The sequence below is a fragment of the Nelumbo nucifera genome, chromosome 5 (genome assembly GCF_055504915.1).
Source record: "Nelumbo nucifera cultivar China Antique chromosome 5, China Antique-T2T, whole genome shotgun sequence".
NCBI lineage: Eukaryota > Viridiplantae > Streptophyta > Magnoliopsida > Proteales > Nelumbonaceae > Nelumbo > Nelumbo nucifera.
In genome coordinates this window covers 42,219,502-42,291,590 of record NC_142653.1, presented here as the reverse complement: position 1 = coordinate 42,291,590, position 72,089 = coordinate 42,219,502, and the positions used below count along the sequence as shown (strand labels likewise).

The 72,089-nt window shown below is 38.3% G+C and overlaps 1 protein-coding gene across 6 annotated transcripts; it reads left to right on the top strand.

Annotated features, from left to right (window-relative positions):
• Nucleotides 1–22,794: 22,794 nt before the first annotated feature.
• PIE1 (SNF2 domain-containing protein / helicase domain-containing protein) lies at nucleotides 22,795–57,552 on the top strand. Of its 6 annotated transcripts, none has more exons than XM_010244497.3 (22): nucleotides 22,797–23,449; nucleotides 28,816–28,914; nucleotides 30,305–30,398; nucleotides 32,719–32,799; nucleotides 32,950–33,057; nucleotides 33,332–33,412; nucleotides 33,512–33,600; nucleotides 33,750–33,889; nucleotides 33,962–34,023; nucleotides 37,443–37,572; nucleotides 37,669–37,743; nucleotides 37,853–37,911; nucleotides 38,011–38,145; nucleotides 39,628–39,663; nucleotides 41,893–41,961; nucleotides 42,081–42,143; nucleotides 42,232–45,322; nucleotides 45,590–45,654; nucleotides 45,741–45,811; nucleotides 46,453–47,227; nucleotides 54,836–55,359; nucleotides 56,541–57,552. In XM_010244497.3, exons 3-22 carry the CDS (start codon nucleotides 30,339–30,341, stop codon nucleotides 56,971–56,973), a joined length of 6,147 nt encoding a protein of 2,048 aa, XP_010242799.1. In that variant the 5' UTR covers nucleotides 22,797–23,449; nucleotides 28,816–28,914; nucleotides 30,305–30,338; the 3' UTR covers nucleotides 56,974–57,552. The 6 variants fall into 6 exon arrangements, with proteins under 6 accessions (XP_088743537.1, XP_010242799.1, XP_010242797.1 ...); XM_010244495.3 differs by having other exon boundaries at nucleotides 41,887–41,961; XM_088887411.1 differs by lacking the exons at nucleotides 54,836–55,359; nucleotides 56,541–57,552 and adding an exon at nucleotides 47,525–47,764 and having other exon boundaries at nucleotides 22,795–23,449; nucleotides 41,887–41,961.
• The last annotated feature ends 14,537 nt before the right edge of the window (nucleotides 57,553–72,089 follow it).

The window sequence follows — 72,089 nt, the reverse complement described above, 5'->3', positions numbered from 1 at the left end:
GCCCCGCGGTGAACATGTCGACTTGCTGATCTGCGCGAACCAAGGTTGCTCTGGCGAGAAGGGTTTGGAACTGGCATTGGTATTCTGCCACGGTTCCAGTTTGCTTGAGGTTGATTAACTCGCCCAGCGGGTTGCTTGTCAACGGTGGTTCGAACCTGAGGAGACAATATGATTTAAACTGCCCCCAGCTGAGACCAGGTTCGTCTTGCTCCAGTCTGTAGAACTAGAGCTACGCCTCTTCTGATAGGTGGAAGGCGGCCAGACTGACTTTATCCTTGTCATCAATACGCTGGTTACGGAAGAACTGTTCGCAGCGATACAGCCATCCTAACGAGTCTCCGGTGCCACTGTAAGATGGAAATTCTAGCCGGCTATAATTGGGAATAACAGCAGCTGTCGGGGCAGCGATCTGCTGTTCGCTGGACGTCTCTACCCAGTCCGGACGGCGGCTGTTGGTGGTGGCGGTTCCCTCAGAGCTTCTTTCTTTGTTGGAGAGGAACGCTTCCAACAGGCGTCGCAGCTCCCGGACATCATCCTTGACCTCACGAACCTCCATGCTGGTTTCAGCGAGCCTATGTTCTAGCTCGTGGACCCTGGAAGATAGCGGCTCCTGTTCCCCCATGACAGTAGGCTTTGATACCAGAATGTTATGGGCCCGTGCGTAGGATCTCGTCACGGGTCGGTCCATGGGGAGAAAGCCCTACTTTCCCTTGCGCCTTCCCTTGCGTGCAGACCCTAGTGTAGAAAACCGAATGGGTGATTTGTCCAAGAGACCACCCGAACTCTCCTCACTCTCTTTCTTGACTAGAAAACTGAATACTTTATTCCCAAATCACAGCTCCTTAAATAGGAGATTACAAGAAGAGACTCCTTACTCCATTCGACTAAGCTAGGACAATCCAACTTTAAATCAAACTCCTACTTCTAACAGACTTCTAACAGAACTCAGTTCTTATCTCTAATAGATAAGAACAGAACTAGATAAGTAAGAACAGAACTCCTACTTCTAACAGACTTCTAATAGAACTCAGTTCCTATCTCTAATAGATAAATAAGAACAGAACTAGATAAGTAAGAACAGAACTGGAATAAGTAAACTATTAGCGAGCTGGCAAGAAGAGCTGACGTGGCAAGATAAGTTGTTGTGTGGGCCCCCCCCACTGTTGCTACCGGCAGCGATAATTCTTTCCACGAATGCATCCACAACATTACCCCTTTATCAAAGCAACTAATTAGGCAGCCCATCAAAAAGTCCCTTCTTGCATTTACCCCCACTCCCTGTAAAATGCAGACCTCTTACCTTGGCTGCATTATTGCCTAACTATATAAGCCTGAACCTTGGGTTCATGAATACCAATCACACCATACTTAATGTATCTTTATCGACTTTTTAAATCTAAGGAATTGATCATTGCTTGCATCCTTTGAATTCTTTGATTTACATGGTAAATACTTGGGTCCAAAGTGGATCTTGTGAATTTTCATGGTAAAGAGTTTGTTTTTTTTTTTTAGTTTCTACTTGCTTAGTTTTTCATCCAGGCAACAATAGAAAGTACAATACTTTCTTTTCAATCTAAGAAAAAAAATACATAAGTATATCAGCATTCACTGAACATGATGTAACCATGTAGGTAAAAATTGATAGGTATTAAAATGAGTTGTAAACTTGTAATCTGAGAGAGAGACCAAGGAATCACTCCATGCATCTATTTATCTAGAGTGACTAGTGTGGCCCGGAATACTGTTCATCATAATTATCAAAATTCTTTGTCTTGTGCATCAAGAAAAACAATAACTTTCCACCTACTAGATTTGTCAATATGCAAGAATCACCAAAGTAATTTGTTCTTTCGATTCAGAACTCATTATGAGAAGTGAGTGTGCATCACTAAAAGGCTCATTTGGAAAAAGAAACACTTTTGGCTTAAACTTGTCCTTAAGGCACATATTCTGTGGAGCAGAATTTATGCCAAAGCCCTTTAATTGGCATTTCAAAGGGCTCCAAGTATTTACAAGAATTAATAAATAAACATGTATGAGATACAATAATTAACAAATAACAAATGAACACCATCAACGTTTCAAGGTAATTAAAAGAAGTTATAGATACATAAATGAAGGACCAACCTCTTCTTCATATTCATAATCTTGGTCAGTTCCTTCCCAGGGATACCGCCTTAGCACAATCCCCTGCCCTTCTTCAGCTATTGAACTAGCAACTGAACTTACGAATCGGTTTATCCAATGAGGATCCATCATATGCCCCGTATCAATACTTTGAACCTCGAACATTGCCAATACCCAAAAATGGACCCCTAACATTGGACCCTTCAACCAAAACCCCTCAAACTACATCTCCAATAGCCTTTTTATTTTTGTAAAATTTGATAATTTTATAAAATGTGTTAAGTTTCAACACAAACCTCCCTGTAAACCAATCAGACCTTTCTTTCAACCTCTAGATAACTTAAGAGCTATGCTTGTTAAATTTCACTTGGAAACACCATTTGGTTACCCCTTAATCAAATCAGGTTTTGTTTCAAACTTTTCCATTAGCCAAAACCTTCCGAATTGCAAATCTCCCACCTAAAAACCTCACATAACCAATCAACCCCTGCCATTAGACTTCTATACCCTAAAGTATTGCCTATCAAATTTCACCCTGATTTCTTTCATTTACCTCATAATCAAATCAAGATTCCATTTTGGTTCCTCTCATTGTCCGTGACTTATAGCCCTTGAATCTCCTCTATCTTAGAATAATCGTCAGGCCAATCAAACCCCGCAAATTCTGAGCTTATCTAATTTGACTCCTTTCTTGCTCCAAATCCCCAATCTTCAACGCATTCATTCCCTTTAGTTTGTTGTTGTAAATCACAATAGCTACAACCCATAGTTCATGCAATACCACCTACTTCCTTGCTTTAAACTCCAAAACATTTCAACCCACTTTCCACCATTTGCTACTATAAATCACAGCAGTTTCAGTCCCTAATCCCTCCATTTCAACTTTTTGCTTTCTTCATTTCTTGTGCAGAAATTTTTAGCTCTTAAATCACTCTTTTGTCCATTCGTTTGCTGCTGTAAACCTCGGCAACTACAGTCCTAAACCTCTCCTTTTACCCATGCTTTTATTGATGTAAACCATAGCAACAAACAAGCCTCTAAAGCATCACAACAACAAAACAGCCCTTAAACCATTCTTTTAACCTCTCTTTACTGCTACAAGTCACAGTAGTGGACCAGCCCTTAAACTACCCAATTAACCTTGTCTGCCTGCTATAAATCACAGCAGGAAGCCGCCCTCCAAACTCCCCATCTTCTATTACAAAATGTAGTAGGTTTTCACCCTGAAACCTTCTCAAATCTATCCTAATCAAACTTAATTTCAATCCACCCCTATTACCCTCTTCTTTTATGTCGCAAATAGCAGTAGGTTTCAGCATTGATTGCCCCTTTTATCCTCTTTCTTCTGTTGCAAATTGTAGCAGGTTTCAACCAAGTTTACTCTTTTATTTCCCTCTTCTTCTTGCAGCAGGTTTCAACCTCTCACTATGTGTCCCAAGGATTTTATGATTGGCGTGGGGCATTATGATTGGTTCCACAGCCTGCTACACAACTATTGTGTTCAAATAATCCCCAAATTACACCATATTATAACAAATTGATAAAAATAAGATGGTTTTAACTTTTTAATCCACATTTTATAAAATGTAAATTTGATATTTTTATTATATGAATCGATATAGTTTATATTATCAAAAAATTATAGTTTATATTGGTTTCATAGGGTGTACATGTATATGTTGATTCTTCAACTATTTCCTAAGTGTATATATCCTAGCTATTAGTTTACACTTTACATGAGCTTGACCATTTGAAATTTAGATCCAGTGTTGTACAATGTATTTTGTTGTGGATTTACTTGAATATTGTTAATGCATATGGATCTTAATTTGAATAGAGTTTTCATTTTGATACACTTTTCACTTCTATACTTTGAAACTTGATTGAATTACAATGGAAGTGGAAATACTTGATAGCTCAATCAAATAATTCAAATCAAAGCCCGTTTGACCAATTAACCATTGACCTAGAAACGATCCATGGAATTCTCTTTTGTCCTCCCATTGCTTGAAATGATTTTTTTCCAAAAACAAGCTTCGGTTGACACTTGATAAAGAAAAAAAAAAAAAAAAGCTTGAGACTATTTTCAAGGTTAAATTATGCTGGGGTCATTTTAATCACTTAACTAAGTACTTGACCATGTATTTAGAGGATCACGGTTTCCTCGTTGGGTCGGTAAGCAAAGCTAGATAATCCTCCCTTTCTCTTGTCAATAATAAAACCAACAACCAATAAGACACAGGTGATGATTTTGGGTCGTGTTTCATATTTGGAGTCCCAGGCTCCTTCTATGGTAGGCTCTTCCCAAGCCAGAGGTCTTCACTTCGTTCATTCTTCATATAGCTTGCATTAGTTGTCTCAGGTAGTCGATTATTGTTTTTGTTTATGCCAAGTTTAGACGTTCAGTCTGTAATATTTTGATGATATGGTGATCGATGACAGGTTCCTTGAGGACTAGAAAATAGCAAGGGTAACATTTGCATGGCGAAAACAAGCCCTCCGAGCGTTTTCAAAGCATACTTTGAGCAATTTGAAAAAGACTTTTCGACACTCCTTGTGTCACGCTCAGAGGAGTTGGTTCCAGGAGGGCGTATGATCTTAACACTTCTGGGTAGGAAGAGCGAAGATCCCTATAGTAAAGAGTGTTGTTATGGGAGCTGTTGGCATAGGTGCTCAATAGCTTGGTCTCGGAGGGAAAAATCATGGTTCGGCTTTAGGAAGCTAAGGCTTTCTGATGATGATAGCAGCTTCTGGCTTTGCATGAGCCATGAAATTATCAAGTTGTAGAAACCCAAGAATATTTTTTTAAATAATCAAGTCTGATTATGTATTTGTGATTCAAATATTTTGAATGGAGAGTATTTTTTTTAATTTTATTTGTAATTGATGTTTATTTATTTTTGTATTTTATTTCTATTTAAATGAATACAGAGAAGAGAACAGGAAATTTGAAAAAAAAAGGTTATTTGAAAAATATATATATATATACTTTTAGCGGCAGGAAGTTCCTGACTGCTGCTAAAAAAGACTTCTAGCGGCAGCTTAATGCTTATACCGGCAGCCACGAAACTGCCGCTAGAACGTTTTAGCGACAGTTGTTTTAGCGGCAGTTTGCCGGCTGCCGGTATAGTCTGTAGCGGCAGTTTTAGGGACTTTTAGCGGCAGTAAGTCTTTTTCCTTCTAGTACCCTCCTTCACCTCCCAAGACCTTGCCCACTCACTCTCAAACGTCCCTAGAGTCCCCCCATATCATTTTGCAGCCAATAACACTCTTGGGTCGTGCTTTTATTCAAAAAAAAAAAATTGAAGTGCTCTTGAAGCAACAACACTACAGCAAAAAAGTTATCATCATCCAACATGTTTTCCAACACATGGGCCACATATCACACCCAAAAACGCTTCAAGAATGGTTGAAAAACCTTCCTAGATTAATCTTTAAGCAAGCAAGATCATTGAGAATGTGTTTATCACCAAAGAGAATGCAAAGGAGAAAACCGAGTACTATTGCAAAGGAGAAAGACGTTTAATTCATCCTCCTATATGTCTGGTTGCATTAATAGATATGTTCACTACCCTCCATTCTTTTTAACACCTCAAGTATATATTTTCAATTGGTTATAGGATCACCTATATCATAATATAAGTAAATCTTTTTTTCATGAACAATCATGCATGATGTTTTCTAGTTTTTCTTCAAATTTTAATCTAGCTAATGCGTTCCTTTTATTTTCTTTTTTATTGTTTTTCGTTGATAATTCCCATCTGTCCTTTCTTAATTTTCTTTTTATTAGTTAACTAGGATTGGCTTTGTAATTTGAATGTCATTACTGCATAGCTTCATTTCGTTGAATCCCAACCATCAATTTGCATATAGTATTATTTTAAACATCATTGAATCTTCGTCAAGTCGGTCAACCTTGTAGGGTCATTTTCATAGACTTTCATTGTAGTGTAACCATACATCATTCCTTATCATAAACTATTTCCCATGTAGTTTTCTTGCATCATAAGTTCATGACATCATCTCACATTGTCACATTAAAGCATGAGTGATCTAGTTTTGACTCATTTATATATTGACTAGATTCATCAAGAAATTTAATTCTCCTTGAAGTAACGTATCAGTTCTTTTATTATTATTATTATCAAGGCATCCTCAACAAGTGCAGAACCCATCCATTTACATTGGTACGACTAGGGGTGTCAATTGGACTGGATTTGGTCCAATTCGGTCGAGTCTAATGTGAGTCCATTTCAAATGGACCTGGTCCAATCTAGTCCAATGAATATTTTGGACCATTTTGGATTAGTCCAGAGACTGTTCAATCAGTTCAAATTCCTATTAATTAAGATTGGTTTCAATTCAAACCCGTTCCATTGACACCATGTTCTTGTTTTTTATCAATGGACCAGATATTGGCTCAATCCAATATAAATTCATTATGGACGGACAAGGTCCAATCTAATATGTCATATTGGTCCATCCAATCCATCCAAATGGATTTTGACTTTGACAGAGTCCAACCCAAAACCGGTCCATTGACACCCCCTAGATACGACAAGCCATTTAGTCTTTCATTAGTCATTAGTATAACCACCTTTATCTTTAAAATGAAGTTTTCCAAATGCAGTTTTGGTATTCTCCCTTTTTTTAGTTGTCCATTTTTAGAGTAGTTTCATGCATGACTCAAGCTTTTAATTAATGGCATTTCATTTCTCTCAAATCTCATGTCCCCTCTAGAGTTATTGTGGTAGGTAGAACTTACATTAGATCAATTTTATTCTCCCTAGCATCTTATTTGGCATTGCATAATGGCTTTTATTATTTTTTTTCTTTTCCTTTTTGTCATCCTTTCATGTAAAAGAGATTTCTCATTCATATTGCATCATGAAAGAAGATTATTCATCCACATTGCATCCAGGTGTAACTAAGCTGAAATTATCAAATACATTTTAGGTCATAGCTAAAATCATCAAATACATTTTGATAGAATCTTATCAGCTACTTATGTAGTTGTTTGCTTGCTAGTTGTTCATTAATTGGCCATATTACTGCTCTTATTTTTTGTGTGTTTTCATTAGTTCTCTCTTAAGCCCAAAAAAATTTAAATCTTTCTTGGAACATTGGTAAAGTAAAGGCCAGTTTAACCGGGTGTGTGTGGGGTGTCTAACACCTTCCCATACCGTACCTTGGTCCTCAGGCCCTAAGAATGTCTAATTCCATTGGGCAACAAGTCACCAAGAAAATCAAAATGTTTTTCTTGAAAATTCTTAGGTTTCCTAAATTCCAAATTCTCAAAAATTTAGGTGGCAACTCCATACTCCATATATCATTCTGTCCTCCCTCTGGGTCAGGTAGCCATAGATCCAAAATCTGGTTGCCTTCTCAATCAATCTTTTGCCTATTGTAGCTCTGGAGTTACGATAGGCCTCTTCTCTAATTTGGGCCCATAGTGTTGTCATGGGCTAGAAGGAAACTTGTAGTTGGTGCAACTCTAGGTGTCTTGAAAGTGCATCAGCCGCACTTTATTAGTAACTCCTGGCTAGTATTCAATTGAATATGAGTTTTGAATCACAACATTGTTGATCTAGTAAGAGAATCCAGTATCCTCGTAAAAACTTAAGGCTTTGGTTGTTAGTTCGAATTTCCTTTTTTTTTTTAAATGAAAGTAGCAATAGGGTCTTACATAATATCAGTCTAGCAGCCTCAACCATTGTGTGCCAAGAACAATGTCAGCTCCACTCATGACACAGCTGCTTTAGGGGTACAAATCAATGGCAAATTATTGTCCTTGGATCCTTAACTCAATCCCAGTACAAATGCCATCACAAATGAAGGGATGTCCCGTTTGATACGTGGACTTTGAAAGTTGTTGTGGGCTGAACTGGTAAGCCCAGTTGTTTGGTCAGTACTCCTGTTATCAAATAAAATTCAAGGTGTTGCTGCTGTCTATCAAGATTGACATGTAGCGTCCTTTTTATTGTTCTTGAAACCCTCATGGTTTGAGGAGATCGAGTTGAGCCCGATGAGGGCCTAGAGGGATATCTTAGGTGCTTCGTATTCTTTGGCCCAATGTTGGTTGGACCATTCTGATGTATACAACTCTTGGGTCCTTCTTCATTGTCATTTTGAAGAGTGAAAATTTGGAGGGTTTTGCATTGATGACCTGCCCTGAATCTTTCTTCACAATTGTAATATAGACCCTTTTTCTCTACGGGCTTGAATTTCAGCCAATGATAGTTTCTTGAATGGGTTGGACTAGGAATTACATTCTTGGGCTTACCCAGAATTCCATCTTCTTTCCCTGGACCAACTCCCTCATTTCTTGGGTCATCGCATCTTGAAAAGCTTGTTGATATTGGAGGTTGGATCTAGGTTCAACTGAGTTTCTTCACTCAACTCAGTCTTTCTTCTTGAATCTTGACCATGACAACAACCTCCATGATTGTGGAGGGATGTAGCACTCTCACTTCTAATCTGATGTCGTCCTTAAATCCTTCGGTGAAGGCTTTGATCAATGCATGTTCTAGCCATTCAAGTGCTCGAATAGCTACCCACTCAAACTCGGTTTAGTAATCACGGACACCTCCCTTCTAATTTTCTTGGCTAAGCTTTCGTTGAAGTCTTCATAACCAGAATTCCCAAATCGGATAAGCAATGCCTCTATAAAGTCCATCTATGACAATCTGGGCACCTTCGCCTAAACCATTGATACTAGAGAATCGCATCTCCTAGAGAATTGCGGCTAGAGGGACTCGATCCTGGTGGCCTAGAGTCTCATCGAACTCGAAGAATTTCTCTGCCTTGTAAATCCAGGGGATTGGGTTGCTGTCAGAGAAAGTAGGGAAGATGATTTTCAAACTTCTTTCCAACCCTAAACTACTTCAGCAATTTCTTCCTTGGCTTCCTCCATCGACTTGTTCGACCCCTTGGTTCCCATTGTCCCTAATCTGTTCAAGTTTCCTCATTAGAGCAGACAAGTATCCTTTATTTCTCATATGTTGTCAGAGACACAATGGAGCTCCACTTCAACCTGATCGACTCTAGCCTCCATTGATGTTGCTCATGTGTTTGGCATCAAGGCTTTGATACCAAACTATTAGGCACTGCCTAACGTAGGTTTCTAAAGAGGAACCACCTTCTAAATTGAGAAGAGAAATTGGAGAGGGGGAGAGAGAGATGCTCGAGAATTTTTGCCTCCTCTATTTGTTCTGTTTGCATTTATGGACAAGGTTGTTACATTTTGTTTTGTTCTTGGTGGTTACATCCCAGTTATTGTTATAATTAGTTATGCCACTTGTTTCTTAGTTGATCTGACGTGGACCTCTTCTTTAATAAGTCCTCAGCTTTGGCTAGTTACTCCTGTACACAGGTCTGGGTTCAACACAACTGCTTGTTCCAACAGTGGAGGGGTCATGAGTCCATGTATTTTTTTCTTTCCTTCTTTTTTCTATAGCATCTAGGCTATGGGCTACATTTATACAACTACTGAGAAGACAACTTCAATCCAACAGTCCAACTTTTTACAGCAATGGTATAACAACTACCATGATTTCTTAGTTCTCCTTATCTTAATGGATAGTTTTATGATTTTGTGTTTATATTCCCCATGAAAGTTTTTCCTTGTCATTTCCTAAATTTAAGAGAATGTGGTTTTTTCCATCCTTAAATGCCTAGAGATCTTGAAAATACTCTTATCTAGGTGCTTCTTTGGTTTTGCAGGTTACTGTGGAGGTTAAGGGAGAAACCCAGCTCTTGAATTTGTCTAAAGAACTTAAAGTTGCAAGTGTTGCCCATAAGCTGTAGATTGAACAATCTAAAAATTTTCCCACATGTTTTTCTACTAAGCCATACCACAAATCTATTGTTTCTCTTGTTTTCAAGAAGTTGAAACTCTATAAGTACTAATTGTATCAACCTCAAAGCTAAGTTTGAGTAGTTGCTTCAAGACCATGGGGATTGATTCACTTCCTCATTGCGATTGTAGATAATCTAGCCTATTCCCTATCTTCCCTAAGATGCATTTCTGGGGGGTTAAAACTCGACAGTTGACAATGAGGGTGAAAGGGTCTTTTTTGTTGACAGGTTTGGGTATGCTTGTTAACAGGTTGATTCACATAGTATGGCAGTAAAGCCCATGAGGACACCCCAACCTTAAGTCCCTTGTAAGTCATATATAAGAAAAGAAAAAAATGTTATTACTAATCACATTTATGATTGATTACCGCCCATAGAGATGGTTGATGGGCTTAGAATGATTCCAATAGGCATATGGGTTTTAGGACTCCTACTCTAGAGTGGTAATCTCAACTTCAAATTTCTGAAATGACTACCAAGACCATGCTATTTTACATATTTTTTATTTTTATTTTTATTTGTAGGGGAGCCCCTCGGTGAATTTGTGATCCTAGAGAACCTTGATGCAAGGAACTCAACCACCCCAACTACAAGAGAGCATACATGTGTATTTAGTTTTAGAGTAATTTTTTCTCCCTTTAGCATCATTGTCATGGCATTTATGTTTATGGTGTCCCTTTGGTTTAAAGCTTTAGGATTGAGGCTATTGTATAAATAATTACTTAGAGATTGGGAATGTGACTCAATATGTATTCCTTGTTTCTTGTCTTTGATATCGAACTAAGATCCCTGTATTTATATTTATTGGTTTTCCCATCACATAAATTTATAGTATCCACAACATTCCCAATTTTTAATTTAGAGAAAATCTTCCTTGAAAATTCATATAGCTAACATGTTTTATTCACTAAATTTCCATGTTGTATTCATATTTCCGGAGTTCCATGAAAATGAGTTCCACATGTCTTCAATTTTTCTTTATTTTCATGTATTTTCTACAATTTTTGCATTTTCATGCATTTTTTGCAAAATTTATACATTTTCGGCAATTATATATATATATTGCAATTTTCTATCATGTGGCAGCCATGAGAACAAAGCAACATTATTTGGGTATACATTTTCGGCAATTTATATTTGATGAGGGTAAGTGGGTCAATATGGGTGGGTGAGGTGGGTCAGGGTTAGGGTGGGTTGTGATGCACTAACAAGGATTTATAATGGGTCATAGTGGGTTGGTAGATTAGTGATAACTCTGTATTTTGATGCCTTAAGGGCATCCTTTCAGGGGTATTTTAGGCCTTAGAATAGTCAAATTGTCCAATTTTTCTATTTAAATTCAATATTGTGACTTATGAGGGTATTTGTGCAAATATTGGGGAAAACTAGGGAAGTTTCAAGGTTGAAATGCAGTTTTTGGGAAGTTGGTGTGAAGTTCATTTAAGAAAGGGGGTGTTTTTGTGAAAAACTGTGCACAAGAGGGTGCCTCTTATCTGTTAAACCCAGAATGACGCCCCTCCTACTGTATTAGCATACTCTCCTCTCCCTAGCAAACCCTAGGGCGCCTTTCCACTCATTCTTTTCATCTCTAACAAACCCTAACCACCCCTAACTACTAAATCCTCACCTTCCATCCCTTCTAATCTCCACCATTCATTCTAGGGCACTCTCTTTTTAGCATTCTAACCCTAAGGTACCACCTAACTTCTAATCCCCACCATTCAGCCTTTAGCCACTAGATCTCAGCCTTTTATTCCACTCTCTATCTCAACTATTCACTCTAGGGTGCCACCCATTCTTTTTAATATCCACCTTTTAGCCCTAGGCGCTTAAATCTCCACCATCCAATTCTAGGCGCCCAAATCTCAGCCCTACATAATATTGGGCGCCCTCTCCTTCTCTTCTCAACCTTAGGATCACCTTAGAACCATCATAATAACCCTTCATTCTAAACCCTAGGGCACCCATATTTTTGTTAAAATCCAACTGCCACCCTCATTTTTCTCTCTAGTCCTAGTTTTATCCACCATTTTCTATAAAAATGGCCCAAGGGCACCTGAGAAGGGGTTGGATTCTGCCCCTAGGTAAGACAGAAGGCTGATCTTGAGAAGTTCAAGGGTAAAGAAAGATGAGAACGCTCAGGCAAGAGGAGGGGTTTCTACTTGCAGTTCGCCAAAGCCACTACTGCCACCTCTGGAATCGAATCCCAACCATTTTAATTCAGTTTTAGATTTAACGTTTATTCTTTAATTTCCAGCCTAATTTTTTGCTTCCTGCAAATTTACTTTTATTCAGTTTAATTTTTGCTTTATTTCTTTTCTGCATATCTGGAATTTGGCCAGGTAAGACGGAAGGCCTAGCTCGAGAAGTCCGAGGGTCAAAGGAGAGATCCGAAGACAACTACCTCTGATCAGATTACAAATTTTTTTTATTTAATTTCTTTTATTTATTTATTTCAGTTATTTATTTATTTCTATGCACTTTTCACTTTTAGTAGTGTTCGAATCTTATTTTTAATGAATTCCAATTTAATTAATTAAAGTTTTGTGATTCTACAACTTCCCTTTGTGTTCTTTTATCCGGATTAAAGTTCGTAACGATTTTTCCCTCGCTTCCTTGTGGATACGACCCGTTCTCACTATTTACAGAGTTTGTAATTGTTATGAGAAACAAAGAAATTTATAAATATTAAAACTGGTGTTCCAAAGTGGTTAATGACATGCTTCCGGACACACTAGTCACTATGGGTGGATTGGTATTCAACCCACACCCGACCCAACCTCACCCATTTTCCACCTATAAACCTTGGTGGCCAATGACAAATGAATGCAATTTTGTTTAAACTTGATGATGCAAATTTGGTTTGCTTAGTACCCCATGACAAATGAATGCAAATTGATTCAAACTTGAAGGTGCAAATTTGGTTCGATTTTGCACCCTTTAATTTTTAGTGTTCCTTTTTAGTTGTGACTAGCAGTGAGTAGACTTGTTCATGGGTCGGGTAGGCTGACAGGCTGACTCGGCCCGACTTGACACATTCTAAGCCAAGCTTGGACATGACTTTTGGCCTGCATGCTCGATCTCAGGCCCAAAACACTAGGCTTGACCTTTTTTGGGGTCGGGCTCGGGCTTTATCAAAAAACCCCGCATAAGCCCAACTTTATAATATATTATAGGGAAAATTCCTTATCAGTACCTTGAACTTTAGGGATTGTCTCAAATCAGTCCCCAAACTTCAAAACATGTATATGTAGTAATTGAACTTTTAGAATGCATCTAATAGGTCTCTATCAATTAACAAACGCTAACAGATAAGTGAAATGACATAAATACCTATCAAGTGTCATCTAATTTATTTTAGGGAAAATTCCTGATCAGTACCATATAGTTTTGTTCGAGTGACAACTTGGTCCCCAAACGTTTAAATGCGACAATCTAGTACCCAAACTTTCGAAATGCGACAATCTATTACCTGTCATTTACCAGCCGTTAAGTGGCATGTGAAAAGACACAAATGCCCTTCAAGTGTTATCTAATTTTCTTTATCAATCATATGCTAAAATCATAACTAACCGTCAAATTTTTCATCCCTTTTAATTTTTCCCTCTAAGAGATAATCTATCAAATAGCAAACTAAAAAAGAATAATCTGTTAAGAGAGAGAGGGGGGATCCGTTGGGAACCCATCAAATGATGAATTGTTATAAACATGTCTATTTTCTGGCAAGAACGTCAACAATTCTATCCTCTCGCATCTCCCTTCCCCACCCGCCATGGACATTGAACCCACCACCGCAGTCTCTACCTTGGCTACCATCATCATCCTGGGTTGTGCCTCCTCTAGCACTATTGGAACCAACTTATGAACAAGTTGGTTGTAGTGTGAATTTCCTTGATTAACTTATTATATTCACACCACAAACCAACATTCTCATCAGTGACCCGAGCAATGGTTACTTCCATATATATATAAATTAATTAGGCTTTATTAAAATAACCCATATCAGTTAAATAGTCTGGTGAAATGGAACAATCAACTTTAGGTAAGATCAATTCATCTGGTGCGATGTAGTCGTACGACCTAGCAACCATTGACACAGATAACCACCTATGTTGTTACTAATGAGTAATTTCCCCTGTTCTTCGTCCCAACGAAAATGACCCCATTGACATGACGACATGGTACTCACATTGCTGTTACATGCTTTCTAAAAAGTGGGGGAAAAGTATTATGATACATGAATTGCTTGATTTTAAAAGGTTAGTGCAACTAGGAACCATTGGATCGGTGGTTGGGCCCCTAGCAACCAACAGTTTCATGGTGGAAATCTACTTGTTTTGTAGGTTCCTTGTCTTTTGAATCATTCGGAACATTCCGATGCCAAAACAAATAGAAGTATCTCTGCACTTCGTAGGTCCATTTGCATAGCATTTAGCAGGCTTGCAATGTGAGAAGGACCTTCATTGTGTCGGTGTTGCGAAAAGTATTGTAATAAACATTTATAGGTCTTTGTGATGTTGCTCAATGCAAGCTTAGGTTGTTAGAAAAGATCTTGTTTGTGAAAAAGAGCTTGGGCTCTGTTTCATTTTCTTGAGGAAGAAGATTATGAGCAGTGTGTTTTATTTTCAAGGGTAATTTTGATATTTTCAAAAGTATTAAATCGCACATGAGGTTACGTGATATACATAACTAATGGTCCATTAACAACAAGTACTAGATTGTCGCATTTCGAAAGTTTGGGTACTGGATTGTCGCATTTTAAAGTATGGGGACCAAATTGTCACTCGAGCCAAAGTACAGGGTACTAATTGAGAATTTTCCCTTTATTTTATCAACCATCCAAATGCCCTTCTTGTGAGAATTCTAAACCATCTCTATTCTTCTCTCTTTTCAAGTCTACAATGTGCTTTTCTTTCCTAAAACGATACCATGAAATCATAACCTTTCTACGATAAATTATTTAGCAATGAGACATTCTTTTCCTCAATCACTTTCTCAACACTTTTTTGATAACCAGTTTCAGTAGTTCTAAATGTTCCACGCTCACCATGCACAACCACAATAAAGAACTACTCATATAGAATGCCTGAAATAATCTCTTTACGTGTATGTAGTCATATTGGGTCTCTACCAAATTATAATGTACTTCAATTGTTCTCATTGTTAGTCATCAACAACTCTCTTACCCATTTGAAGTAATTCGGGCTTCTAGCTCAGCCTCCATTTGAAGGTTAAAACTTAAAAGCCATGGCTAAAACAAGTTCAACCTGGTTTTCTATCTAATTTTGAATTGAAGCAGTGTCAAATCTAACAATGACATCGTGTTACCTAAACATTTGGATCAAATTGTATTGGGGAATTGGGGTTATTGGAACTTGAAGGAGAAGCTTTGAGGTGCGTCTGAAGACATTGTCTTTAGAACATTATTTACCCCCACTCAATTCCACTGAGTTTGCTATTGGGTTACAAGCAAATCCATTCCCAAGATACAACAGAGTCTTGGGCGAGAATTTGCAAATAGCAATAGAGAGTCTCTAAAGAAACCTTCTGTGAGATAATAACAAACCGAACTAAGAGAGACAGGAGTGATTTCAAAAACCTGTGTGTGCAATTGCTTGATTCACGCTCCTTAAATAATTTTTGAATAATCATGGAGTAGAAAAGGTGCTGGTTCAGAAAAGGCTCATTGAACAGTTACAATTTCAAAAATTGTGTATGTTAAAACGGTAGTTAACAGTTAACGACTGTTAACTTTGAATAGTGCCTCTTAATCACACTCGATTGAATAGGCGAGCAAAGTGCGCCTCTAAAGTGCCTCATTGTGCCGCACATTGTAAGGTAGCAAGCCTCCATATTCTCCTCTTTATTTTTAAACAGTGTAAATAAGCTACTATTTAAAAACTCAAAACAAGTCTTGTAATTTTCCAATGTGGAACAAGTTAAAAACTAGTTTTAGTAAGAGAAAAAACTATTTTTCAATACATGTGTGCAGATGTATTTTTCATGTAATTGATCAATCAAACCCCATTGGATTTAATCTCTAATGAGATTAAAATCCAACAAATTGTTTTTGCAGCTCCACCACTAATCTGTAGCCTTTGCTTGCCTCACTATTCGGTTACAAAGTTAAATGATCTTATTATCCTTACACATGTACAACTTGGATCACAAAGCCACCACCAAATGACTACTAAGTCACATTTTGGAAGGTCAAAGAATCAATCCTCTTCATATCGAAAAAATGAAAAAAAAATAAATAAATCTTACAAGAAAACACACTCACCGGAGTGGATTACCGAACCTTACCATACTTGAAACTACTTGAAAGGGTAGATTGGTGTTGGAAAAAGGAAAACATCTACATCTAAATTTGATTCGTCCATATTCCTATTCAAATGGAATGCTTGCATTGTGTATTCATATTTCGATTCAAAAGGAAAGTGTTTACCAAAACCGCATTTTCTACTATGCATTTCATCATCTCAAAAGCATATTAGGTCGGTTGTGGAATTGGTAGAAGACAATGAACAGTTGTTAATGTAGAAGACAATTGAACAATGTCTTCTTTTGAAGGATAGTTTTGACATTTTTAAAAGTTTTAAGTGGTGCGTGTTATCACGGTATCTTCTCTTTTTTTAAGTAATAGTGAGATCTTTCATTATTTTTGGGTTTTGATGTCTTTTAATATAGGGTAAATTGCATATTAATACCTTGTACTTTGGAATTAGTCTTACATGAGTACCCAAATTTCAAAATGTGACAATCTAGTAACTAAACTCCCAAAATGTCATAGTTTAGTTCAAAATTGTTAATCACCGTTAAGTGGCATATAAAAGGATGCAAATGCCATTCGGGTGTAATCTAATTTTCTTTATCAACCATCCAAACATGAAAGACATGAAGTAATGCTTGATAAAGAATTCTTTTTAGTTGACTTGTCTTTCGCAATCCTAAGTGTTTATGAAACCTTCATAGTTCATTATAGAAACATAAGCAAGGAATCGATAATGCATCAATTGATTGCATGACATGCAAAAGAGTTAGGAAAAGAGCTAAGAAAATACAAGAAAAACAAAATAGATATACATAACTGATGTAACCATTTTTGGTCACGTACCATTTTTTGTGATGTATAAATTTTTTGGCTAAGTACTCGTTGTTTGACCCGGTGGTGACATGCCTTGGTGATGAGCTACTTGGTGGCGAACTCCCTGGGGGAGAACTGCTTGGTGGCGAACTGCCCGGTGGCGAGCTCCCTGGTGGAGAGCTACTTGGTGACGAACTGCCGGGGGGCGAACTGCCTGGTGGTGCTCCCTGGTGGCGAACTGCCTGGGGGCGAACTGCCTGGTGGCGGACTGCCTGGTGGCGAACTGCCTGGTGGCGAACTGCCTGGGGGTGAACTGCCTGGGGGCGAACTGCCTGGTGAAGAACTGCCTGGTGGCAAACTCCCTGGTGGCGAACTGCTTGATGGCGAACTGCCTGGTGGACTCGTCACTTGACTTGCTCCTAGGCGGCCTGCAACTCAGAGGATGGTGGAGCTCCCTGGTGCAGCGCAACCCGACTACCCTCCGCGTGGGGTGATTTTCTCTCCTTTGTAGGCGGCGGGAGCTGAGGGACCTGCGAGAACTAAATCAGAGGACCCGAGGGTATTTTCCCGGCGGGGACTCTTCGATGCCTAAGTTAGCATTCTGATTACAGAGGGCTTGGAGAGAAATGAGAGAGCTAGAGAGCGGGGGTTACCATCCTTTTTTTCCCCTTTTGGCTTTGGGGGTCGGAGTCCTTATATAGTGGTGCCCTCGCGGGTTAGGTGGGTGAAAAGCCTTCAAATGGTAAGACGTCATATCCCGTCAGAATCGGGGTACGGTGATGAACTCCTCGAGGTTGTCAAGCTGGCGCTTGTGTCAGGCAACCAGGTTTTCAGGTCGGCGCCTGTGTCCGTCGGCGGGTCGATGTCCGGGCCAGGTTGCCAGGTCGGTGCCTGTGTCCGTCGGCGGGTCGGTGTCCGGGCCAGGTTGCCAGGTCGACGCTTGTGTCCGGGCCAGGTTGTCAGGTCGGCGCCTGTGTCTGAGCCAGGTTGTCAGGTCAGCGCCTGTGTCCAGGCCAGGTTGCCAGGTCGGCGCCTGTGGCAGGCTGATCTGGCCAGGTCACGCAGGCTGCGCACAGGCCGTGCCAGGTCGCGCGGGCCACGCCAGGCCGCGTGGGCCGCGTGCAGGCCGCCCGTAGGCCGCGTGTAGGTCGTGCCAGGCCAGCCAGACTGGTGCCCGGGGAGGGACACCAACTTGGTAAGTTGTTGCCTAGGTGTTTGCCTAGTTGTCACGAGGTGCCACGTGTCGCAATTTCACTAGAGGGCCAAATCTGCCTTCATCAATAGCCCCCCACTCCCGAGCTGAGAGTAACTCAGTGACGGGAGTAGATTTCTTTTGGCCCGTAAGTCGACGAGCTAGTAAGTGTTGATCTAATTCCTTAGGCTTTGGGAGCTGCCTGTATGTGGCGAGCTGCCAATAAGACGAGGGGGTCTCCGCCAATTCAGTAGTGTATCCCTTAGGCTCTGGGGCAACTTATAGTTCACTTTTGCTGATTTTGTTCCTGCTGAGGAAGCGACTGGATATTTAGCAATAGTGTGCCCCGCAGGCTTTGGGAGTGACTCGTAGTCTACTCTTCTTTGACTTTTGCTCGTGCCGGAGAGGCGACCGGGCTTTAAGCAGTAATGTGGCCCGTAGGCTTCGGGAGTGACTCGTAGTCTACTCTTTTTTGACTTTCCCGTGTCGGAGAGGCGACCGGGTCTTAAGCAGTAATGTGGCCCGTAGGCTTTTGGGAGTGACTCGTAGTCTACTCTTTTTTTAGTTTTGCCCGTGCCGGAGAAGCGACCGGGTCTTAAGCAGTAATGTGGCCCGTAGGCTTTTGGGAGTGACTCGTAGTCTACTCTTTTTTGACTTTTGCCCGTGCCGGAGAGGCGACCGGGTCTTTAAGTAGTAATGTGGCCCGTAGGCTTTTGGGAGTGACTCGTAGACTACTCTTTTTTGACTTTGCCCGTGCCGGAGAGGCGACCGGGTCTTAAGCAGTAATGTGGCCCGTAGGCTTTTGGGAGTGACTCGTAGTCTACTCTTTTTTGACTTTGCCTGTGCCGGACAGGCGACCGGGTCTTAAGCAATAATGTGGCCCATAGGCTTTGCCTGTGAGGTGTCGAGCTATGATTGTGCTGCATCAGCTTCGTAATGCCGGTCACCCACTCCTACAAGAAGCTACTAGGAGCTCGACCTTCGGGGGCAGCACTACTAACTTTAGGTCACCAGCTTAACCCCCAGCTACTTGGTGATGAACTGCCGGGGGGCGAACTGCCTAGTGGCGAACTGCCTGGTGGTGCTCCCTGGTGGTGAACTGCCTGGGGGTGAACTGCCTGGTGGCGAACTCCCTGGTGGCGAACTGCCTGGGGGCGAACTGCCTGGTGGCGAACTGCCTGGTGGCGAACTGCCTGGTGGCGAACTCCCTGGTGGCGAGCTGCCTGGTGGCGAACTGCCTGGTGGCGAACTCCCTGGTGGCGAGCTGCCTGGTGGCGAACTGCTTGATGACGAACTGCCTGGTGGACTCGTCACTTGACTTATTCCTAGGCGGCCTGCAACTCAGAGGATGGTGGAGCTCCCTGGTGCAGCGCAACCCGACTACCCTCCGCGTGGGGTGATTTTCTCTCCTTTGTAGGCGGCGGGAGCTGAGGGACCTGCGAGAACTGAATCAGAGGACCCGGGGGTATTTTCCCGGCAGGGACTCTCCGATGCCTAAGTTAGCATTCTGATTACAGAGGGCTTGGAGAGAAATGAGAGAGCTAGAGAGCGGGGGTTACCATCCTTTTTTTCCCCTTTTGGCTTTGGGGGTCGGAGTCCTTATATAGTGGTGCCCTCGCGGGTTAGGTGGGTGAAAAGCCTTCGAATGGTAAGACGTCATATCCCATCAGAATTGGGGTATGGTGATGAACTCCTCGAGGTTGTCAGGCTGGCGCTTGTGTCAGGCGGCCAGGTTGTCAGGTCGGCGCCTGTGTCCGTCGGCGGGTCGGTGTCCGGACCAGGTTGCCAGGTCGGCGCCTGTGTCCGTCGGCGGGTCGGTGTCCGGGCCAGGTTGCCAGGTCGGCGCTTGTGTCCGTCGGCGGGTCGGTGTCCGGGCCAGGTTGCCAGGTCGGCGCCTGTGTCCGTCGGCGAGTCGGTGTCCGGGCCAGGTTTCCAGGTCGGCTTCTGTGTCCGTCGACGGGTCGGTGTCCGAGCCAGGTTGCCAGGTTGGCGCTTGTGTCCGGGCCAGGTTGTCAGGTCGGCGCCTGTGTCCGGGCCAGGTTGCCAGGTCGGCGCTTGTGGCAGGCTGATCCGGCCAGGTCGCGCGGGCCGTGCGCAAGTCGCGCACAGGCCGCGCCAGGCCACGTGCAGGCCGCCCGTAGGCCGTGCCAGGTCGCCCCAGGCCAGCCAGACCGGTGCCCGGGGGGGACACCAACTTGGTAAGTTGTTGCCTGGGTGTTTGCCTAGTTGTCACGAGGTGCCACGTGTCGCAATTTCACTGGAGGGCCAAATCTGCCCTCATCAATAACCAATCCTTTATTAACGACAGATAAGACTGACATGAAAACCACAACAAAAACAACCACCATAAGCAACATTCCTACCCTTCCTACCAATGAATTTGAAGATCCGAGGAGGAAACTTTTCCTTCTCTCTTTATCTAGGCAAGAGCATATTCCAGGTCTTGTGTAGTGTGACAAGTGTAGTTTGAATAGGCAACACAACATTGTTCTGCATTGTTGTTATAGCGATCCATAACTCCCTGTACATAGACCTAATGACCCTTTAGTCATTGTCCTTCTAGATTCGTAGGTTTCCCTTTCATTTCCCATTCTTCCTTTAAATCTTTCTCATTCAAAATTCTCCAAATCTTTTTCTGCACAAAATTGGTTAAAAAACTATTAAACCATAACCAAATAAAGATCCAACTGAAGAAACCATAACCATAGTAATCCCCAATGCAGACCAACTTATGCGAGTATCCCTCTTGCTTCACTTGATGAGAGTCTTCCTCTCGCAAATGCGAGTTTTTCCTTTGTTACAGCACATTTTTCATAGACATGGTGGCGTTTTTTTTTGTCAATCGATTGTTGTATTTTTCCATTGGTTTCTCCATGCATGGATTGGATACAATGGCTCGTCTTTGTTTTGAGAAGTGGTTCTTCCTCTACGAATTGTTCTTCAATGGCTTTAATTTTGAAAAAGTTGAAGATGTTGCTGTTACTAACATGGGTCTATACGATGACTTGTTCTAAGAAGATATATGTGGATGCTTTTATTGATGACATTATTTTTGGGAGTATCTTCTTCCATGGGATGCATTCTGGTGTGGTGTATTTCAGTGAGTTGTTCTTCGGTGAGGAGGAACATTCTTTGTTTTGGCATAAATTTTTCCAATGCAGCCCAATCGTTTCCGTCCAGTCTCCAACATTGTCCAACCTTTCAGTTATCGAAGGATCCCCTTTTGGCACTTTTTTAGGACCACCATCACTTAGTGGGGATGTGACACTTATGGATGATTTTAAACTTTGGAAAGGATTGCCTTTTTCTTGCCTCATGCCTAGGGATGGTTTGCTAACTATTTTAATAAAACTTTCCTTTGGGGTGGAGTTTACATTTGCAAGATGTCTGTTATGTCCAAGCCTGGGTGAGGTAATGGTTGGCATTCTCCATTTCACCTATCAAGTCTGAAGTTTTTAATTGCGATTGCCATGGAAAGGGGTGACTTTGAGAGGCCAGTCCTCCTTTATTGGCATTTCCATTTTTTTTTGTCTACTATTACTGATTGTACTCTCATGGATTATATTTGGGATTCTGAGCATTCTTAATGAAATTAGCCTTTGCCTTAAAAAAAAAAAAACTTGTGGATTTCGCTAAATCTCACATACCAATGTAGTGTAGTCCTATAAATCCAACTTAACATCGAAACTCTTGGCACATTGTCCATCAACTAACCTCTGGCACAATTGCAAAATCTTCCTCATTCTAAATTTAAATATATGAACTATGAATTTCATTGGAAAACGCTATCAAATCCAACTTTCTTGCAACAACATTATGAGAAAACAGATCAATATATACATACATAGAAGTATAAAACAGAACTAATCTTCCACTCGATAAAACAGATCTAATTCACTAATAAATCAAACTACAACAACCATCAAGTCGTAAACATCATCATGTGGTATAAATAACTGAAAGACTTCTAATAATAAGGATTAAATTGGACGTTTTGAGAGTTCAGGTAATACATTGGCACATTTTAAAAATCGGGTACTAAAGTGAGATTAGACCCAAATTACATGGTATTAATATACAAATTTTAATATAAATAAAATGATTTTTTATTAAATAAAAAAGAAAAATCTTTTTTATTTATTTTTTTAATTTCTGGCCGGTCTCGGTCTCGGTCTCGGGCCCGGGCGCCGGTAAGTGATGTCAAATCTGTTCTTTCTTCAAAATTTTCATTTTTCATTTTTCCCATTTACCTTGAATTTTTACAATAGTTTACCATTTTACTTGGACGGCTTTGAACCAGTCCGGCTCCCGGTTGATTGTCGAGGATGCACGTCGATTGATCCACGAACCGCGATGAACGGTATCCATTCTCAGATCAGATGAACCATAGAACTCTTTTGGTACTAGACTCTATAATCTACGGCTCTACGCAAACCATCTCGAGCCGAGCCGAGTTAAGCCAAGCCTTGTCAAGCCTCATTTTGCTATATTCATGATTAATGATAAATGAGAAGGTAATTAACAATTTAACATATCTCGATCTCCAGAAAAAACACAGGACTGGTAAAAACTAGAAGGCGTGAACTAAACCCTACCTTCCTCCTCCTTCTCCTCCTGTCTCTCTCTGCCACCCGACCGCCTCACCTTCGGGCTCCGGCAACAAGTGTCCACCGCCTCCCCGTCGGTGGCGACCAACTATCACTTATTTTATTCGCTGTTACCTTCCTCTGCGTTTCTCTTCAGGAGGACGTAAACGATTTTCTTAGCCATTTCTCTTTTCAGCTCCGCCAGGTAGTTCGATCCAGAACATAAAGAGGAGATAAAAGAGAAAACTTCAGACATTTCAGGGTTTCTACAAAATGTTCCGTGCCTTTCTGATTATAAATGCAGTGTAGAAGAAGAAGGGGAGGATTGAGAACGTATACGGCTGTTTGAATTTCCGCAAACGTGTCATCTTGAAATTCTACTCTGTGTTAGGTATAGTGTTCTGCTAAGGAGAAGCGAGAAAGGAAGGAGAAACGTGCAGGAGCGACCTCAACAGACGACAGGAGTGGAGGTTACAAGTGGAGTCCTCTCTCTGTTTTTCTGTCCTCTTCTCTTCACAGTCGAGCAAAACCCTAGGAGGATGATGAAACTCTAGCGTAATCTAACTGTTGCCCTTGGAATCGAACTGAGATACATACCAGGTACAATACTTATTGCTCTTCTCTCTCTCTCTCACAGTAGAATCTGAATTCGGGGGGGGGGGGTGCTCTCTGACGGTCTCCATTGTTTCAACCAGGAGTCTGACTGCTCTATTAGACTTCCCTCCTCTTTCGTTCTCCCTCCTCTCATCTTTACATCTTGGTTAATCACTTCTGACCACATTTTAGAGTGTGTTCAGTTCTGTATAATCTGGATCTCTTAGCCTCTTATATTGAAAGAGAAAGTTTTTTTTTTCATCGAAGTTGTGGCAGCTAAAACAATTGATTAGAGAGATATATGATAGTTTAGCTGATCTTTCGAGTACCATGAACCTGAAATCATTTCCAATGGTCAGGTTTGATTCAGTAGTCGTTACAAAATTTTACTGCAGGTTCATGTAACAATGTATCAGAACCCATATAGTTGGGATTGGTCATCGTTAAGTTGGGTTGAGTTTATTACCCATCTACATTCGGCAACATTAAATCCTTGACCATAAAATTCTGTGAATTCACCATTAAATCCGCTCTGTGGTTACTAATTAAATTGCTTTAAAATTCCCTGTCAACATTGACGAAGAAGCAATCTTACCTGCATATATTTTCAGTTATTGCTTTCTATCTAATGGTCTAGGAAATAAACGTGGGCAAAATACTTTACCAAGGTTTTGTTGGGATGGGAACCACCTAAAGGTTCTAGGGAAAAAACAGTGCCACTTGGTATTGTCAATGCCCACTAGGGTACCTTTTTTTTTGGGTAAAATCACTATGTTACTGAAATTATCGCAAGGTCTGGTTGTATTCCCAGACACGAGGATATGATTTTGAAATTTAATGGGGATGGAATTGTAAGAGTAACATTATAGCATAAATAGCTCCTTGGAGGAGTTTCAAAGTAAATGCTGCTAGTTGTGTCCTGAACATGCTTAACACCAATCCTGTTCAACTGGTGCGATGTAAATTATCTCATTAGTTCTTCATGGACCTTTACTGTCCTTTTTCATTATGAATTTACAAATTGTGGAAGAAAGCTGAAATGCCACCATTGAGGAGGACATTACTTTGTGGAGTGTAGATAGAAAGCCTCCATGTTCCAGCTTATTGAGTTTCTACTTACCAAAATAGAAAGGTGTTGAAATAAAAGATCTGTAAAATAAAAGAATATTTCTTGAAAAAGAAGAGAAGAAAGGAGAAAAGGAAGAGAAGAGATTTGAGAGAGAAAAGAGAGCAATAATGCTGGCCGCCCTCTTCACTGTTATTTATAGTTTGAAATAATAAAGAGTACAAAGACAAATATGCCCTTATAGGGTGGCTAACACATAAAACAGCATAAAACAATTAAAATAACTGCTTAAAAAGGACCTAACAAGAGTGTCGTGGTCCCCACTTCCTATCTAAACAATAAATAATAAAAAACTACCACTATAGACTACACGATTTGTCTAAAACCTCAAAACTCCCCCTCAAGTTGGGAGTAAATGTCACACATTCCTAACTTGCGTAGATTGTATTCAAGCTTATTCTTTGCAACCCCTTTGTTAAAAACATCAACCAATTGTATTCAAAGGAGACATAAGGCAAGCAAACTTCTCCTATGAAGTGCCTATCAACCTCAATGTGTTTAATCCTGTCATGCTGAATTGGATTGTAGGCAATATTGATTGTAGCTTGGCTGTCACAATATCATGGGCTTCTTAGCTTTTATTTCAATCTCACTCAGTAGAGATCTCATTCAAAATAGTTCTGAAACACCATGAGCCATAGATCTATATTCAGCCTCTGCACTTGATCTAGCCACAACTTACTGTTTTTTACTTTTCCATGAGACCAAGTTTCCACCCACAAAGGTGGTGCATACCCTTGATGTAGATCTCTTGTCATCTAAGCAACCTGCCCAATATGCATTTGTGTAGGGCTCCACCTTTAAATTTTCATGGTTTGAGAAAAGAATCCCTCTGCCAGGATGCAAGTATTCTCTTAATGGCTTCCCAGTGCTGAACCTGAGGAGCATGTATATACTAGCTCACAACACTAACAACATAGGAGATGTCCGGACGTGTCATACATAAATAGAGTAGTCGACTTACCATCCTTTGATATCTTCCCACATCCTTAACCAACTCACCATCCAAAGCATTAATTCTATAATTTGGGTCAATAGGAGTATCAACTGGTTTAGTTCCTAGCTTCCTAGTCTCTTGCAATAGGTCTAACACATACTTCCTCTGAGAGATGAAAATCCCATATTTGGATCTTGCAACCTCAATCCCCAAAAAGTATTTCAATTCATTTAGATCCTTGATCTCAAACTCTTGCTGTAGTGGCTTCTTGAGTGCATCACTCTCTTTCAGATCATTTCTCGTAACAACTATATCATCTACATATACAATCAATACTAACAAGAGTGCATCTCTCCTTTTTGCAAAGAGAGTATGGTCGGATTGAGTCTGTGTGTACCCAAAATGGGTAAGTGCTCATTTGAACCTATCAAATCATGCCCTAGGTGACTGTTTCAAGCCATATAGTGACTTCTTCAACTTGCGAACTTTTCCTTTGCCAACATTCTCATAAAAACCATCTGGAATGTCCATATATACCTCATCTTACAGATCACCATTAAGGAAAGCATTTTTAACATCAAGCTGGAATAGAGACCATGAATAGGTAGTTGCTAGGGACAAGAGAATCCGAACTAAGCTCATCTTAGCAACTGGTGCAAAAATATCCAAGTAATCAATACCATAGGTCTCTGTATGCCCTTTTGCAACCAACTTTGCCTTGTACTTCTTTATGCTGCCATCAGCCCTGAACTTCACAGTGGATACCCATCTGTATCCGACTATCTCCTTGTATGTAGGAAGATCAACTATTTTCCATGTCTGATTTTTAACCAAGGCTTCCTTTTCTTTTTGCATAACTAGTTTCTACTCAGGTTTGGAGAGAGCCTCATTGACACTCCTGGGAATAGACACATAATCCGAGGAAGAAAAGAAAGCATGGTAGGAGGGTGATAAGGCACTATAGGAGAGATGGTGTGAAATGCAATGGGTTGTACACTTTCTCTTCCATTTGCGGAGTGCAATGGGAAGATCAAGATCAGAGGGATCAACTGCCACAACAGTGTTAGGTACAGAAACATTATTATTGGGGGAAATAATAGGCTTAGGCTGAAGAGAAATACCTGGAACTGTATTAGTCAAACTTGGATTCTCAGATGGACTAATGGAGAGTGGTGCAGGTTCTTCTATCTGAGCATGTGTGGAGTCAACCCTCTTTTGGTGGTGCTGATAGACTTGTGAGGCTGGTCATAGTGGATCGGGCAGTGGGACTGTAGTTGCTGATGGTGGAATAAGTGTATCAGATGAAGGGACAGATGACACCGAAAGAGGGACAAGTTGTGAATTCTCCTCCCCAAATCACTCCCTCTGAGGAGAACCGCTCAAGAAATGAAAGAAGACTCAAAAAGGTAAGCATCCATAGTAACAAACCTGCTCCCCGACACTAGATTGTAACAACAATACCCCTTTTGGTTTTGAGCATACCTAAGGAAAACACATTTCTTGGCCTTAGGATCCAATTTCTTGCGATGAGGATCAAGAATGTGAACAAATGAGACACACCCAAAAACTCTTAAAGGTATATGAAATATCTCCCCGTTGGGAAAAAGCAATTGAAAGGTGCCTTAAACCCCAAAGTGCGTGAAGGAGCACGGTTAATCAAATACACGGTTGTGACAATTACATCCCCCAAAAAACAAATAGGAATTGAGGCACACACCATAAGGTTCCTTGCCACTTCCATAATATGTCTATTTTTCCTCTCTGCTACCCCATTTTGTTGCGGTGTGTATGCACAACTACTATGATGAATCATACCATGCTCCAAAAAGTATGAGAACAAGTCATTCTCAAAGTATTCTCTAGCATTTTCTGATTTATAGACTTTAGTCCTCACTCCAAATTGTGTGAAAACCATCTTGTAGAACTGTCGCACCAAAATGGGTATTTCATCACATGATCTCATAAGATATATCCAAGAATGCCGTGTATGATCATCCACAAACAAAAGAAAATAACGCTAACCACCCATGGAAGAAATGTGGTAAGGACCCCATAAGTATGGACAATATCAAAAGCAAAGGAACTTCTTTTATTACTTTGTTTAAAAGAATGTCTACAATGCTTTCCCAACTGACAACTTTCACATTCCAAACTAGACAACTGAACATACTCAAACAACTTTGGAAACAAGAATCTCAATGAAATGAAAGATGACCCGAACGATTATGCTAGAGCATAATATCTGATTCACTGACTCTGATGTCTGATCCACTACTATTGCTGCTATTAACATGATGGCTCTGATGTCTTGGAATCTCATCTAGAAGGTAGACTCCATTCACCTCATGACCACTCTTAATCGTCCTCTTTGATTCTAGATCCTGCAAAATACAATTACTAGGAAGAAAGGTCACTAAACAGTTCAGATTTTTTATCAGAGGGCTTACTGAAAGAAGATTAGTGTGGAGTTTAGGGACATGTAAGGCAAAGGATAAAGTGATGTCATTAGGCACTCTAAATGTCCCTTTCCTAGCAATGGGAATGTGAGAACTATCTACTGTAGAGACTCTATCTCTACCAGAGCACAATTGGTAAGAACTAAAGAGGGTAGATATATTGGTCATGTGCTCAGATGATCCTGAGTTTATATTCTAGGGAGGTCCCTCTTTACCTAAGGTGGATACATGATTTGCAACTGCATAAGAACTACTTGTATGAGCAACGGAAGTAGTATGGTTGGCTCTTGCATTGTCCTGCCCATCTGAAGAACTAGAAATCCACTCCGGTTCGCTTACTTCGCTTGCTCACCAAAGCTCCGAGAACTCCCTATTTGCTAATGTTGTTCATTCATTCATTCCAATAAAATATTTTCTTGAAAGGCAATTAAAGTTATAAAATCATTATTTTTCATGTGATAAATAAGAATTTCAAACCCTAACATAGACTTGTTTGGGCTTGCCTCGAGGGGCGTGGTACTCAAAAAAAAGGCAAAAAGCGCAAAATTTTAGAAAGGCGCATGCCTGGGCTGAGGCGCAAGGTGCATCAGGTGCACTAGGTGTGCGCCTAGGACCTAGGCGAGGTGCATACCCCAAAATGCGCCTTGCCTGTGCACCTAGGCGCGCCTTTTTAAATCACTGGCCAGCCCTTTGTATGATGAGTTATATCAGCATTTTGAACGCTTCATTCCTTTTTTCTTAAAAGTTCTTGCATTTGTTTCTTCTTATAACTCTATAGAACTGTTGTTCTAGTATAATGCACATGATCTATTTATTTTCTTGTACTAAGGGCAATAACTGATCTGAAAAACAGGTTAATGATATTTGATAGAGATGTCCAAGAAATTCCGAAGAGAAGAAAGTGGTTCCATATCTGAGAAGCATATTGACAGTATGACTTGCACAGGAGAAGGTGATGAATATTCTCCCCACTTGTTGGGAAAATAACACACACATGAGATCAAGTTTTCCATGATCTTTCTAGCATTTCTTTTGTGTTTATTATCTCTAAAGTGGTGTTCCAACAAAATGCTTTAACTTCTGGAGGTGAGGGGCTGTTCCATATGGCAATAGAAGGGAAAGCTTGAGATGGTGAAATTGATGTGTTGTCACTGTTGTGTTTTGAAGAAGGATGCACATGAGTACATATTCCCCACTAGAGCTGAACAAGGCATCCCTGAGATAACTTAAAAGATCCAAGACTTAACTCAATATTGATTCTGGAGAAAGAGAGGCTCAAGGGTTGGTTACCCCACCATATTTTTTCCCAAAATTTCATCCTTGATCCCACAATGGGTCATATTAAATGCAATGCATAAACAACAGGTGAGTTGCTACAATGGCTTCCCATGGGCATTGAAGGGGGGGAAGGATAGCTAGAGCAGAACCCAATCCATTAGCATTTAAGCCATACTTGGTTCTTGATTACCAAATGCTGTAGGGAGTTGAATTCAATGGGAAATTTCTATAACTGCTCGCCCAACAGAGTAGTATTCTTGTCCCCTATCCTTCTCAAATCCAAGTGTTTTCTGGATCTACATACTGGACTCCTATTAAATAGGCAGACTTGTAATATTTTGGTTCTCTGACAAGTCTCAATTTTCTTTTCAATTCTTCTTACTACCCTCATGGGGGCTTTGAAGACTGAGAGAAAATATATAAGGAGATCGGAGAAGGTGGACGTTATGAGTTATTCTTTCCCACAAAAAAGAGAGGTAGTTTTTTCTTTCAGGCCTCCAATTTCTTAGTAATTGTCTTCACCACCACATCCCACGTAAATGCCTATGTATTTAACTGGCAAGGACCTAACTTTACAGCCTAAAATTGTTGCACTTCTCTCCAGGTCTCTTTCATCTGAATTAATCACTATGAAATTGCACATTGAGAGATTGATGTTCAGAAAAGGGATTTTAATGAGACTAGACCAAAAAGTTATTGTGTGAAATTTCAAGATATGATCAAGCAGTGTATTCTTATGAAATCCTAGTTGACTAGGAATTTTTTTGATAATTTAGTTGACTAGGAATTTGCTTTTTGTATATTTGCTCTTTTTTACTCTCTTCTTTTAATCATCCAAAATGTAGGTAGTGATTTGCATCATTTTGGCTGAGTATTATGCATATAATGCATTACTGAAAGCACATCTTTGAGCATCTATCTTGTGTCAGGAATCTTTTCATCATTAATACATTTGCTTGCTTTCCTCCACCTTAGTGCTTCAGTGGTGTTGTTTGTTGCAGAATGATCTTTCCTGAATTTTATTAATCGCTGTTTTATTATGTTTTCTTTTTGCCAATATACAGATCCTTCATGATATAAGTATTTGCAAGGTTAACCATGGCCTCAAAAGGTCCTAGATCCAGGCTTGATCATGATACAAGAGCCAGGCGTCAAAAGGTTAGTTTGTGAAAGTTCTTATATAGTTATGTTTTTTTTTTTTTTTTCCTCTCCCTTTGGAAATGATTGTTCTGCTTTTCTTTGCTTTGTATGTTTGGTGTTTTTTGGCCTCTTACTGGAGCCTTTTTCATTGTCTTACCTTTGTATTTGATCATTTTACTCTTATCACCCTTTGGTTGATAAAGTTTTGTTTAGTGGAAACTAAAATAAAATGTTTTCATTGCCGCAAACTCCCTTTTACACTAAGGTCTAAGTTGTTGGCACTCTTTCCAGAAGTCAAATGCTCATTTTCCCATCAGTTAACCAACTTAAGTCCAGGATGTTCCATGTGGATAATTGACAATGATCTTCTTTCTATCCAAACCACCAGTAGAGCAGTATAGCAAGGCATCCAGAAGATGAAGATCCAAACCTCATTTTTTTGCAAGGTATCTCCCTGAAATTTGTTAATGGATCCCGATTCAGGTTCTGGTTAGATACCTAGTATGGAAGTAGTAATTCTAGCTGAATTATACAAAATTGGCCTCTACAACCTAGCCATCAAAAAAGGAAGCTAGAGTTGCTGATATGTTTTCTTTGGCTGGCCCTAATGGAGTTTGGGCTCCCAAATTTAGAAGGGACCTTTTTGATTGGGAGATTGAGAGGTTGTCAGAGATGCTTAGCCTTCTCCAGCAATTTCATCCTGCTAATTATTTGGAAGGCTGCGGAACATGGAAGTAGGATAGGAAGGGAGTTTTCTGAGTCAAATCCATGATGCAACAATTCTCTTTTGACAGACATCCTTAATCCCTTTCCTTTTAAGACTGTGCCTGGAAAGTACCGTCCAAAGTTGACAGTATGGTTTGGATTGCAGCCTTAGGTAAATGCCTCACTAAAGACAAGCTGATTAGAAGAGGCATTACCATTGCTTCAGCTGATTGTGCTTTCTGCAGCTCAAATGCTGAGACAGCCGACCACCTTTTTCTACACTGCCTTATAAGCAGATCCATTTGGGTTCATGTTCTGGGTAACTTTCACCTGAACTGGGTTTTCTCCATTCCATCTCTGCTTTTTGGAGAGCTGGTGCTTGGAAGGTCTGTCCAGCAATGGGAAGACCCTATGGTACATGATTCCAGCTGCTATAATATGGCCTATTTGGATGGAAAAAGGAACAGCAGGGTGTTTGAAAACAAAGCCTTGCAAACTGATGGGATTATTCACAACATGGCTGCCAAGATTTTCTCTTGGGCTAAAGCTGTGCACATCACTACAGATTCTCTTCTTGTAATTAGTACACTCTCTGTAATGCTTTGATTATAATACAGATTATTGTGCTTGTACAGTCACATCTCTGGGAGTTTTATCCCTCCCAATTTTTGGGAATACAAATGTACTTTACCTTTTACTAAAAAAACGAGTTTTTTATTTATCCTACATTGCAAGCTTTTGTTATGTATGTATGTATGTAGCACCTAAAAACAGCAACAAGTACAAAACTACATATTTTCACCCATATTACAATTTTGTAACCCCACCACCTCCCATAAGCTTTCTCCTAAGTGTTCTCTCTTGACCTGAGAAAACTTGGGCAATATCAAAACTTAATCTGCCACAGATTTGCCAACAGCCACCACCAACTTGTCCGCCTTCCATTCCTTGTCTTCAAGTAATCTTTTATTCCTTTCCTTCCATATATTCCAGCAAATAGCAAATGGTAGACAGTTCCAGATTATTCTGGCCATCTTACCTCCTCTGATTCTTGGCCATGAGGAAAAATTTTCAGCAGGTGTCCTTGGCTGAAAATTTCTAACCCCAAAGAGTGCCATGAAGAGGTTCCGCAAGAATATATTTGTCTTGGACTGACTGGTTCATCACTTCATCCAAGTAAACATGTGAAGAACTGCATGGAAATAACTAAGCTAAGTTGAAGAATTTAGATGAGCTTGGTATTTTTCCATTTGCTGAATTGTTCGGCTCTCTTCAGATGAAACATTGATTGGACAAATATATATAAAGTAATGCAAGCCAGGAATGTAGGAAAAACCTTTTTAAAGCTGGCCTAATCTCATTCAAGTCTGATGAAAGGGTTCCTTATCTAATTTGGAATTCTGGATATCTAATGGATCACTATGAGCCATCATATCTTCGGTCTTTCCTAGCTTAAGATGATTAATTTATTCTGGATATGTGGAAATACCTATTTTTTATTTTATTGCCCTATAATTTAGGCTGATACATTGGAAATACCCAGTGTTTATTTTATTTCCCTTTAATTTAGGCTTTACTGCTGCAATATTTATTTCTGATGGATAGGGTTGTGATTGTAATTTGGCTATTTTAGGCACTTGAAGCTCCCAGGGAACCTCGCCGCCCTAAAGCTCATTGGGATCATGTTTTAGAGGAGATGGTTTGGTTGTCAAAGGCACGCATCTAGTTTTTATTGTTGCATCTTCTTGAGAATGATGTAATCTATGGAAATAATTTGTATCATATCATAATTCTTAATTATGCAGATAGATTATGCATGTGGGCATTATTTCTACATCTTGCTTACTATGCAACTGGTTGTCAGGACTTTGAGGCAGAAAGAAAATGGAAACTAGCTCAGGCAAAGAAGGTTGCAGTAAGAGCCAGCAAGAACATGCTGGACCAGGCTACAAGGGGCGAAAAGAAAGTGAAGGTTTGTTTTCTCAAACTAAAATATTATATAAAAATAAATAATAATAAAAATCTACAAAAAATGCCTTTAAAAAAGAATTCCAGAAAGTACTGCTAAAAAGTTAATCATTTATCTAATAAATTGAAGAAGAATAATTACCTACAAGATATAGAAAGATCTCTTGGACCCCCTTATACACATTATCTTATTTTTATGTGATATAGTCTTAAAGTTTAAAGATTGAAGCTGAATCAAGTTATTGTTTTCTCATTTTTATTGTTCTTTTGAAATTCAGGAAGAAGAGCAACGGTTGAGAAAAGTTGCACTCAATATATCGAAGGATGTAAAGAAATTCTGGATGAAAATAGAAAAGCTGGCAAGTTCATAGATATGATAATTTTATAACTCAATCAAATGCCAATGATTTCCATTCCTAGTCTGTTTTAATGAAGACTGTTACAAAATGTGATTTCAGGTTCTTTACAAGCATCAACTAGAACTAGAGGAGAAAAAGAAGAAGGCACTTGATAAGCAGCTTGATTTCCTTTTAGGACAGACTGAAAGGTAGAAAGCTAATTCCATTTCTTTTAAAGCTAAAAACAAATGTGGCATATTTATGAGAGCATGGGTTTCAAAAATTTACTGCATTGTGCAATATCAGCTGGTTGTGCATATTGTATAACCATGATATGACAATTGCTGAATTGTTTCAGGTACTCTACGATGCTTGCGGAAAATCTGGTGGACATGCCATTCCCGTGTAAATCAATGCGTGGTTCTGCATTAGAACATCCCCATAATCAAGATAAAGGAGGCAATGAAGACCTTACTGGAAGCACAAAGCACACTGATGGTAAGCATAACTTTATGTTTGTCTCATTCAATTTGATATGACTTTCTCAGAAAGCTTACACATTTTGAGCAGAACCCCTGTCAGAGAACATGGATGTTGATGGCGATTATGATATTAAATCTGAAGATGAATCAGTAAGTGTTTCTCTTCCATGCTTCTTCACTATTAATGATAAATTCTCCAACATCCTGGTAGTAACATGGATTTGAATGTATATGCATAAACATAATGAATCCATGTATATGTCAGACACCACTAATCTCACAAAACCAGATTCTGCTAGGGGCTTGTGGGTTTGGTGTCCCTTCTCTGATCTGGTTATGAAGAGAAAAAAACATAGCATCTGGGGCACTAGGGCAGTATTAAACTGTAAGGTTTGGTATAGACAAGGTCCTAATGTAGTCAGATCATTATCAATGTCTGATGCTGACATATACATTGACTAGCAACATCAAGTTGTAAATACTGTAAAATAAGAGAATGTATACCTAAAAATGAGGCAAAAAACCCACCTGCAAGACTCAAATGTACCAACTTGTTCCAACAGGCCATCTTAGCTTTTCTGCCATTACTTCAATCTACCAAAGTTGTCTATGTTTTATCTTCTCCATTTTCACTCACTTGAATAGATTTCTCAATTGAAACCAAGCACCATATCAACTCCATTTCTTCATTCACCTGGTCCTTCTCATGCCCAGTCCTATTAGTTTATTAGATGGGTTGTTCTCAGGATTTCTAATGCCATTGTTTTGGATTATAGCTTATAGGTACAGGCTAAACTGTTTCAAAACATTATATATACAACTTACAATATAAAAATTGTGTATTCAAAATCAAAACCAAAGTTCATTCATTAAATTTTAGCAACAAGCCAAGTGAGGTGTTCAATGCAATAAGAACCTTGCCCATGAGCCTAAGTGTGCATGATGCAGACCTTTTTTACACTGGAACCAATACATTTGGATTGTCTTGAGTATATCTTGATCAATGTTTTAAAACGTAGAGACATGATGTGAGGCATTTCACTTTCTAGAGGTGTGAGGTATAGTTCAGAATGTAAGAGGTGGAGGGCTCCTTAGGAGGAGGGGGTTGAGGAGGAAGAAGAGGGACGATCTTGTCTTTTTTGTTTCTTTTTTTTCTGAAAGATGTCTTGTATTAAGAAGAATGAAGATACATCAGCACCTATGGCATAGACATTAGGGGATTTTGGGGGCGCCTTGCTTGGAGGCACACCTCCAACTCCAAGCATATGCCTCCCATGCCTTTTAAAACATTTTTATTGATCAAGGTCTCATTATGTTTAGGTATGTAACTTACCCTCTTCCTAATTGTAAGTCCGAATCGTTGCATTGCTATGTTGTTGATGGCCTAGCAGTTACTAATGCTATTGATGCTTTCTATGCCTAGAAGCTCAACTTTTCTAACCAGTGATTGAAAAGGCATGCCTTGTGCACGACTAAGCACACAAGCAAGGCGTTTGCAACTTGCCTAGGCCCAAGCACAGCCCCTTTTAAAAAGTGTGCCTTGGTGTGCCCAAGTGTGCACCTTTTTTTTTTTTAAATTCAGCACTCCTTTTTGTACTTTTTAAGCATGCACCTAGGCCATGAAATAAAGAGATTGAAAGTTTTGCATATTTCAATTGTTGAGTACTGATGTGTTTTATATGTTTAATTTTATGTTTAGGTTTTTCACTTTGCATATGTTTTATATGTTATGCTTATGTATCTTAATTTGAGCTAATAGACTTTTTAAACCATATATTTTAAAATTTATGTATGCATTTTTCAACTAATATTGTTTTCATTATTTTTAATTTTTTTGCAACTTTTTGATTTTTGCATTTTATGTTTTTTTTTTTTATTTTTAAAAAACTTTGCTTCCAAAAGGTGTGCACCTCACCTTGTGCCTTGTGCCTAGAATGCAAAAAGCCCCTTCCACTTTTAAAACACTGTCCCTAACATCATTTCTATATTAGTCCCCAATCAACTAGACAATTGACATTGATTGCCTAATGGTTCTTCATCCTTTTGATGATGATACCCATCACCAAAATCTCAGGTTCATTAGCAGCCTCTTACTATTGCAGAATGCTCTTGTATGTATAACATGCTATTTGCAGCTATTTATGATGACTCCAATGACTCTGATTTCCTTGAATGGAGTAAGATGGTAATCAAGTTGGCCTAACCTACCCACGTCCCTTAAAATATCAAAGCAGTATTAAGAAACCTGGCAGTGGCTTCCTCATCATCTTAACGCTATTTTGATAAATCCATATCTACCATATATGTACCTAAAACAATAAATTTATCACATGTACAAAAGAAGTGTAAGATGGTAATCAAGTTTGACTTAAATTTGACTTGAAAATCAAATAATCCACACATAATGGCTCTTTAACCTCTACATATGATAGAAAATAAGTTCAAATCTGAAACTTTGGGATTCATAATTCAAATTGTGAATCCTATAGTAAATCATAAGATTTTGACAACATTGGTAACATGCTGTTCACAGTGCATGACACATCCAGTAATTGAATGACAGTGGCTTCCTCGCTATCAGCAAGACTTAAACAGTAACTATCATGGCCACCTCCCAATGTGAATAGAATCAAGATGAACTTTGATGGATACAGCTTAGAGAACCCATGACCCTTTGGATTAGTAGGAGTTTTCAGGAATTGGGAAGGAAACATCAAGGTTCAGTAGTCACAGACATGTAGTCTAGATTCTTTTCTAATTTTCTCAGAAAAAAATCCTTGAAAAAATTCATCCCCGTGATGAAAAAAGACTTGAAAAAATAACTGACTAAAGCTATAAATGTTGCTTCACCATGAAGTGGATTTATTTTCCATCTTGTGGAGACTTTCCATGCAGTGTCTGATATCACCTGTAACATATAGTGATATCAGAACTTATAATTTGATAAATGCAACCAAAAAGTAGAGATATGCAATCCCAAACGGCCAAACCCAAAGATTCGTTGAAGGCTCTGATACCAAATTGGAATCAATCTGGGGCTTAAGAGGGAGAAGCTAAACAATTTTAAAGAGTAGAAAGAGTTTGAGAAGAAGAGAGCCCTATTTGACTTGTTTTATTAGGTTGTGAAGAGAATAAAATAGAAAGTTACAATACTGCCCTTACAATATTATAGCACTAACATATCGAAACACTATTTATTATTGTTTTGGTGAAATTTCTTCACAAACTTGGCTGGAATCTATTTTTGAATAATGGAATTTTATTTTATTTTACTATCAGTTTGGGAGAGGGAGCGAAGAGGTGGTTTAAATGGTCTATTTGAGTTGGGCCAGGTATCTTAACACTGGTTCTAACCTGCTTTGCCTACTGCATTGTGGGTTTCCCAAATTACTTGTGCCCCTCAAATTAATTTTTCAACTTCTACTATATGCTCAAAGGCCTGTGAAATAATCTTCTCTAGATCAGCATATTTTGGTGTGGTGTTTTGTTATTGATATTCTCTTGTTCTTTGCATTTGGTGCTAGCTTAGAATGAAAATAAGGATTCTTTTATGCATTAATTTGTGACAGGAAGATGATGAACATACAATTGAGGAAGATGAGGCTCTCATTACAGAGGAAGAAAGGCAAGAAGAATTGAAAGCTTTGCAGGATGAAGTAGATCTACCACTTGAAGAGCTGCTAAAACGTTATGCCATGGGTAAATTTGAAGTGCATAATCTGGGCTATTTAATTGAGTGCCACTCATTTTGTAGCTTTATTTTGTCTCAACTCTGATCAGTATAAATATCTCCAGTTAGCAGAGAAGGAAGTCCAGAAGAAGGTGAAGCTGTAGCTGACCCAACCAAGGTGGAAGAAGGTCAGATTGAGGGTAAGAAGCACTTAGTGGCTTTGCTCTACAGAGTATGAACTTTCATATTCTTTGAACCAAGTGACTTGTTTGTTTCAATGCTTAAGATGACAGAAATAACTTGTTTCAGGAAAGAGGAGTTTTCCATCTATTGTTACTGAGATTGACACATGCAGCTCAGTTGCACTGGTCAGTCATCTTTGTGTATGTTCTTGGAATTTTAGTTTGTCACTGAACCGATTGCAGCATGCTTTCCTAAATCACCTCAATGTTCTCATTTCACAACAGGGAAAAAGTAGCGGTGACATTTCTGTATTGGATAATCACATCTCAAATATTGAGACACATGGAGCCAGTGTCGATCCAAAAGAATCCAGAAATTCAGACAAAGAGCATTCACCATCTGATTCCAATGATGAACAGGTAAGAAATGAGCCTCTTTTTAACTTTTTATGGTATTTTTTTACAAGTAATAAAGTGATTTATTAAGAATGATTAATATGAGTCAACAAAAATTACATAATAGAGATCCCACAGAGAGGTGCGAGATGAAAAACAACTTTTTTTGAGGGTAGAATTCTGCTGCTTCATGCTTTGGCATGATGAGTTGTGATGTTTGTTGGATTCTTTAATGTTCTGAGGTTGAAATTTTTAGAAGCCTGCAACATTATTCTATGATATTGGATGTGTATACCAGAAGCTTTTATGGATGGAAAGGAACAAATGTTATCTTGTAATGTTTTCTGTTATTACCCTATATTGTTTGAACCATGTAAAAGAGGAATAAAAGAAAAGGTATAGGTTATATAAACTTCTGTAACTAGTGAGCATTATGCCAGGACAACCATAATTAGTAATCCTTTTGATTGGTAACCATCAACTTTTGTTAGATGATTAAAAGAATGGAATAATTACAAAAATGATAAGCATCCCTTTAATAAGCTGACATAAGTCATATATCCTCCTCATCAAGTCTGCTGCGTTTCCTAATGATCTGATGTATTTCTTCTGTTTTAGGGTCCCTATTTCAATTTTAAGAGATTAGAGAAAGCCAAGGTATTTTTTTTTTATGTGGAAACATTGGGAACTAGAAAAGGGAACACCTCTTGAAGTGGGATACAGCTTGTCTGGGGATTTGGAAGTTATCCTAAGGAACACCTCACCAATAGGAAAATGGCTGTGGAATGTTCCTTTGGAGTCTTCAAGCAAGTAGATGCAATGCTAAGCTTGCAAGAATGATGGCCACACTAACTTCTCCATAGAAATTTTTGAGATTCATTAGATACAGCCTGACTTGTCTACCAAAAAAGAAAAAGATATGTGACTTGTAGGGACATGTAAAATTCTGGACAGACATTTGGTGAGGAGATGCTGCTTTCTGTCATAAATTTTTTACACTCTTTGCATTATCCAATTTTATAACTCTGCATTGCTTCTTGTGTCTCCACTAGGAAATATCCATCTTTATTTCTTTTTTGCATAATGCTTGCTTAGTATTATTAATTTACTTCTCATTTTGGTTCATATGCATCTGCACAGTAAATTTTTAGTTTTTTCCATGGACGAAAATGATTTCTGCTTTTAATAGTTAAAATTTGAACCATAGGAAATCCATTGTATTTGATTGACTGCATACATGTAGTTGCTCCTGACAACTACATATATGGACAAAAATGACAACCAATACTCTAGTTGCTCCTGACAACTGAGGTTGATGCAGGGTGACCACAAAAGTGACCAGTCTAAAACCAATAATAAGCATTTCTGTTTTAGTGTTCTCATTTTAATCATCTTTGAAATAAAATTCTTTTTGGGTTATTATCTTTGTGTTTGAATTCAAATGTAACCCTTTTCTTGAATGGTAGCTTTCAATTTAAGTCGTTGCCTTATTTTTATTTTTTTCAGGATGGTGATTATTTTCTTGCTTATGGAGAAGAGAAGGTACTATTAGATGAAGCTTATGAGTATGATTTATTTGCTTGTAAAAAGAATACTAAATTTATAATTTGACAATCATTTTCAATTGATATTTGCAATAACTTGTTGAAAAGTGTGTTCTGTATTGAATGCTGATATTATTTTGCTATTTTGTTGAAAAGGAAACTAACGCTTTCCCTTTTCCTGAGCAATATTGTCTTTATCATAATAGCTTCTGTCATGAACTTCCTTGCCAATCAAAATTTATAGGTCATTGACCTCATTATCAAGGTTCTGTGCTTGCACATTGAAATAGTAGTGGGCTAAGTTGTGAGGGAAAGGTTTTTTCTTTTTTTTTTTTTGGTAGTGACAGGGGAGAGTATGAATTTGTCACTGGACAAAACAGAATGGCTAAACAGGATTCAAGTAGCCCACCCCATGCTGATGGATTGTATGGAAGGTCTAAGATGTTCATTGTATGAAATAAAACTGCTTTTGATTAATGGTTTAATTGAGAGTTCTTGACAGCAATTAGAATAATTAGTAAGGACAATATTTTAGAGACAGAGAAGATATTGCACAAAAATGTATTGTAGAAACAAATTTCAGATAGAAGAAGAGAAAGTTGCATGTATTATGTGCTTCCAAACATAAAACCTAATCTAACTTTAATTTCAATAGGAAGGACTAATTTTAGATCTTATCAATGGATCAGCTAGTCCTTTTATCTATCAGTATTGATCAACCAGTTCTTAAAACCTATTTTAAATGATTGTTTGGCATGTAAGACATTTTATTACCCCCTTGCATGTTGTTAATTGATGGCCACAACTAAGATTAAGGTGGACAGCTGTTGGGTTGAACAACCAGGAAAGTGAGACAGGTAATTGAAGGTTCATTTCTGATCACAAATAAGAAAAAACAGCTATTAAAGTTGGGCTTCACAACATTTTTTTTCCCGGTCAATAGTTAACAACTTCACAATGGGGATTCACTTCTATACAGTCACTGATGAGCACAAAACTATTTACCACCATGGCACCATCTAATCATGGAAGCCACAGAAATGCCAATGAGTCCTAATGGTTGATTGTCAAAAATAATGGTTGGGCGATGGTTTCAAGTTAGGTCCATATCCAGTCTACTACTCCTGATGGCTGGGACCAACATGGATAATGTCCTTTATTGGGTACAATGAATGAATTTGTATGCTACCTACCATACGAAGATCTTAGTGCTTGGACAAGCAGTGATCACCCATTTAAACTTTTAAAGAATGTGCATGAAAACGAAGAATCAGATCATAATGCTTTAAACTTGAAGTGTAAATGTTATTACCTTTTGAGGATCTGATGTGAGAAATCAGATCAAGACTGTTTTGTTGAAGTGCTAAAGGAACTCAAGGATGTAATAATTGCTTTCCATCTGCAATGTCTTTAATATCTTTAAGAGGATCTTAATGTTCAGGAGTTGCTCATAGTAGCAACTAGCAAGGAATCAATGATCTAGAAATGGTAGAAATGGAACCCACCAAAAAACAGTCTAGAAATGGGGGAAGACCATGGTTCAATCGATACGCCTCTGTGTATCGGCAGAGGCGCATCGGTACTCAGATACACATGGAAATGGTATTTTTTTTTTAGTTTTTTTTTTTAAATTTGGTTTTTGGGGAGTTAAAAAGGAGTGGGGTCCCAAAACACCTGTAAACAGGCGTATCGGGACCCAAAAGATACGATACGATACGCCCAATATGGGGCGTACTGTATCAAAATTTTGAACCTTGGGGAAGACTTGAAAGAAGATATGCTTTAGAGTCCATAATGATGTTCGGCTTAGAGACTATCTCCTCTCCATAAATCTTCCTAAAATGTACTTGTATCCTCAGACCCAATGTTCAAACTTTGTAATGTATTTGCTACCGTTATGTTTTATTAGTTTGAGATCTGTTAAGAAATTCCTAACCATGTCAACTTGTATTTCTCCAATTTTTTTTTTTGTAATAAAAACCCGTTATTGATTAAGAAGGAAGGAATGTATGATTTGGCAAGTAGATTTTCAATTACTTTTGTGTTTTGTGGGGCATTTTGTTCTTGATCTCTCACTATTCCCTTATCCACTTAACTTTTGTCATATCTACATACTTTTAATGGAGCATTTTTTTTTTCAAGAAAAAAAATCAACAATGATAACTTCTTATGCAATAATCCCTTTTCCAAAATCTCTGACTGCTCTTAACCTGAATCTAAGGTCCAGGATGATGAGACAACCTTGTCTGAGGAAGAGGAGCTGGCAAAAGCAGATGCAAGTGACCCCTTAAATGAGGTAAAGAGTAAGCCAAGTCTAGTATTCAACTTATCTTTGTCACACATATACGGACACATATTGATTATTCTAATATTTGCATAATTTTATTTCCTCTTACCAGTGCTGTTGTTTTACAGATAGAGTTACTGCAAAAAGAGAGTGAAGTGCCAATAGAAGAATTGCTTGCAAGGTATAAAAAGGTAGGTAAGAATATTTCCTAGCAGTGCAGCTTCTGCTGTCTACATCCTGACCATGACTTCCCTTGTTTAATGTCCTTCTATTTGTCAGGATGTCAATACCGATGAAGATGCTTCTAATGAATCTGAGTATGCCTCTGCAAATGAGGATCTACTGGATTCTCCAGAACATGAAGATACTGAGCTAAAGAGGGTTGCTCCCATGAGTGAAGATGCTATTTCACAGCATGAAGATGATGAATTGAAGGATGCTGTGGATCCTGTTGCAAAAGAGTCAGAAGCAGGGCCTGACTTGAAAACTGAAGTAGAAAGGGAGAATGAGAACAGGATTGCTGATGCGGCTGCTGCAGCAAGATCAGCACAACCAACAGGGAATACTTTCTCAACAACCAAAGTACGTACAAAATTTCCTTTTCTTCTTAAGCATCCTCTTCGTGAGTACCAACATATTGGCCTGGATTGGCTTGTCACAATGTATGAGAAGAGACTTAATGGGATTTTAGCTGATGAGATGGGCCTAGGGAAGACAATTATGACGATTGCTCTCCTGGCACACCTAGCATGTGAAAAAGGAATATGGGGTCCCCATCTCATTGTGGTCCCAACTAGTGTCATGCTCAATTGGGAAACGGAATTTCTTAGATGGAGCCCTGCTTTTAAAATTCTAACATATTTTGGAAGCGCTAAAGAACGCAAGTCAAAGAGGCAAGGTTGGTTGAAGCCAAACTCCTTCCATGTGTGCATCACAACCTACAGACTTGTTATACAGGATTCTAAAGTTTTTAAGCGGAAGAAGTGGAAATATTTAATTCTAGATGAAGCCCATCTAATAAAGAACTGGAAGTCCCAGAGATGGCAAACCCTACTGAACTTCAACTCAAAGAGGCGAATTTTGTTGACTGGGACACCACTTCAGAATGATCTAATGGAACTATGGTCTCTAATGCATTTCTTGATGCCCCACATCTTTCAGTCTCACCAGGAATTCAAAGATTGGTTCTGTAATCCAATTTCAGGAATGGTAGAGGGACAAGAGAAGGTAAACAAAGAAGTTGTTGATCGCTTGCATAATGTGCTTCGCCCATTCATACTCAGGCGTTTGAAAAGGGATGTGGAGAAGCAACTTCCTAAGAAACATGAGCATGTCATATATTGCAGACTATCAAAGAGGCAGCGGAACTTGTACGAGGATTTTATCGCCAGCTCAGAAACACAAGCAACCCTGGCCAGTGCTAACTTCTTCGGGATGATCAGTGTTATAATGCAACTCCGTAAAGTCTGTAATCATCCAGACCTATTTGAGGGCCGTCCAATCATAAGTTCCTTTGACATGGCTGGCATTGACATGCAATTGAGTTCATCTGTTTGCATGATTCTTTCATCTGATCCATTCTCTTCTGTAGATCTAAAGGGGTTGTCTTTTATATTTACTCATTTGGATTTCAGCATGACATCTTGGGAGAGTGAGGAAGTTAAAGTTCTTGCTACCCCCTCAAGTTTAATCAAGGAGCGTTCCTGCCCAGAGAAAATTGGGTGTAGAATCAGACTTAATGATCACAAGAAAAGGACCCAGGGAAGTAATCTATTTGAAGAGATTCAAAAGGCTCTTTATGAGGAAAGACTGAAAGAAGCAAAAGAAAGAGCGGCATCCATTGCTTGGTGGAATTCCTTACAGTGCCGAAAAAGGCCCATGTATGGGACAAACCTTACAGATCTTCTCACAATAAGGCATCCGGTTTTTGATATCCATCATCAGAAGAATAATCCTTCTTGCTACTTGAACTTCCCTTCAAAGTTGGCTGATATTATCTTGTCGCCAGTTGAACGCCTCCAGAGGATGATAAACCTCGTTGAAAGCTTCATGTTTGCAATCCCAGCAGCACGGGCCCTGTCACCTTCCAGCTGGTGCAGCAAAACTGGGTCCCCTGTGTTCATGCACCAATCTTACAAGGAAAATTGCTCTGAAGTCTTGTCGCCACTTCTAACACCAATTTGGCCTGCTATTGTACGACGGAAAGTTTATTTCCCTGACAGGCGTCTTATACAATTTGACTGTGGTAAGCTGCAGGAGCTTGCTGTCTTGCTTAGGCGGTTGAGATCAGAAGGCCACCGTGCATTAATATTCACTCAAATGACAAAGATGCTTGACATATTGGAAGCTTTCATCAACTTGTATGGCTACACTTACATGCGCTTAGATGGATCTACTCAGCCAGAAGAGAGGCAAACATTGATGCAGAGGTTTAATACAAATCCCAAAATCTTTCTTTTCATATTGTCAACCCGTAGTGGAGGTGTTGGTATCAACTTAGTTGGAGCAGATACAGTTATTTTCTATGACAGTGACTGGAATCCTGCTATGGACCAGCAAGCTCAAGATCGATGCCATAGGATTGGCCAGACACGTGAAGTACATATCTATCGGCTAATCAGTGAAAGCACCATTGAGGAGAACATTTTGAAGAAGGCAAATCAGAAGCGTGCGCTTGATGATCTAGTTATACAGAGTGGAAGCTACAACACCGAATTCTTCAAGAAACTTGACCCAATGGAATTGTTTTCAGGTCATAGAATAGTTCCTGTCAAGAAAGAAAGAAATTCTAACAGTGAAATGGAGGATTTTCTATCAAATGCAGATGTAGAAGCTGCTTTGAAATATGCAGAAGATGAAGCGGATTATATGGCGCTAAAGAAAGTTGAGCAGGAAGAGGCTGTGGACAACCAGGAGTTCACAGAAGAGGCTATTGGGAGACTGGAAGATGATGAGTTTGTGTATGAAGATGACATGAAAGTTGATGAGAGGATTGCTGGAGATCAGAGTGGCTGGGTTAGTATTGTAAATAAAGATGGTGGGGTCACCATGAATGGAAATGATCAACAAGAAGAGAGAACCCTCACTTTGGCTAGTAGGGAAGAAGATGTTGACATGCTAGCTGATGTCAAGCAGATGGCAGCCGCAGCTGCGGCAGCAGGGCAAGCAAGTTCATCCTTTGAGAATCATCTCCGGCCAATAGATCGATATGCAATGCGTTTTCTTGATTTATGGGATCCTGTAGTAGACAAATCTGTGATAGAATCTGAAGCATTTGAGGAGGCAGAATGGGAGCTGGATCGTATTGAGAAGTTTAAGGATGATATGGAAGCTGAGATTGATGATGACGATGAACCATTCTTATATGAAAGTAAGTAACATTTAAGATGTTGTAAATTTGTTTATGTGAAATTATGACTAATAGCTGTGAGAATGTGTGTGTGTGTGTGTGTGTGTTTAACTCAGTATGTGGACCTAGTGAATTTTCTGCCTATACTGTAAGAGAAATGAATGCCCATCTTCTGGATTTAAATACCATTGGATGTGTGTTACATTTATTTTAGAACTCTGTCAGCAAACATTATAAGATTTGTACTTTGAGATCTAGGTTTTAATTCATGGATGTCCTACTATTTAGGATGGGATGCCGATTTTGCAACAGAGGCATACCGGCAGCAGGTTGAGGCCTTGGCTCTGCGTCAGGTTTGTAGTTTTATTATTATGGTATGCTCTTTGCGACAATTGTAGCTCTATTTGTGTATTTGACTAAGTGGTTATTTGCTTCACAGTTGATGGAAAAACAGGAATCTGAAGCTAAAGAGGCAGAAGAGGCAGAAGATAAAAACCTGGAGTCTGTGAAGTAAGACAACAACCAGAAATTTGTATATAAATTCCTTAAAGATATGTTTTCTAGAGATTTTATTGGACTATTTAGTGAAGGTTTTAAAGAGAAAAGAAAGAAAATCTTAGAAAAATCTTCTTTGAAATATGAACATAAAGACCCTTTTAGAGTTTGCCAATTCTACTGTTTTTTGTTAGGAAAATATATTAATGCACTTTGTTGTCAGACCATGAGTTGTTCATGTGTTTTCTTTGTTTTTCTTAGAACTTTCTGATAGATCAATTCATTTTTTGTAGATCGAACTAGTGACAAAGCTTAGATCAGTTATCATGTTAGATTTCAATCTGTGCCTCACTAGGTTCTCAAGTTGTCTGCATACTTCTTCAGTTTCTCATTATTCATACAAATTAAGGATCATCTTTGCACTTTCCAATTTCAAAATTTTGATTGATATATCAAGAGCAACCCTGCTGCAATGCTTATACATTGTGCTTAGGAAAGTGCAGTTTGGTATAAAAGGAAAAACTGGATTAAGGTACTTCTGCTACTTGAAGTTTAACTCCATAGCCAGAAAGAGACTCCCTAGTAAAGGAATAGAATGATAACTTTCCTGTTTAGTGATTCAAAAATGGATTTATTTATCCCTTTTCTATGGGCAGGAATGAGGCGTCTGCTGAAAAACGCAAGTCAAAGAAGAAAAGCAAGAAAGCAAAATTCAAATCTCTGAAAAAGGGGGCCCTGGCATCTGAATCAGAGGATTTCCATGAGGAACCACCAGCGGAGCCCATGTCCATTGATGATGATATCTGCCCTGAGGTTGTTACATCAGACATTTCACCACCACATTCTCCTATTCAGAAAAAACGTAAGAAGGCCCGAGCAACGCCTGAGGTAGAAGAAGAGACTATGACAAAGAAAAGTTCCAAGAAACTCAAGAAATCTGTTCCTGAAATTAGTCCTGTTGATTCCTGCACTCTGGATAAACAGCTTGATGAAAATAAAGAATCAAAAGCAGGTGAGAATGTGGTTGTTGATCTTGATATCAAGCCACCAAATAGGAGCAAGATGGGAGGAAAAATCTCTATAACTCCCATGCCAGTAAAGCGGGTTTTGGTAATCAAACCAGAAAAGATAAAGAAAAAAGGAATTTGGTCAAGAGATTGTGTTCCATCACCAGATCCTTGGTCTTCACAGGAAGATGCGATATTGTGTGCAATTGTTCATGAGTATAATACACACTGGAGTTTGGTCAGTGACACATTGTATGGGATGACTGCTGGTGGGTTTTATAGGGGGAGGTTTCGCCATCCTGCCCATTGTTGTGAGAGGTATAGAGAACTTTTTCAAAAATATGTTTTAGCTTCAACAGACAATGCTAATAATGAAAAGATGAGCAACACTGGCTCTGGAAAGGCCCTCCTCAAAGTAACAGAGGTAATTCTAAATTCCAAAACACTCTCATTTCTCCTCATTCATTCCTTGTTGGTGATCTAGATATAGGTACTTGCTTCTCATCATTCAAAATAAATAACAGATATGGCCCTTAATTAGATTGAATGATGGAATAGGATTCATGTAGCTGGCCCCAAATAATAGGGATCAAGCTTTGCTAGCTATATCTGGTTGCCATTAAATATATTCAATGAGAAACATTGAAACTTATCTGTTACTTTTAAGCTAAGATAGGGTTCAATACGGTTCATAAACTTACATGTTGATTTGAAATGACAGGGACACCAATACGGTTCATAAACTTTCATTTCAATTGACAAGAAGTGCAAACAAAAGATTAAAAAAAATAGTATGGAGTTTTGTTTGATTGAAACTCTTGGTATGCAACATTTGTGTATCGAGAGTATCAATACTTTGAATCTTGCTTAGAAGCCTCGGAAGGAGCTCTTAGGGATACTATCGAGAGTATCAATACCTAAATCTTGAAGAACCAGCACCATGAAGAAAAGTTGACATCAACACAAAAGAAAACTGTGGAAAAGGCAATATTTTATTCCAACTCTTGTCCTCCTTTATAGCAACAATATAAACCTTATATAGACTTATTTCCTAAATTTTAAGATTCCTAATTGCCTTTCATCTCATGGTTAGACTAACTTCAGATCTAACCAGGATTCCTAAAAAATTATAATGATTGACTTCTTGATGAATTACAACTTTGATACAAATTTTTAGGACTTACAATTTCTAAAACAATTACCTATTAAATCCTAAAACAACTAGATGTCTATCTTAAATCATGTGATTTTGGATTTCATGTCCAAATTGAACATAATTGTTTCATGTCCAAATCATGTGATTTTTGACTAATTGGATATGTTACTGAATAAACTTTCTGTTGGCATAAAAAGATTCAATTCATGAATTCAGGGTATCTTGAAGGAAGATAGACCTATTAATTATGTTATTACTAATAAAAAATGATGGACCTATTAATTGCATCTCTAAAAAAGGAGAAAATCCTTTAACTCTAATTTTAGAGAAATAAACTTAACCAATAAGATTATTGCATTCTTCTTAATTTCAGAACTCTTGTGATGAGAATTCTAACATGACTTTATTTTAGGTTTGAGAAGATGGGGTATAAAGAATCCAAATCTGATATGAGTACTAAGATTTAGGTATTCAAAATATTGATTCACTGTAATAAGATTTAGATTGTAATTGTATTATATAATTTCCTGAAATTATGTAATTTTTTAATTCAAATTTATTAAGTAGGAGATTTAATGATAGCACATGGATTTGAATTCCAACTCTTCCAGTGTGGACTTGACTTACACTATCAGTCCCAAGAATAGATAAAGGAGGGCTGTGTTGGCAGCCTGAACTAAAACTTTTGCCAAACTCTCATGGTCAAGGATCCTGATTTGTCTCTCCATGAAGCAGGATTCATGTAGCTGATCCCATATAGTTGGGACAAGGCTTAGATGATGTTGATAATGGTGATACAGATTGTAACCATCTTTTGTTTTGACGGAAGCTCTCCCTCTTTTAGTATAATCTCATTTACTTTTCAGACAACAAAAGCCGGAGATTTTAAGATTTTTATAATATCAGCCTAATTTGGTTAATTAGGCAATAAGCAATGACCTCCATAACATGTTTGCAATCAGTCTAGGTAAATCTAAACTAGACCTGTTCATAGGCCCAGCCCGTTCTAAGTTGGGTTGGGCATGATTTTAGGCCTGCAGACTTGGGCTTTGTCGAAAAAGCCCAGCCCGAGCCTGAGCCCGGCTTGATAATATTATATTAAATAATAAAAACATTTTTATTAAATAAAAATTATATATAAAATATTTTTTCTTTGTTCCTCTTCTTTTTTTTTATAGTGAGATCTTTTATTATTTTTGAGCTTTGAGGGATTTTAATATAAATAAAACACTTTTTTATTGAATAAAAAAAGAAAACAAATCTGTTCTCAAATTTCTGGCTGGGCTTGGGCTCAGGCCTGACTGTATTCTGTTGATACATAGACAAAGCCTGGCCCGGCCCAGCCCGTGAACAGGTCTAATCTAAACCAGGCTGTAGGTGAATAACCTTTTTAAGTGCTTCTCTGAGTCTAATTAATTTTAACAAATATGTATTAGAGAGCAAGAACAAGAGAGGGATTATTGCAAGAGGGAAGAAATTTCTTAATAAGGTACTCGCTTGTACAGAACTATAAAAAGAAAGGGTATGCACCTGCACAATAGATGTATTATGTGCAAATCTAACAAAGAACGTTAGTGAACTACCTTTTTTCTTTTTTGTTTTCTCTTTCTCGTTGTTTTTTGACCTAAGCATTTCCTTTATATTGGAAGAGCTTAGAAGCTGGGTGTCTCTATGTGATGTTTGTAGAGATGTTTTTTGTTCTGGTTTTTTTTTGAGGGTGGACTTTTTTTTTGGGGGGGGGTGTCCTAATTTTGGTCTTACTTGTACAGCTTCTCATTGTACAGGACCTTATACTTTTGATACTAATGCAATACTTTTCTTAAAAAAAAAATCTTTTATTTGGGAGTTTTATTACTTCCTCTTCTATCTGCCTTGGGTCCACCGAACTCCATGGAGGAAGTCATCTTTTCTTGTCCGATTTGATCATTGGGAAATAATGAGCTATGGATCGTTTTGCTATTTTCTATGTAATTTGGCAATAAAGAAATAATAAAAAATTTGACAGCCATGAGAGGCCTTTGGGGTGTGTGTACATGAAGATGTTGGGAATATCTTTGTTGACTAGGCACTGGCTCTTAATCATTTCAAAACTTGCAATTTTAGATCTGTTTTATGATGGGGAATGTGTTCTGGATGCAAGGGGTGGTATGATAAAGTCTTTATGGGTATGGACTTTTTCTGAATCTTCACTCGTAAAACATTAACAAGAAATAGTGAGGATAAGAAATAAGAAACCTCCAACACCAATTCATGTCTTCAATTTTCCCCTTAAATTTCACACATTGTCTTCTCAAAATTCAATTTTGATGGTTCTTTCTATGATCTTTCTTTATAAACCTCACTTTAGGCCCTGAAACTGGCAATTAGCAACATTTAACCCATATGGACACTCAAATAGGAGTTTAGCTATTCAAATCATTTAACCCACTAACAATCTTATTACAAGCAAATAAACTAAAGAGGACCCCGTGATAGATATGAAAAAAGTTAGACTGTATTCCTTTCTCCCATTGACACTTGTAGTAATGGCATAGTTTTCAAGGTGCCTAGGTGAAGCTAGGTAAAAGGGGGACGCCTTGTTACCTAGTCGCCTAGGTGGACTTTTTAAGTAAAAAAATATATATATCGTAGGGTAGCTCCCTAGGTTCCATAACCATATTTCCTTAATAATTATCCATAATTTTCATAAAAAAAGTATAAACTTCATGCTAAAGTATAGAAAATCAAGATATTCATGAGAAGAAAAAGAAAGAAAAGAAAATTCAAAAAAAAAATATAGGGCCTATTTTTGTTATAGGAAAAGAAAAAACAGAAAAGGTGGAAGAATGTGGTGATTAGACAAAATTTTAGGTTAAAGTATCCATAATTTTCATAAAAAAGGTATAAACTTCATGTTAAAGTATAGAAAATCAACATATTCATGAGAAGAAAAAGAAAGAAAAGAAAATTCAAAAAAATATAGGGCCTATTTTTGTTATAGGAAAAGAAGAAAAGAAAAGGTGGAAGAATGTGGTGATTAGACAAAATTTTAGGTTCTTCCTTTCTTATTTTTTATTGGAAACGGTAACTTCATTAATACAAAATTAAGTACAACTTTCAACCCCTAAACAGGTGTTTGAGTCCCCAGGTAGTTCTATATTTCACCAAGGATCAAAATTTCATCATGTATCAGCCAATATTATCGTATCAGGGCCTTCCCGATACACCCCTACAGGGGATGTATCGGGTCAGTCCATGGTTCAGAGGGTAGCCGGGACTTAAACCAACCCCTCTGAATCGGTTTTGAAAAAAATAAAACACAAAAAAAGCACCGATACAGGCCAATATGCCCGGCTTATCGGCCTGTATTGATATTTAGAACCTTGCTTTTCACATTCTTTTCTTATCACTATGTATATAACTGAATTAAATAGGTTGATAGATTCATCTTTTCTCTTCTAAACCAAGAAACCTCTCCTTGTCATTGCCCCCCCCCCCCCCCCTCGTCTAATTTCTAGGTTGGTATTGGAATAAGGACTCATTGTTAGTAAGTTGGAAACACAGCTGACCTGGTAAAAAAAAAAAAGATCAACCTGGACAGTTGAGCCACTAAACCGTTTGAACTGTTCACCAATCATGATTCAAGCCAATTAACTAAAACCTTGGCTTGATTTTAGTAAAATTATTATTATTATTATTATTATCATTATTATTTAATCAATAACTGAGCATTTACTAATGCAAATTAATAGGTACATATTACAAGGATTAATGAGAGAGCTAACATGGTTTTATCTCCCCATACGGCTGTCCTTACAAGTGTGCCTAAAATTAAAGGCATGAAATATATTAACATATTAACTATTTTCTCAATAAAATTAAAGACAAAAGTCAAAATATATATTAAAGATATATTAACAGAAAAAAAAAGAAAAAAAGTAATTGTTGCCACTTCTGCCACAGCCACTCTCTCAACCTATTTCCTTCTCTCCCTCTTTATTAACATAGGATTGTTATGATCCCAATCTAATAGTTGTAGACTTGTAGTGTTATCGTGGGTTTAATTTGACCTGGATGTTTGAACTGTCAACCCACAACCTAATTTATTTGGCCACTGGTTCAGGTTTTAAAACATCAGTCAAAACTATTAGGGGTTATTGTTCTTTTTTCCTGCCGATCTTGCTAGCCCAGAATCCTGCAGACATCAGCAGTTGTATGGGCAGCCTGCAGCTTTTGAAGGACATAAGATTTCAGTAGTACATAAATTTTAGGGGTTTTAATGAGAAAACTCGACTGACCAATCAAAAAAATGAAAAAATAACCCTCATTGATTTGAATCAGTTTGATGTTTTTTACATGAACTTCTGTGAGAAAAAAAATAAAGTCAGATCGAGTTGTGCAAGTACAATAATGAATCATCTTTGCTGGTGAATGGGATTAGAAGACTTTAGATCATGGGACTCTTTCTTTTCTGATCCAAAAAATCAAGTCTCAGCATTTTAGGTGTATTGAATCTGATTGGAAGTCTTAGGTTATGTTTGGTTTGAAGGAAAAGATAGGGAAAGGAAGGGAAAGGGAGGAAACCTATACAAGGTTTGTAAAGGTTTCTTTATCTTTCCTTTCCTTTCCCTACTTTTTCCTTCAAACCAAACACACCATTAGTATAGAAATTTCAACCAAAAAAATAAAGCTTCAGCATAGTTTTCAAGGCGCCAAGGCGAGGCTAGGTGACCATGGGGTGCCCAGGCGCCTAGGCGATGGAATTTAAAAATAAGGCTTGCCGATGGATTTCTACCCCTTCTGAACTAGTTTGTTTTTTTTTTGGTTTTATGTATTCTGCACTTACTTTGTGCTTGTATATCTTAAAGTGTTGCTTCAAGTAGGCAAAACAATATATTAGAGTTGCAACTTGCAAGTTAGAAGTTAGAACTAGAAAGAACTGAAGGGGGTGGAGCCCCTATTTTAGATCAACAATACATAGGGAACAAATACTAAAATAAAAGAAGAAAATGAAGAAGAAAAGTAGGGGGCGGAGCCCCTGTTCTAGACCCAGAAAAGCTGGTGAAGAAATATTAAAATAAAAGAAGAAATATAAAGAAAAGAAGGGGCGGAGCCCCTGTTTCAGAAACCAATGATGAGAACAAAAAAAAAAAAAAAAGCTGAAAAATGCAAGAAATTAAGAGCAAAAAAATGGGGCGGAGCCCCTGTTCTAGACCCAGAAAAGCTGGTGAAAAAAATACTAAAATAAAAGAAGAATATGAAGAATAATAGAAGGGGTGGAGCCCCTGTTCCGCCCTGTTTCAGACACCAATAATGAGGAAAAAAAACTGAAAACATGCAAGAAGTTTAAGAACAAAAGAAGCGGGCGGAGCCCCTGTTTTAGTCCAATAAAATGATTCAAAAAACATGGAGAAAAGATACAAAAAGGAAGAGGAGAAAAACAGGGCGTAACCACTGTTTTAAACCAGGAAACAGAGAACAAAACTAAGAAGAAGAAGAAGACTGATAACCCACCTTAACTTTGGAGGACTGTGTGGGAACAATAAGAAGAAGAAGAAGAAGAAGAAGAAGAAGAAGAAGAAAACTGATAACTCACCTTGACTTTGGAGGACTGTGTGGGAACAATGGAGGGCTGTTGTTCTCTCCTCTTCCTCAGTTTGATTCATTTGTCAAAGTGAAACCCTTGAAGATTAATTTTGTTTTTACTTTCCGCACAAGCAGCACAACATGATAACATGCAACAGGTTCTATTATAAAAACTAAAACAACCAATAAAATATTATATATTTTGTATTTATTTTTATTTAATAAATATTTATATATTATATATTTGCTTTAGCCCCCTAAGCATGTGCCTAACATAGTTTTTTGTGGCGTTTGGGCGAGGCGTTCTTTGAAAAGTGCCTAGTTGCCTAGGCATCGCCTTGACAACTATGGCTTCAGGTGTTTTGAGGTTGATAATAAATCTCAAATTCCTATTGATGCCGATTTAAGATTTTTATCTTTTATTGATTGTTATACATCAAAGAAAAATATTATAGATTTTTTTACATATTTGGATGTCATTTTCTTAGGTTTTAACGTGCAGTTGTACATGTTTTAACATTTCTCATAGATTTGCTTGTTAATACTTTAAATTTCCCTATTTCTTAAATTTTTCCTTTTTGTAAGAAAAGGTAAAGTATTGTATTAGACTGAACAAAAATATACAAAGCCTTGTTCAATAAGTTACTGTGCAGGGGCCAACAACCAAACTTTGCAAATTGATTACATTGAGGACCTAGATACAAATTGTAAGTGGAATTTTACAAGATTTCCCCGTTGTACATGGCGGAATACCCATTGAAACCAAAACTTTGAACTATGTGTATATTTGACAGCGTAACTATATTTGTATATGTATGTCTTCATAAAAAAGAAGGTGCACATGTATATATTTCAATTTTGTGATTTGAATGCAATGTGCACGTATGCAATTCAGACGCATTGGTTGGGCTTAGATAGCCTTGTGTTTGATACTGCACTTAATCAGTATAACATGGATTCTATAGGTATATAATGAAAGAATTCAGAAAAACATGGACTATTCAGAAAAACATGTCCACAAGTTCTTGCTTTTTCATCTTGCAGAGTTAAACTCCCAGCCAATTGCTAGATTCTGCTTCCCATGCCTGTGTGTCTGTGTCCATGCAACGCTGCACTAAATTTTACATTGGTTAGACGTGGACACCTAATGTCAATAATACTGCACTTCTGCCTATCAGATTTTGAATGCTAGTTCCATGTGCCAGGAATTCTAGTTAGATGTGGGTGGAGGTCAATCTTTATTTTGTTGCAAACATGCAATCTTTTCAAGAAAGGGGAGAGTACTCATACTGGGAGTTTCTTGTGTGGCAGGAAAACATTCGCACACTATTAGATGTGGCCAGTGAGCTTCCAGATAATGAATTACTGCTTCAGAAGCACTTCACAGCCATGCTTTCTTCTGTATGGAGGGTGAGATCCCGCAGTGATCGCAGGCATAGTGTGTCACAGAGTGGCCTTTATTCTGGTGGAAGCTATTTGTCCTATACTCCCATCTATATCTCTGGGAGATTTACCAGGGAACCACCAGGGAGTATTAACCTTGCAATTGTAGGGCAGAATAGCAAGTTAGTAGCAGCTGCCCTCCATGATGCTAATAGCAAACAACAGGATGACCTGGTATTTCCTTCAGATCAAAGAGATGAAACTATGGCAACATCTGAGCAGCTAGAGGTAACATTGGAATTCCAGGGTGACGGTGATGATTGCTCAACACCTTTGCCACCATTTCTTCATCTGTCGATATGTGGCTTAAATTCACCACCTTTAGCAGATGATCAGGCAGTAGGAAAAGTGTTTCTAGGTTCTTCCCATGACATAGCAGAGGACCGTTTCAGGTATGGGTTTGTAACTGTTTCAATTTCTTTCAATCGTTAAAATTTGTAGATAATTTCATAATTTAATTGAAGATTCGAGCCTTGGTAGGGTGGACTAATGAGGCAGGATTTGTGCTGGAAACCAAATAGATTTGATAAAGCTTTGTTGAGTTGAACTTGAACTCCAGTATTTTAAGTTCAGTTTATCTACCATGAGGGGATAATCATGTGATCTGGTCACTCAACCTCCATTTTTTAACCTGTCATTCAGCTGGTCACATCCCTGCTTCAGATCAACCTCTAACCTGCTTACAAAAGCCTATTGACTAGTCGAATGGTTAACCGCCCGGGTCAGCGGTTTTCTGACCAAAATCAACGGCTTTTGGGAATGACCTGTCAACCGAGGCAGTTCTGCCATTGACCTGTCTGAACCATTCAGTGGGTTACTTGGTTTTTATAATTTCATTTTGAAATGTTTGTATTAATGACATATTGGGCTGACCCATTGACCTGGATGATTAAAGCACTGATATGTTGATCCCGAGGGAAAAATGGTTAAACCTCTGGACTAGGTTTCAAAACACTGCCCACTCTTGATCAAACTAACGAAGTTAGTTAAATAGTTTCATCTGTTTAACCATTTCTTATATTTGTTTGTGACACATTCTTGGAGGTTGGAGGAATGAATGTATTCATGCAACTTTGGTGTGCTGGTACTTGGGGCTCATACTGGACTTTGAGCTGGTTTGGCCTTTAGACATATATACATTGTTAACTTGTCTGCCATCTGCTCATGACTACTGAAATAACAATCTTGTTTGTTTAATTTGGACTGGCACCCATGAGAATGCAGGTATGAGTCTGGGGGCAGCCTGCGGCCACTTTTGCTATAAAAAAAAACAAGCAAACAAACAAAGGTTAGGACTGTACCCAGTCTACCTCTCCCAAGACCCTATATAGCTTGGGACCAACATTAGGCAATGGCCTTTTTTATGGTAAAAGTTAATTGAACTGGGTAGGACCATGCCTGGATCCCCATTCTATGGAATCATAATCCTATTTAAATGAATATGGAGTGCAGACGTACTTGCATTTTGGCTTTTGAAGTTGCCTTATCTGTCATCATGTGAATAAAGTCCCTTGGTATTTTATCTGATTGAATTTTATGAAATTTACTGAGTTTTGTATAATTTATCACTCAGGGTGGCTTCAAGAGCTTGCATTGAAGGTGAAGCTCATGTTTGGGCTGTGTCAGCTTTCCCAACATGTGATGTTAGATCTAGATCCATGTCAAAACCACAGTACTTGGGCAAGCACAAGGCCTCCAACATGGACTCCACCAAGCCGTCTAAATTCAAGATTCAAAGAACAATAGAGCATGGCGAAGAAGATCACCAGATCCGCAAACCACCACTTCCTTCACCCAGAAAAGTTGCTTTTGATTCTGTTAATCTGCCAGTCCCCACCACTGAAGCCACTGAAGACAGTGATAGCAGTGGCTATCTGCATTTTGGCATTGATGACAATCTAGTTCCAGAGATGGAGGGTCTTGCATCAGTTCCGTATCACTATGACCCAGGTTTCATCTCAGACCTCGATGATTGTACATTGCCTGAAACTGTCGACATTGGGTAAGGATACCTCTGAGACGTGGACCCTCGGGATATTCTTATCATGCAGCTTGGCATATTTTGGGGGAAATCTGGTCACTAGGTTGTTGGAACCTCAGAACTGATCGGTGCTGTAGCCCATAAATTCTAGGACACGGGTGGTGATCAGGAATGCCATTGAATTGAGATACACGTTCTAGTTCTGGTTGGTGCAGCAATCAGTTAGCCTTCACAACTGCCCTGTCTGTAATTGGGAATGCGGTCTGGTCAACCAATTGTGCATTCTTTTTGAGACAATCCAGGCAGTTCGTCTATGGCTCATCTCTGTTAACGTGTGAGAAATGGGTGAAATTGGGGCGGGTATGAACAGGAAGATGTATAGCATATCTGCAGGAGGGTGCATGGATATATGGTATTTCCCTAAATTATTTTTTTCACAGGGAAATCTCATTTTCTGTAAATCAGTATCTTTTTTATAGGCTTATTTTTCCTTAAAAAAAAAGGAAAAGAAGAAAACAGAGGGAAAATGAGTACGGAAATTATTTGAGTTTCTTGCTTATTGGATCCTAATGGAATTAATTGATATTTCCATTTCTTAACCAAAGTCATCCAAACTGAGAACTACAGCTTTCAAAATTGACCTGATCATATCCAAACTAGTCTAGGTCTTTCCTTGTTGTGGGTATGGACTAGTTTCGACCATTTGTGACAGACAAGAATTGGAGTTTGTAAGAACTGGGTTTAGCACCAACTTAAACTGGAAATCTTATGCGCGGAAGCATTTTTATTTGTTTTCCTGTTGCTTCTATTAACTGGGCAAATTTAGAAGGCTGATCCACATTGCAAGTATCAAAGAACGTTAGAAGTATTCTTTATTCCTATGGCTCTGGTGAAATATACAGTTACATAGCAGATGCCTTCACCGGTGGTCCATTATGTTGGTTTTCTTTCTCAATCAAAACCTTCCTAGAAGGATTTATATGCTCTAATGAGATCAGCTGTTAGTTGAATCCTAGGCATTCTATCATGCGAATTATATAGAAACAACAAAGTGAGTGCCCGATGACGTTCTTCTCATATGTATTGTGGGGTGACATGGCCAACCTGTGTAGAAAAGACATTGCCTATGTTAATGTTTTCACCATATCCATGCATTTGAAAAGTGTGTTCTAATACATCTCTTAAACTTTGCCTTTTTGCTATAATACCAATATTTTGAATTTTGGGATAACAGTTGAAGCCTACAAATCCCCAAACTCAAGTAGGGATGAAACTTGGGCAGGCTCTTATGGTGGAGATCGAGGATGAAAGAATAATCAAACCAAAATGACCTCCTATGGTGGAGACCTAGCAATAACGCAAACTTCACAATCAACTCCGTGTCTCTGTCACTTGGCTCCAATGCAGCCCAAATAGAGAGGATGAAAGAATAGTGAGAGTTACAAAAAAATAATTTATAAGAAAATTGAGAATCCAACCAAACCTAAAAATATTCATGTACTCCTTAGCATGAAAAAGCTCCCCACAAAGAAAGGCTATAGGTTCGAGGGTGCAATATATTATAGACCCCAGTTATCTGGTGGGCATGGATGAAGAAGAATCTGCATTGGTCTTGCGCCTGGTTGAACACCAACTCGGGCCCAAAACAAAGAGGATGTGATTACATGGTTTGAAAGAATAATGAAAAGCTTGAATGGTGAAAAGTGGTATGCATTCTATGGAACATATGGAATCAATGTAATCAATGCGTCTTCCGGAAAAGGAGACCAAAACTAAATCCCGCCCGTCTCACTGAGAATGCAGCGGTAGGTCTTAGAGACTGTCAAGATATAGCTTAATGGATGAAAATATGGACAACATGAGACCAGATAACATGCCAACAAAATATGTTCCAACATCCTACCAACATCATCTGACACCATACATCTCATACATGACAGATCCCACTTTTATGGTGGGCCCCAGTTTTACAGTGTGATATGCAGTGTCACTGTATCAGATCAAGTTGGTAGGGTGTTGGAACGTGTTTTGTTAGCAGGAGATCCCACATAGTAATTCATCCTGATTCTGATTAGATGGAAGCCTCCCCAACTCCATCAAACATAAATCAACTTCAATGCTTCCATAAAAAATAGGATGGAGGCCTCTATAGCGAGTCAGGATCACCTGCCCACGCCTACCCACAATACATTACCCCCCGTGAATTAGGAATATCTCCCCCTACATAATACTATGCAGAGGATGAGATGTTCTCCATGTGTGGCTCCGCTAAACATGAACAGAGTTCTCGTGGGCAGGAGATCCGGACTCCTCTATAGCCAGGGTAGATGGAAACTGTTTAGGAAACACAATCAAATAGAACTCAAAAAATATAATATGGTGTGATAGGGCAAGCCCCAAACCGGGACATATATGATCAGGTCCGGGGTGTGGGCCGGTCCAAGCCCGGACATATATATCAGGTCCTGGGTGTAGGCAGAGCCGGTCTGGGCCCAACCCATGATCGTCATCCCTATGTTTATGCTAAGCCCATCCCTATATATAGGGAGAGGCCTATGCTTATATTTAGGGCCTGGAGTGTGGGCTAAGCTGGGCCTAGGCTTATTACTGGTGCTAAGCCCAGACCTAAAATGTGTAAAACCAAGCCTTGTCTTCCATTCATGCCCAAGATGCAGGCTGGGCTGGGCCCACTTCCAAGCTTGCCCCGTATAATAGGTACTAGGCCAAGCCCAGTCTGGGTGATGATCACCCACACTACGAATAGGGGTGCAAATCAGGCTGGGTTAGGTCTACTGATTTCCTAGACTCTAAGACTGTTTGGTTTGAAGGAAAAGGTAGGGAAAGGAAGGGAAAGATAGGGAAACCTATATAAAGGTTTCCTTACCTTTCATTTTCTTTCCCTACCTTTTCCTTCAAACCAAACATAGCCTAAGGGTCCATGTTAATTCAATATTAGCATTATTATGTGTAAGAGAGCATGGGTTAAAAGAAATTACCTCTAAACTTAAAATTTTTTACATACAATATGCATGCATACATGTATAGATAGATAAATATATATATATATATGTATATACATAAATACATAATGCTTACAATGAAAAAATATAGATATATACATTTATGGATGCATAGTTGCATATAAATATATGCATGAATAATGAATAAGCATCCATAAGTATTTACATGCATAAATATATTTATATAATATCTATATATGCAAATATAAAGTTAAGTCAGATTTGGGTCGGGCTAATCAAGCTTCAACCCTAATCCAACCCAAAGTTAAGTCAGGTTAATACTTTTCCCCTAACCTTAACCTGAACTTCAACTCAGCCCTACTTTTTCCGAACTGATACCATGTGGGTTCATGGTTACCAATCTGCAACCCTAATATATATATATATATATATATTGCTTGTATGTATTCAACTAACGTTAGAAATTCATTCCTCAAGACTTGTTGTCCAACCAGTTTTCTTAGATAAGACTAACAAATAAATTATTTCAAATACAATGTACAAAACTACAAGGTAGAATATCATACTCGTTGCCCAACATAATGGCCCAATTTAAGACATTCCATTAACTCTGGCAGGACAGGTACAGGTTGTCCGGGATGGATTGCACTTGAGCCTTTGTCCTACTGGGTGGGCCCGGGACATGGAAGGGTCAGGCCCAATTATTTCTCATACTTACTTCAATCCCTCTTTGGACAAGTGGGTTTTACAAACAAATTTACTTTCCAAAAGAAGGGCACCACCAGCTCACTTTAAGGCATCCCATTAAACAATATAGTCTGTGGCTTGAGCAAGTTTGGCAGAGTCAGGCCCAATTAATTGCAGACTTAGGCTGCAATTGGCATTCCGAGTGTGCCACATGTTCAGATGCACGATTTTGTGCTTCCTGTGTGTGGGGCTAACAGGACAGTCGTTAGCTCGCTCTGTTAGCTCCAAAATGAGCCCAAACCCCATTTTCACTATTCCTGCTCTTACCCTTACTCGAGCCTGAGAAGCGAGAACCCCTGAACCCATTCTTCTCCATCTATCCGAGCTCGGATTCAGCTCCCTCTCTGGCACCGGCATGAGCTCCGGCCACTTCACCGTCGCAAGGTGCTCTCCAATTCTCTCATATCTTTTACACTTTTTTAGGGTTTGATTTTATTTGACATTTTTTTTTTTTCATTTCAAGACAGAGGAAGTGAGTTTAATCACCCACCACCGGCCATCTCTGGCAACCACCGGCAAGTGCATATCAGGTGGTGAGCTTTTCTTTTCTCTCTCTTTTTCACAATATGGCTCAAATGTGATGTTTCACAAAACAAATTAGTGTTTCTAACATGCACAAACATACCTGAGTGCACCCAAACAGATTAAGCACTTTCAATTATGCACTTGCCGGTGGTTGCCAGAGATGGCCGGTGGTTGCCAGAGATGGCCGGTGGTGGGTGATTAAACTCACTTCCTCTGTCTTGAAATGAAAAAATAAATAAATATCAAACCCTAAAAAAAGAGTGTGAAAGATATGAGAGAGTTGGAGAGCACCTCGCAACAGTGAAGTGGCCGGAGCCCTCGCCGGTGCTAGAGAGAGAGCTGAATCTGAGCTCGGATGGATGGAGTAGAAGTGTAGAACGGAATTCAGGGGGTTCTCGCTTCTTAGGCTCGAGTCTCGGAGTGAGGGCAGGAGCAAGAATAGCGAAATGGGGTTTGGGCTCGTTTTTGGAGATAATGGGACGAGCTAACAGCTGTCCTATTAGCCCCACACGCGGGAAGCACAAAATCGTGCATCTGGACATGTGGCGCACTCCTGTCGTGTGGGGCATTTGTGGGGTGCTGGGTGGTGGGGCGCAGATTATTGAGGCATTTTAATTGCTAAAAGAATTACAAGGAATGAGAAATGCAGCCTTACTTCAGCTCCTCTTTTAGACAAGTAAAAGGGATTCTACTAATTTTGGTTTTCAAGAATAGACGTTGTTAAAACCGTGCATCCATTGAACAAGTTGGCACGGTCAAGCCCAATTAATTTCAAGACTTCACTTCAGTCCTTTATGGTTTGTTTGGTTGCGATGAGAAGTAGGGCTGTTCATAAGAATGCCCAACCCGACCAACCCGGACTGATTCAACCCGAGTCGGCCGGATTTTCATCAGTATCGGGCGGTTTCGGGTTGGGCAAATATATAAATCGATATATCGGGTTGGTTTCGGTTTTCTTGTGTGAAAACTGAAACCAACCCGACCCGAACCGAACTAGTCTTCTACTAGTTCGGTAGTTTCTAGTTTGAGTAATTTTCTACTTAACTATAACTAGTCTTCTATTAGAACTAGAAGGCCCATTAGGCAATTACAATTAGAATTGGCAATCTATCATAGTTTCTAACTTTCTATAGTCTTTTACACCAAATAGGCAACCCATTAGGCAATTACAATTAGAATTCAATTAGGTGTCTTTTTGTACAGGAGCAAAACCGAAACCGACCCAACCCGACTCAAACCGATTAGGTCGGTTTGGCCTATCAGTGGGTCGGTTTCGATTTCCACCTCAAGTAACCCGACCAGGTCGGGTCGGATGGGAAAACCCCAATAAACCGACCCAACCCGACCCGTGAACACCCCTAATGAGAAGGAAAAAAAAATAGTTTTTCAATTTTGTTGCATTTGTTTGGTTGTTGAGACTAATTATCCTATCAAACCTGCTTCCTAGTGTTTGGTTGTTGAGACTTGAAACCAATTATCCTATCAAACTTGCTTCCTAGTGTTTGGTTGCTGAAAAAAGAGGAGCCTATATTTGTTACTGGTCAATTAGAGGTTTAGAGTCGAGAGCAAACCCTATAATCCAATGAGATGAGAACTCAGAAGCAGCCCTAGAAATCTAAAATGAGAAGTTGTAGTTGATTAGAGAGGTTTTAGAGAAACATGCCTCTCAATTTGGAAAAAAAAAAAAAAAACTGATATTATCATTTTTAAGGATTCAGGATAGGAATGGCAATTTTCCCCATTTCCCCAATCTCCATGGGGATCTGCCTCAAATGGGATAAGGATGGGGACGACTTTCCCCTTGTAGGGACAGGGATGGGAAAATTTTCATCCCCGTTAGCAGGGATGGGGAGAGCACTCCCTACCCCACTGAGACCTCAACCCTCGTCCCATGAAATCCCCACTAATATATATGTATATATGTATGCGTACGTTATATATGTATATATATACACATGTGTCTATATATTAATATTTTAAAAATATGGTTAAATATATTTAAATCTTTTTTATTAGGATTATAAATTTGAATTATTTAATTTTTATTTTTTAAATAAAATAAAAAATAAAAATAAAATGATTAATATGGAGAATGGGGATTCCTGTGAGGACGGGGACAGGGATGGGGATTTTCACAGGGACGCCCGTTGCCATTCCTAATTCAGGAGAAGCTGAAGTTGACACTGTTTCTTTTGGAAACGGAAAGAGTAATCGCCGTTCGTTCCAGATAAGAAGTCTGCATGCTTTCTTCCGATAACCAAGCAAATCCATCGTTATCGGCTCCAGGAAAAGAAGACACCTTGTCTTCCTTCGATAAGTAAGCGGAGCAGCCATTGTCAGCTCCTGAAGAAGAAGCCATTGTATTGTCTTCTAGTTATGAGAAAGCGCAACCGCCGTTAGCTTCCGAAGGGGAAACTACTGTCCTCTTCTGGCAACCAAATAGCTCCATTGTATTTAGAAGAAGGAGCTACTATACCTAACAGGCCTTAGAAGGAGATGAAGGTTTCTCCATACCTTCGCTGGAGATTCCCTCGATAAATTTGTCCCATAATATTATCGCAGTGCTTTTGTTTCTCGGTGGGGTGGCACCTATTTGGTGAGACCCGATATCCCACTTTTTGAAAAGAGAATTATCGTTACATCCCATTATTTCGTCTAAAACAAACGTGAGAAAATAGTAAAGAGTTTGGATTTTTTTACTTTTTTTTTCTCCTACACTTCCACTCAGTTTTGACTGTGTCCTGTATACTCTTGTATAGGTATTTACATACGTCTAATGGGACACTTGTCACATGTTGATTTTATGTGCATGAAAAATGTAAGAAAAGAAATGTGCAGGAGATATGATTCCTTTTACTGGTTTTGAAAACCAGAGCGGGTCAGACAGTTAGATAATCAGTTCTGCTTCACCCTAAAAGTGTTTTTTGGCCAAAAATCATTGATTTGGTCAGTAATCTGCTGACTGGAACAGTTGAACTATTGACCCATCGACTCAAATAACAGTTTTTCGCTTTTTTATTTTATTTATTTATTAATTTTTAAATCAGAACAAACCATCCGTTTGAATTAGATGGTTGGACCGTTCGACCTAGGAACCAATCCCAAAAACGGTTCCATAAAACCTTACTTTTACTAACTGGAATTCTGCAAGTTACATATCTCTGCACATTTCTCCGTAAAGCTGAAAGTCTAAATGAATAATCTAAAATAGGGTTGATATCATTTTGTTTTGGGGCCCATCTCAGGCTTGAGAATTTTAAGAATCTTGTAAAACCTAGCCCACGTTCAGATTATTTACATCCTTGGTTCAGGTGATTTATCTAGGCAAGGTTTAAAATTTTGATACGATCATATCGTACCTTTGAAAAAAAGATACGGGATACGCATGGAAATCAGGCATTTCATCTTTTTTCATGTGTATTGGGGGCATATCAAGGGTGTATCGGGGCGTTTCAACGAAAAAGATATGGCCAAAAACTTTATAAAAAAAATTAAAGGGGGAAAGCAAGCTTATTTTCCCCGAAATAAGCGTTCTTTCACCCCCAAATGACTCTAAAACTCCAAATTTCATTCATAGTGTTAGATTTGCAAAAGTTTGCAAGAAACAAGTGTGAATCGTTAATTTTTTTTAAAGATTTTTCTAATTTTGAAAAAATATGGCAAAAATAAGTAACTTTTTTTTCAATTTTTTATAATATCTTGTGGTTTCTTTTTTCTTGAATGTTTAAATATATGTTGATCTACATTTCTTACATTCAAAATGATAATTTTTTGCGTTATCAGTAGATTTATGGAAATTTCAAGAAGATATTTGGGGAAAATACAAATTAACAAAAAAATTGAAAATATAATTTTTTATCTTCCTATAAAGATTAAATATGTTTTAGATCTATGAATTTATTTATCATGTCCATAGAGCAATTGAAATTTCTTCTTTACTTTTTATTTTTTATATTTCTAGAATTAAAAAATAAATAATAATTAATTATATTTTATCATTTGATCACAACAATTGATTATATTATAATTCTATGGATGATCTATCATATCCACAAACCGATTAAAATTTCTTCTTTAATAATTATTTTTTTTATTTTATTTTTTAGAATTAAAAATAATTAATTAATTAATTATATTTATCGTTTGATCACAATGATTGAAAATATTATAATTCTATGGATGATCTATCATATCCACAAATGAATTGAAATTTCTTCTTTAATAACTATTTTTGAATATATTATATAATGTTTATTTATTTTTTTATAATTTTTGAAAATAAATAATAATTATTAATTATACTTTCACATGGGAGTTGTGCCAATGCATGTTTTATGGTTGGATAGGATATTTGGGTTTTTCCCATCCCATAAAACATTAAAACTTAAGAATTATAATTTATAAATTATAGTTAAGCATAGGATTTTTAATGAAATTACAATTAACTACAATATATTTCTTCACCAAACTATTAAAATATATTAATTTAATATATATACACCTCAATGAGGTCTTATGCTTAGTGTTGTTGATGTATTTTTATGATTTATTAAAGTATTTATAATGTTTCGAAGCATATCTATGCGTATCTTAGTTTTTCCCCAATACGCACGATGTATCTGATATGTCTATTAAAATTGTCTTTCTGATACATTTGACGTTTTCGATACTTTGGACCTTGTATCTAAGAAGGCCAGTGAGACCAATTCCAGGTGGAAATTAATCTCTTCTAAAAGGGCCTTCTCACAAAGGGTAAGGCTATGGTTCGAATAATATTAATGTATAGAAGGACTGTGATACAAATATTGCAAAGCTATTCTGATTTTGCCATTACATTGTAACGATGCCTCCTTACCTTGCAGCACTCAATTGAGAATGTGGACCCTAAAGATGGAACCATTCAAAGGGGTTCTTCTCAGCATCTCTCCAAATGTCAAGCAGCCAACAAAGGGCAGAGTGAGATGTTTGCAACTTTCCCTCTAGAGTTCATTTCCACGGACTAAATATTTTGTATCTTTTAAAACAACCAAACACTCCTAATTCCTAAAGTGGCAACCTCTCCAACAAAAACACTTTTGAAAAGCCATCGGATTGTGTGGAAAGCTCATCTACACAATAGGTCTAATTAACCTCATCCAACCGGCTAGATTTAGGGATGACAATTTCTACTCTATTAGTGGGTATCTGCCCCTCCTCGATGGGGTAGGTATTGTTTATTATTTAAGAATGGGTTATGAGTTGGAAGCGGGTTTTAGGATTTTACAATCTGTATAGATACGAATAGGGTATGGTATTAGGCTAAATTAAACCCTCCCTAACCTGTATATTGAAATGCACTAAAATACCCCCAGTGCTTATAGTAATTTATGTGTTTTTTACATGTTTCAATCAAGTAATTGAAAATTTTAAAGTTCGTTAATGTTATTTTGCTTGTTTGCTGTTTATATATAATAGGAAATTAGATGCTGATTCTAGACCCAATCCATCAATCTGATTTTACATTTTCATATATAAAAAGGGTTTGGATTTTAAAAATTCAACCTGTTGCATGTTTTAGAAAAAATAACCGACATTAAACCTACCCCGTTGCTATTCCTAAATAGATTAAATAGACAGGATCCATTTCAACCCTAGTTAAACAGCTATTACAGTACAACTAACTTTGCCTAAAAGTTCGACTTCAATATTTAAAAAAAAAAATGTAGCTGAAGCTAGGTAGGGTTGAGAAAAGATGGAACAGTCATTAGTTGGTTAGATGGGTATGGCTGGTTTGAATGATTGATGATTTGATGGATCACATGCATGCAAAATTATATGAGATGCATGGATCATCCTGAATGCTGCATGCTAGAATCACAAATTTGGAGATGGGTCCTTAAACTTAAAGGTGGTAGCTGTTACTAGGGCCCTACAGAACATGGAACTTGCACCATACTTGACTCTTGTAGTTTCATTTCATGCCTCATGTGACCCATGGCTATGATGGAGTGGGACTTGGCCAATAATTTCTCTGTCTAGACCGTGAATGGTGACATGTTGCCATGTCATATGTACACACCAAATGGAACATTGCCCTTTCATTGACTTGATCAATTTGTGCTCCCACTTCCATATAAATCCATGTACTAATTGGCCACGGAACCATGAAAACTTGGAAACCTTCCAAACTCATCAGAAGTACTTTTAACTTTTCCTTTGTTGGATATGCATTATTTAGGGTCCATTTAGTTTGTAGTTGGAACCGAAATCAGATTCAGAATGGTCTATTCTCATAAATTGTTTGGTTAAGACAGGAATTAGAAAGGAAATTGAAATCGGCTGGAATGAGATTTCATTGCCAAGAGAAGGAATGGCCATTTCCTCAAATGGGGAAATACCATTCCACCAAAATGAGAATGTAATTCTGATTCTATCCAACTAAACAGTTGAAATTGGAATGGCCCATTCCAATTACAATTCCAGATCCCTATACTCACAAATGATCCCTAAGTTTTCAATTTCAGCCAAGCTGACTATGATAGGAAGTGGTGCATTTACTGTTGCTTAATTATCATTAATTCTTGGAAATTGCCGGTTGATGGCATTATTTTAGTTTAATTGTTGAAAGGTTTAACGGTTTGTAGTATTGACTTTCAAGATTAGTATTAGCCCTTTCTTTAAAGTTTAAACCAAGGGAGTCTAGTGAATTTTGGTGCATTTGGGCTTTCTCTTGGATGTACATTTTCTCAAAATAAAGTGAAAAAAAAGTCCTATTTGTTTCAAAATAAGATTATTTCTAAAAGCAATATAGAAAGATGCTTTCAAAAGCAAAAAATAAAAATAAATGTTTTCAATTTCATAAGACTGATTTGGGCTACTATTTGGTGCTGGGAATTCTGCAAAATCTCCTATAACATTCATTTGATCAAATTTCTATCTGAATATTTTGTATTTTATGAAACTAGAAATTCAAGAATGCATTTCTGATTTCACATTTAATTGGGGAAAAAAGAAAGTACAAAACCAAAAACATTTTTAATTTATTTTTGTTTTAAGAAAATGGTGTTTTTCTAAACCATTGGTGAGACCCAGTTTTCTTCAAATCACCACAAATAAGACTAATCAGGAGAACACCCCTAAGTTTCCTTCTTTGCTTCCTTTTAGAAAATTTTAAGTATGTTTTCAGTCTAACCAATTGAATTGAATTGCACAGGACCCTTCAATCTCTTTTTTTACAAGAGCTAGTGAATCTATGTATCTCTTTTTTTCTTCAAAACAAGTGCCATTCGTTACCCAACAAAACAACTTGTTATGAGATGTATGGCCTTGGAAAGTGTTAATTTCAAACAATAGCTCCCATGACTCCTTATCTAAAGTAAAATTGGAATATCAAATGTTTTCTCACATGAAGAGTTAGATCATCACTTGATGAAAATTAGGGCTACAAAAATATTGGATTTGAATTGGACATGCCTAGATCCAAGTTGATTTGGTCTATTAATATTTGGATTCAAACTCAAGCATATCAATTGGATTTAGATTGGACTCAAATCGGATTTTGATATTGTATTCCATGAATAAATTAAACTAAAATGATCATAATATTATGATTTGATTAATAGAGTGAACTATAAGTATTTTGATATTGTATATCCTGCACAAAATTATTTAAAAATCAATTCAAAATATAAAAAAGATGTTTGCAATAAGGTGAAAACATAGAAGACATCTAAATAAGGTTCAAAATATCATAATGTATCGATGCATAATGTACAATATATATTGATTTTTGAACCCACCGAAACACCATTTTCACTATAATAAAAGAAAGAAAAAAAAAAATAAGAGCACATTAGAAGCATGCATATCGAGACATTGAACCATGCACATAAAGATTCCCTTTCTCTGATTTCCACGTAAAGTTTCATCCTCCTTTCATTATAGATTAACCTTTGTTTATTGGTTTGTGATTGATCTTGAACAAGCCAAACCCGGCCTATATAATTAATACAAAGGGTGGAGTTGAGCTCTGTTGGGCTTTCCTGAAGTCTTCACGTTTCACATTATGGCCCGGGCTGGGCCTAATTTTAAATCTAATGGTCCTACCCAGACTAAGCATGGGTGACCCAATTTCGACCTTTATCAGAGCACCCTAGTCGAGATTCTTGATGGAGATATTAAGCCCTAGGCTGTGCATACTCAAAAGCCTCAATGGGTCTCCTTTCTTCTTCAAGAAAGAAAAGAATAACCGGGCTGCTGAGCCAGGCCAGATGCTCTGTGAACCATGATTTTTTCTGGTCCGGTCCATCCTGATTCCTGATACATGATTCGACGACATTAGGTGGTGATTGACTGATTGTTGTCCATGCAACAGTTGGATATTCAAATTAGGAAGCGGTACCCTTCATTAGATAGGTGATGGGTCCAATCCATGTCCCCCAATTTGGGTCCACCTGATATGACAATCAATCATGCCCCAAATCATCCCTCAAAGGGTAATATTTCCTTTTGCGAGCCCCACCGATCCTCTCGTTTGTCAGATACAGTCACTTTACTGTTTTGCCCTTAAGACCTTGCCAGCCTCATTGGCTAGACGCCTAGACCCTGGGCTACACATCTACATGTTACAACGCAGTTGAACTTCTATCCGCGTTTTAACGTAGATGGTTTAAGTGATGTACAATAAAAAGTAAAAATTGGAGTTTTCATTACTTGTTTTTTCTACATGTTTTAACCTAAAAATAAAAGAAAGTTTTAAATTTATTTATAGTTTTTGAATCGTTGTTGAACCGGACAGTTGGACCGTTTGGTTTGATAATCATCTAGCAAGTTAGTTCCGTTTTATCTCAAACTCGATTTCTGGCCAAAAACCTTTGAATCGGTTAACGATATGTCGATCCGCTCAACAATTTGTGGCCATTTTTTATTTTAATTATTTTTTTTAAATTTTTATGCCAAAACGGGCCATTCGTTTGAATTGGATGGTCGAATCATCAACTCAAAGACTGATAGCCAGAATGGACTGGATCGAATCGGATGGTCTGATTGGAAAAAGCATCCGTTTTACCCTAGAACTGTTATTTTGCCAAAAAATGTTGATTTGGTCAACAAACCGTTGACCCGGGTGTTCAAACTGTTTGAACCGTCCAACGGTTTTGGTTGTTTTTTATTTTTTAATTTTTTTTGTCAGAGCGAGTTGTGCATTTGATTCGAACGGTCAGACCATTTGACCTGGACTGGACCCCTAACTGGTTAGGGGTCCATCGAACAAGCCATTTGTTTGAATCGGACAACGAACTGGTCAGGGATCTGGTTCCTGAGTCGAACGGTTCGATTGTTCGAATCGAACGAATTACCCGTTCTGAGAAAAAAATTTAAAAAAATAAAAATGACCAAAACCGTTGGATGATTTTTCCGGTTTAACTGTCCGATTCGTTCTAGCCACCAGTCTTCAAGTCAACAATATGACTGTTCGATTCAAACGAATGGTCCCATTTTAACATAAAATTAAAAAAATAAATAATAATTATAATAAAAAATGGCAAAAAAATATTAAACAAGTCTCATGTCGGACCCATAACTTGCGACTTATGTCTAAATAGAGCGGGACAGTAGAATCCACCAAGTCGCAAATGTGGTGCATCCAAGAGTTCTTGATCCTTTAAATATGACCACGTGGCAAGTTATGATTCCCAAGATGCAAATGTGTCTTTCACTTTACACCATCCCCAATGCAATTCTTTTGATGGCTATGTACATTTTTTATTTTCTAATTTATTTTTATTTGTTTTCTTTGGTTTTATCTGAATAGTGCCAGATTAGTCTCTCACTAGTCACTACAATGGGTCCCTCAAGAGCAGCTTTTTAAGTCAAAAGATAACTTTTTTTATCTGATGGGATGTAGGGAAACAAGACCATAGATAGGCCTGAGGGCCCCAGACCCAAAACCTTCCCACTTGCTCCATGTTTCAAGGACCGAAGGATTGATATTCACTATTTAGTGAGCTCACTCTAAAAGGTTGGATACATAAATATTGTTCTAAATCACCTGCATATAGTGAATTATGGGTTTAGGTGAAACCCATTTCCAAACAATTAACTGTTCAATTACATGTTCCACACAAAACGAGAGGGTATCTTTTGTTGCATTCCATCTATAATATGTGCTCCTTGGAGTTCTGAAAAGGACAATTCTATAAGGAGTTTGGAACCTGCCTACGATGAGGGTGCCTCTTTATTCATCATAGTTTTATCCACTCTTAAATGGAGTCTTTTTCTCTAAGGGTTCATTTGGTTTACAGTTGGAATCAAAAATAAAATTGGGATTAAGGGTTCAGAATCAGAATTAAATTTAAAGGTTTGTTTGGAATATGCTAGAATGGGATTTCATTTTTAAGAGAGAGGGAGAGAATGGGCATTCCCTTAAATGGGGAAATGTCATTTCATCAGAAATAAGAATAGGATTCCAATTCCATCCAACCAAACAGTTAGAATTGGAATGGCCCATTTCGGTTTCGATTCTAAATCCCTATTCCCATGAATCAAATAAGACCTAAATTCCTTTAGAATTGGATTCGGAATGGTCTATTCTCCCACCTATTTGGTTTAGATGAGAATCTGAATCAGAACTGGAATTGGATGGATGGAATTCTTATTGCCAAGGGAGGGGAAGTGAAATGGTAATTCCCTGAAATGGGGGAATGCTGTTCCATCAAGAATAAAAATCAGATTTCAATAAAACCCAATCAAACGGTTGGAATCAGAATGAACCATTCCAATGCCAATTCCAGACCCATTTCCTCACGAACCAAATAGACCCTAACTTTCTAACAAAGTATATCTAATTGGAGTTTGCCCTATAGGGGGGCCAAGTGGGGGGTGCTATATGCTAGACCCAATTAGCAAAGTA

Coding starts and splice junctions, on each gene's coding strand:
- PIE1 (XM_010244496.3), top strand. CDS start 30,339: ATGGCCTCAAAAGGTCCTAGATCCAGGCTTGATCATGATACAAGAGCC. Junction 34,024..37,442: donor TTAAATCTGAAGATGAATCA/GTAAGTGTTTCT, acceptor AATTTGTGACAG/GAAGATGATGAACATACAAT. Junction 47,228..54,835: donor CCCTCCTCAAAGTAACAGAG/GTAATTCTAAAT, acceptor CTTGTGTGGCAG/GAAAACATTCGCACACTATT.